The sequence below is a fragment of the Gossypium arboreum genome, chromosome 7 (genome assembly GCF_025698485.1).
Source record: "Gossypium arboreum isolate Shixiya-1 chromosome 7, ASM2569848v2, whole genome shotgun sequence".
NCBI lineage: Eukaryota > Viridiplantae > Streptophyta > Magnoliopsida > Malvales > Malvaceae > Gossypium > Gossypium arboreum.
The window spans coordinates 66,923,350-66,995,438 of record NC_069076.1 but is presented as its reverse complement, the minus strand read 5'-3'; the positions used below and the strand labels follow the sequence as shown (position 1 = coordinate 66,995,438).

Genomic DNA, 72,089 nt, shown 5'->3' with positions numbered 1-72,089 from the left:
AAACTCTACCAATGGTAAGTATTTTTCCCAACTACCTTGAAATTCTAATACACAACATCTAAGCATATCTTCAAGTACCTGAATAACTCTCTCTGACTGACCATCGGTCTGAGGGTGAAAAGCCATACTAAAACTCAACTTCGTACCTAAAGCCTCTTGTAACTTCTTCCGAACCGTGAAGTAAATCTTGGATCTCATCGAAATGATCGATAATGGCACTCCATGTAGTCTAACTATCTACGAAATGTATAACTCGCCAACTTGTCAAGTGAATAATCCACACGGATTGGGATAAAATGAGTCGACTTAGTTAGCTTATCAATCACAACCCATATTGCATCTTTCTTTTTCGATGTTAACGGCAATCTGTCACAAAATCCATAGTAACTCGTCCCATTTCCATTCGGAACTAGCACGAGTTGCAATAATCCCGAGGTACCGATGTTCGGCCTTTACTGTTGACAAATCAAGCATCTAGAAACAAACTCAAATATCTCTTTTCATTCCTACCCACCAATACAATTTCTTCAAATCATTATACATTTTTGTCTTTGCTGGATGAATAGATAAAGAAGCGCTATGTGCTTCTGTAAAATCTTTCGAATAAGCTCATCATTCTTTGGTACACAAATTCGTCTCTAAACATCAAACAACCATCGAACCAATCCAAATCGATTCTATGCGACTCACATTGAACTCTTTTAGCTTGTAACTCATTATCATCTTTCCGAGCTTCACAAATCTCTTCAAGAAATACCGGTTTAGCTCTAAATTCAGCTAAAATAGAACCATCATCGACATGGCTAAATTGGTATTCAAAGCTCGCAATGTAAATAAAAGTTTCTGCTTAAAGCGTCAAGAACTACATTTGCCTTACAGGTGATAATCAATCACTAACTCATAATCTTTAAGCAATTCCAACCATCTTCTTTGCCTCAAATTCAAATCTTTTGAGTCATCAAGTATTTCAAGCTTTTATGATCGGTAAATATCCAGCACCTTTCACCATACAAATAATGTCTCCAAATCTTCAATGCAAATACAATAGCACTAGCTCTAAATCATGTGTCGGATAATTTTTCTCATGTGGCTTCAATCGTCTAGAGGCATAAGCAATTACCTTTCCTTCTGCATGAGTACACAACCGAGCCCATTCAAGGATGCATCCTTGTAAATCACAAATTCTTTACCCGGTTAAATTTGTACTAAGATAGGAGCTTCCATCAACAATGCCTTTAACTTGTCAAAACTTTGTTGGCACTTCTCATCCATTCAAACTTAACATCCTTCCGTAGCGGTCTAAATCAGCAGGGTAGCTATCATGGAAAATCCCTCCACAAATCGTCTATAATATCCGCAAGACCAAGAAAACTTCTAACCCGATACATTTCTAGGAGGCTTCCAATCAACAATGGTTGAAATCTTACTCAGTATCAACCTTAATACCTTCACCGAGACAATATGTCCAAGAAAACCAACTTCTCGTAACGAGAACTCACTTTTCTTTGAACTTGGCATACAACTAATTATCTCTCGAATTTGTAAAGCTGTTCTCAAATGCTCGCATTCTCGGTCTCATCATGAGAATAAATCAAAATATCATCAATGAACACAACTACAAACTTATCTAAGTATGGTCTAAAATTCGGTTCATTAAGTCCATAAAATGGCAGGAGCATTAGTCAAGCCAAATGGCATCACAAGAAACTCATAATGACCATACCTAGTCCGGAAAGCAGTCTTCGGGACATCTGACTCTTTAACTCGCAACTGATAGTATCCGGATCTCAAATCTATCTTGGAAAACACAGTAGCTCCCTTCAATTGATCAAACAAATCATCAATTCTAGGCAATGGATACTTGTTCTTTACTGTTACCTTGTTAAGTTGCCGATAATCTATGCACAATCTCATTGATCCGTCTTTTTTTTTTCACAAATAGCACTGGTGCACCCATGGTGAACTCTGGGTCTTACAAAGCCTTTATCTGTTAATTCACTGAATCGAGCTTTCAATTCTTTCAATTCCAATAGAGCCATTCTATAAGGAGCAATAGAAATGGGCGTGGTACCGGAATCAACTTAATACCAAACTCAACTTCTCTAACGGAGGCAAACACGGTAGTTCTTAGGAAACACATCGGGAAACTCACATACCACAGGCACTAATTCAATTTTCAATTCTGGATCTTTAGTGTTCAACACAAAAGCAAGATAAGCTTCATACCCTTTTCTCAAGTATTTACGGCGGACATAATGAAATTATAGGAAATGAACTATCGACTCTTCCGAATTAACCCAAGAATTTCACCATTTTACACTTCAACTCAATGAATTTCTTTCCACAATTCACTATCACATCATGTGTAGTCAACCAATCCATACCAAGAATCACATCAAACTCATCAAATGGCAATAGCATGAGATCGGTAGGAAAACAATAGCCTCTAATCATTAAAGGACAATTTCTACATACCTTATCTACTAATACATGCTTGCCTAATGGATTCGATACTTTAATCACAAATTCAGAGATTCTATAGGCATACTTATACTAGGCATCAATTTCATACAAACATAAGAATGAGTTGAACCCGGATCAATCGAGCAATGACATTAATATCATGTAGAGAAAATGTACCGTAATCACATCGGGAGGATGCCTCTTGGCGTGCACGAATAGCATAAGTCCTTGCAGGGCTCTAACATCCGGTCTCACAGTAGAATCTCTAGAGGTACCTCATTACTTGCTCCTACTTAGGTTGCCTCGGTGATCGCCTCTAGTAGGAGCATTTCGGATCTAGCACTGTGTTACCTCTCGGCTAGCCACTTACGGACATTCTCGTACAAAATGATCTGGAGCACCACATTTATAGCAAACATTTTACCGCTCGACAAGGACCATAATGAAGTCTACCACACCGTAGACACCCTAATCTACTACATCGACATTACCTACACTCGTAGTTGAGGTGGTCCGAGCCTTGGATCCTTAAATCTGCTACCTCTATTCGACTAGATTGCCTCGCCGAAAAGCTAGATCGGTAGAAAACTCTCTGGGCCTCTTGGATGTAGCCTAAAATGATCTGCTCATCATCTCTTCTTTGTATCTTGTGTCTCTGTCTCAACTTTGCCTTTTCTTTTAATAGCTCCTCGCCTTACTGTGCTCTCTCAACTAAAATAACGAACTCTTTTATTTCTAGGACACCCACGACGGTCGGATATCATCATTTAACCCATCCTCAAACCTTTTACAGGATAGCCTCTGTGGACACACATTCTTGAGCATATTCTTGAGCCGACAAATTCACGCTCATAATCGGTCACAAATCATATTGCCTTGTTTCAATTCCAGAATTCCTTTGTCTTCGGTCAATAAACCTCGACTAATGTACTTTTACGAAATTCTTCTGAAAGAAATCCCAAGTGACCCTCTCTTTCGGTACAAGCGATACAAGTGTCTTCCACCGTAGTAGGTGAGTCTCTAAGAAGTGATACTACACATTTCATACATTCCTCGGGTGTACAAGATAATTCCTCAAAGACTCTGATAGTATTTTCTAACCAAAATTCTGCTCTTTCTGCATCATCATCTTTTGTTGCTCGGAACTCTTCTACGCCTTGTTTCCTGATTCTATCAACTGGTGGTTTTTCTCTTACCACTGTACCTATGATCGGGAAGCTTGAGCTACATGGGTAGCCTTTGAGAATCATGAGGAGTGGAGGTCTAATGCCGGATTCGTCGAACGAACTCGGCAAACAAATCATTCAAAGCTCGGAAGAGCTTTCGAGTCACTCCTCCCGATCAACTATTCTTGGCCTATTCTCGGATGGGCGCCCTTACGTGGAAGCAGGCACATTACCTTCTACATCATCATCACCGCTCTCCCGGATCCATTACTATAAAACAAAATATTTAAAAAAATCGTGAGAGTCGTTACACTATCAAAATACAAGTATGGCATGTATAGCTAGACTTTTCTCACACTAACTGCTCCGAGAACCGACTAAACCTGCTCGATACCAATAAATGTAACACTCCTTACCCGAGATGTTGCGAGAATCGAGCACGAGGCATTACTAAACTTATTCTATCCCTTAAATAGGTTTAAATTGTTTATTTAAGCATTTGAATGTGCTGCCATTCTGCATCGTAGTCGCCTAAAATTCATATCTTGAGTTCGAAACTCGAAATTAAGATCCATAAATTTTTCCTGAAACTAGACTCATATATCTATCTACTAATTTTTTCATAGATTTTTGACTTGGCCAATTAGTACAGTTTATTAGTTAAAATTTCCCCTGTTTCAAAACTCGACTGCACTAACCTCTTGTTACTACGAACCATGTTTCTTCCTGTAAAAATTCATATCACTAAGCCGTTTGTTTCTCTTAAAACTAGACTCAACAAGGATTATAACCATATAAAGTATACCTTCTAATTAGTTTTGTACAATTTATGGTGAATTTCCAAAGTTGAAACAGGGGTTCCAGAAATCGCTCTGACCCTATTTCACTAAAACTCAGATATATCATGAAATATAATATCTTTACCTATTTTTCTTATTCCATAAGAAAATAGACATAATAAGATTTAATTTCATATATTATTCATCTTCAAACTATGTTTATACAATTTTAGTGATTTTTCAAAGTTACATCATTGCTGTTACTTGAATCTATTTTTAGGTTACTTTCACATTTTCATAATTTTCATGTGATAATCACCATTCAATCATACATATTAATAAACATGCATATCATCGGCCATTTTTATTAGCTAATCACTAGCAAGTATTTACACATCATTCATTGTTCATATTATACCAAAAGTGGCTAAGTTTCTATACATGCCATACATAAAACAAAACGTCTAATTATACCGAGTTATTTCTTTGATAGTGTGATCGGCCTCCGACGCGTTTCCTTCGATCCCGAGTGGCTAGATAAGTACTATAAGAAGAAGAAAATAAGGAGATTAAGCACTAGGCTTAGTAAGCTTACAAGCAAATAAATCACAACATTCAACATAATGGATAATTATGCATAATATCATCTAACATCATAAATTTCTTTACTTCTCAATTTCTATCTTCTTCTTTATTCCCTTACCTTCTTTCTTACGACCTTTCCTTTTCATAAGTATAATCTACTTTTCCTTTGCTGTTAATTCACTGTAATTTAACTCGATATCGACCCGTTGAACCACTCGGAATACTAAGGATACTAGGTCGTTCTGTCTATCAATATCTCGCCAATGCCATGTCTTTGACATGGACTTGCATGAATTATTCTGTCTCCAATGCCATATATAATATGGACTTACATGGCTCAATCTGTCTCCAAAGCCATATTTCTAATATGGACTTACATGGCTCATTTCGTTCATCTGTCAACCCTAATATCCTAACATTCCTAGGGTTCAACCGGCTTTCTAACACTTTTCCTCTGTCACTTCACCTTAAATTCGACTTTAAATATTTTCATAACATAAATATATAAATGCTGAAATTGACAATAATAATGTAAAATAAAAGAATATTGCATTTATTTCTTTGTAAACTTACCTCGATACAAAATGTGACTAAACTTTACAATTTAGTCCTTTACTTTTTCTTTTCCCCGATCTACTCTCGAATTTTGCTCTTCTTGATCTATAATAGCAAATTTAGCTTATTTAATATCAACATTTATCAAAACAACCCTTTACTCAAACTTTGGCAAAATTACATTTTTGCCCCTAAACTTTCACATATTTGCACTTTTTCCCCAAGGCTCGTAAATTAAACTTCATCCTATTTTCTTATGTTTTATGATATGCTGATCATTTTTCCCTTCTATGGCAACATCAAATTCACACACTAACATGTACTTATGACTATTAGGTATTTTTACCGATTAAGTCTTTTTACTCGTTTTCACTTAAAACCAAGTAGCACAAGTTGTCTAACATAATTTAAAACCTCATATTCCATCATAAAACATCAAAATACACAAATTTCACCTATGGGTATTTTTCCAAATTTGATTCCTAACTTAAATTATTGCTAGCATAAGCTTTATCGAGCTACGGACTTCAAAACGTAAAGATCATTAAAAACGGGGCTTGGAATCACTTACTATGAAGCTTGAAAGTTGAAGAAACCCCAACTATGGAGAGAGGTAAGGTTCTTCTGGTAACTTGAAGAAGATGATACAATTTTATCATCTTTTTTACCTTTTTATTAATGTTAATAACCAAATGACCAAAATGCACCTCCTTACTAAACTTTCAAAAATTCCTTCCATGTCCTAATTTTGTCCATGAACTTAAAATTGGTCAAATTACCATTTAAGATCTCCTAATTAATATTCCAAAATAATTTCATACTAAAAACTTCTAGAATGCAAGTTTTGCAAATTATTCGATTTAGTCCCTAACCTCAATTTAAGCACTTTATGCATAGAATTTTATCACGAAATTTTCACACAATCATGTAATCATACCATGAACCTCAAAATAATAATAAAATATTTTTTTTACCCTGAATTTGTGGTTTCGCAACCACTGTTCCGTTTAGGCCCTATTTCGGAATGTTACACAAAGGGTTTCACTAAGGGTTTAATTATGTAGGAGGGCTTTTTATGGAGTAAATGGGTTAAATCCTAAGTGCCTTTATCATCTCAGTATATCAAATCATACATGTGATCTCGAAATGTATAATCAGAGCAAGTTCTAGAATAACAGTTCAATGTTGACACACTCAAACCACAAAAGAAGTGAGTAAGAAATAAAGTTATATACTCAAAAGGCTCAAAACTCTCACCAAAAATTTGGGTTTCTGATGTCATTCCTGTATACTTAAGATTTCAAGACAATACCTCAATTTAGGAAAATAGTCTAAAAAATTTTAGTTCTCAAAATATCAACTTATCATATTCAATTCTTTAAGGTCCTATAATCAAATAATTATGCATAATTCCCATGGTCTAATTGATGACATACCAACAATAATTATAGATCAATTAGAATTTATTCGATCAAGATTATGAGAAAATCACTTAAGCACAAGACCAACTTCAGGGATTTGAGAATAATGCAAAAAGTTAGGTTTCATGTTCACCCCCCCCCCCCACACTTAAGATGTACATTGCCCTCAATGTACAAAGATATATTATTCAAAATAAATAAAATCACGACGCTGGTGCTTTTTCTCCTCCCGGTCAAGGAGTGTGCCAATATGGCATGGAGATATCGTAGGGAAGGGGGAAGAGCTGAGGCCTTCGAGCGGCTGGGGTCGTAGGTGGAAGAGAGTGGTGCCAAAGCCATCCAGCACAAGGAGGGGGAGATGTGGATGTTGCGTGGTAGTGCATTCATGTCCTCCTCCTCCACAAACTCATTGGTGTAAAGTCCCAGAACAACTCCAAACTCTGGGACACTCATCTAACGAACTAGACTGCCTAATCGGAAGTGAATGGTGCCTGGGTCGTCATTGTTCGTCATCACCACCTGTAAATGAAAAGTAGAGCATAATTCTAAAGTTAGCTCTAAATAAGTGGGCTCGGTAATAGCGAAGAACCGTTCCCATGGGTCTGTGGATAGGAGGGCGCCGATGGCGTCAGCGAGCTGGACTTGCTCTACGGCAGCCCAGTCGATGCAGAGACCTATGGTGATGGGTCGTGCGCGTAGTATTTGAAATAGCTCCTCCTACAAAGCTTGTGGAAAGTCAAGGAACGGGTGCCAAACTTCGGCTGTAGCATGCACCGAGGAAGAACCCGGTCCCCTACGTCTCTTTAAGGATGGGACCGCGGCCTTCTTTCCTCTTGATAACGACATAATGTACCTGAAAATATATGAGCATTGATAGAATCCAAAATATATCAGTAGTTAAGCAAGAGGCCCAAAATTAGTATATGCTATTTAGTGGCTTAAATAATTCAAATATAGAAAAATTTAAAGTAAATTCCTAACTTGTCTAAAGCAAAATAGTACAATATCTATGTAAAGCATGTAGAATACTAATGTAGCAATACAAATTGGAAAAATAAAGTTGAGAAAGTGAACCAAAGGCTGTTGTATGCAGCGCACAGGTGTGTTGGTGGCGAGCACGGGCGTGTGATGCGAGGGTATAGCCGTGTGGAGGAAAAATTGAGGGTATAGAGAGGGGAAAGTGGGGATTAATGCAAGGGAAATGGATTTCAAGGTGGGTTGAGGGTTGAAGATGTGAGAATCTTGGGAATGGTGGCCGAAATAAGGATTAGGGAGTGGGGAGGAGGAGTTTTCAGCTAGGGTTTTGAAAGGGGGGAAGAAGATGAATAGTGGTTTGTTTATATAGGAGAGGGACACACGGCCTAGGGCCACACTCGTATGCTTTGAGTGTGAGCCCATGTTTTTCAAATTTTTCAATTTAGGTCGTGTCCGGCTACTATCCCACACCCATGTGTCTTGGGCGTGTGTGGCACATGGCCATGTCGCACAGTCGTGCCTAGCTTTGTTCGCTTCTCCCACGCCCGTGTGTTATGGTAGCACTCCCGTGTATTGTTGTACACGGCTGAATGGCACGGGCGTATTGCACACCCGTGTCGAAGAAACAGAATCTAGCCTTGTCTTTGGGATGCTCGTGGGTTTTCATTCCCACGCCCTTGTGTTCCTATCAAGTTCACCCACGGCCATTTCGTACGGCCATGGGGATTTATCGCACCCCGTGTTTTGAGGAAATCATGTCCTGCTTCAACACGTCTGTATCGCACGGCTGTGTCTCTTCCCCTGTTTAGCAACGGCTTTAGGCACGCCCGTGTGCCTGGCCATGTGTGCTGAAAAATTGTGTAATTCAAAGATTAAGTTAATTGATTCGAAGTGTGAGAAAATAAAAATAAAGAAATCAAAATATGTTAGTGCTCGGGTTGCCTCCCGAGAAGCGCTTATTTATAGTCTAAGTCGACTTACCTCTCCGTTGAATGGTCAGGGTGGTTCAAGGAGTTCATACTCCTCATTCCTGTTGCCAATTTTAAAATAAGGTTTTAAACGGGTGTTGTTTACCTTAAAAGTTCCGAACTTAGGATGACTCGCCTCCACTGTATCGAATGGAAAAATACTAAGTACCGTAAGAGGGATTTCCTCATTTGGTGTGGTAGTGACAATGTGAGGATCAACGGCATCTAATAAGACTGTATCACCGACCTAAAGTTGATTAGGAGAGGTATCGGGCTTGTTTTTGCGTAGTTTCGATTTATCATGTGTTCTCGATTTGTGTTCTCGCCATTCGTCTAGCTCCTCTATCCGTAGTCTTTGTTCTTCATGGACGTCTTTGTTCTCTTCATGATAGTAGCGCACTGTCTCTGTTGTCTTGGTTCGAGGAAGTTCCTACAAGGACGATTGAATATTAGTTTTATCATCGACAGTTTTTATAGCATTATCTTAAGTCTTAGAGGTTTTGACTGAGTCACGTGCTTAGAGTGTTACTGCATCGTCACCTGCACGAAGTGTTAGCTCTCCTGTGCCTACATTAATAATGGTTCTGGCAGTTGCTAAAAATGGTCGTCCTAAAATTAAATGTACCACATTATCCTCATCCATATCTAAGACAACGAAGTCTACTGGGTAAATAAATTTATCAATTTTAATGAGAACGCCTTCAATAATACCCTTAGGAAATCTAACTATTTTGTCAGCCAATTGTATGCTCATCCTAGTCTGTTTGGGTTTACTGAGACCTAGTCGTTTAAACATTGTATATGGCATAACATTTATACTTGCCCCTAGATCAGCTAAAGCATTATTCACAGATAGACTTCCAATTAAGCAAGGAATTATAAAACTCCCTGAATCTTTCAATTTCTTACATAGCTCATTCTTTAGAATAGTTGAGCAGACTGCATTGAGTTCCACATGTGATGTAGCGTCTATTTTCCTTTCATTCCTCAGAAGTTCCTTTAAAAATTTTGTTGAGTTGGGCATCTGCGAAAGAACTTCAATAAAGGGTAAGTTAATATGTAATTTCTTTAAGAGTTTGACGAACTTACCAAATTGTTCTTCTGTTCTGTCTTTCGTTATCACTTTAGGATATGGCACATGAGGTTCATGATTTGTACTTACCTGTTTGGGATCATTATTGTTTACCTCTTCTCATCCTTTGTTCTTCGCGTTGTCTTGCTGTATTTATGGCTCGGGTGCAATGAATCCTTCCTTATCTTGAGTGCTAATTGCATTGAGGTGTTCCCTCGGATTAGGTTCAGTATTACTTGGTAGGCTACCTTATGGTCATTCGGAGATTAGTTTGGACAGCTGGCCTATCTGAGTTTCTAGTCCTTAGATCGATGCTTGTTGATTCTTTTTAAGTACTGTCTCGGTATTTTGGAAATGGGTTTCTGACACCAAGATGAATTTAGAAAGCATCTCTTCAAGGTTTGGTTTCTTCTCTTGTTAATAAGGTGGCTGTTGAAAACCTTAAGGATTTTGTGGCTTTTGATTCCCTTGACCACTCTAGGAGAAATTTGGGTGGTTCCTCCAACCTGCATTATAGGTATTACTGTATGGGTTATTTTGAGATCCAAAGTTATTATCACCCATATAGTTGACTTGTTCCTCTTCGGTTGTGGGATTGAAGGATTGATATTCTGTACGCACACCTCCTCCGCTTGAGTCACACCTCATTACTGGATGTACCTGCGTAGAACCAAGAAAACTATCAATCTTTTTATTGAGAAGTTCTACCTGATTTGAGAGCATGGTGACTAAATCGATGTTATAGACGCCGGCTATTTTCGTTGGCTTTGTCCTCATAACTTGCCACTGATAGTTATTCAGTGACATCTCATCTATGAATTCATAGGCATCTTCCGATGTTTTATTGTTGATGGTTCTGCCAGTAGCTGCGTCAATCATTTGTCTTGTCGAGGGATTCACACCATTGTAGAACATTTGAACTTGCAGCCAAAGCGGCAACCCATGGTGAAGGCATCTTCTCAGTAAGTCCTTGTATCTCTCCCATGCATCATAAAGTGTTTCTAAATCCATCTGCACAAAAGAAGAGATATCATTATGCAATTTAGCCATTTTAGCCGGCGGAAAATATTTTAGTAAAAACTTCTCGGTCATTTATTCCCAAGTAGTGATAGACCCTCGTGGTAATGAGTTCAACCACTGTTTAGCTTTGTTTCTTAGTGAAAAGGGAAATAACCGAAGATGAATGGCATCATCAGAACCGCCATTGATTTTGAATGTATCACAAAATTCAAGAAAATTCGCTAAGTACGTGTTGGGATCCTCATCCTGCAAACCATCAAACTGAACAAACTACTGTATCATTTGAATTGTGTTAGGTTTTAGTTCAAAATTATTCACAGCAATAGCAGGTCTAACTATACTAGACTCAGTTCCTGTTAAAGAAGGTTTAGCATAGTCATACATAGTACGTGGAGCAGGATTTTGATTAGCTGCAATTGCAGGAGCCAGCTGATCGCCTGGGTTTTCAGCCATCTTGTCAGTTGGGGTTTGAGTATCGTCTTCTCGCTCATTCTCTGTGTAGCGTAAACTACGCCTTATTTCTCTTTGATTTTTGCAAATTGTACGATCGATTTCTTCGTCAAAGAGTAATGGTCCTGACGGGTTTCTTCTAGTCATAAACTATAAAAACCTACCAAAAGAGAGAAAAAGGTAAATTAATAAATAATAAAATTGCAATAAAAATAAATGGCTAAAGTAATAAAAATTTAGTGTTCCTAATATTTTAGTTCCCCGGCAACGGCGCCAAAAACTTGATCGCGTGATTTGTAACAAGTAATAAATATTTATAATGAAGATCAAACCTAGACTAACTATTATCATGACGAAAAGGCAAGCGCACCTATCAAAAAATAGTATAGTAATGGCAAGACCAGGATATCGTACCCAAGGAAACCAAAAATACTAGTAATAACTATCTTTTTACTATCTAGCCTAAGAATAAAAGGGTTTGTTTTAATTAACTAATTGTTTAAACTAATTAACTGATTTAATTAAAGCAAAAAGAAAATTTGGACAAAGACTTGAAGAAAAGCAATTCATAAAGACGGCATCGAAGGAGGAATCCACCTAGATTTCACTTGTTATCTGAATCTGAACTGGACGATTTATTCACTTGACTTGATCCGTAGAGATCCCTAAGTTAAGTTATTATCCCTATTCAAGACTAATAACGTCTAATCCCTAGATTGAATAATCGAGACTTTTCTCTAATTAACGCTCTAGGGTTGCATTAACTCGATCTATGGATCCCCTTATTAGGTTTCACCCTAATCTGGCAAAATCTCGTAACCCTATTTCTAGGCGTTCGATCAACTCCACTTAATTATGCCAAATCTATGCTTAGGCAGGGTCTGTTCCTCCTCTGCATAAGCACATCAAATCATGAATTATTACCCGAAATATTAACTCAAGCATTAAGAACACATAATTAAGAACAAATCAAGTATTTATCATACAGTTCAGATAATAATAACAAGATCCATTATAGGTTTTATCCCCCTTAGGTATCGAAGGGGTTTAGTTCATAATAAAATAAGAGTACATCTCAAAAGTATGAAAATAACAAAACATAAAGAAAACTCTAAAACCCTTGAAGGAATTCTGAGAGAGACTTCAGTCTTGGAGTAGCTCCGACTTTTGAGATGAATCATCTGGCTTTCTTCAAGTAATTCCCGGCGTGTGGTACTGTATTCCAGAAAAGTTCTGGAAAGAGCGGCCTCCTCCTAGGTCACACTTAGGGTGTTTATATAGGCTTTGGATTGGCTTTCTTCCTCCCTAAGTACCATTTTTCGTGTAAAATACAACTCTTTGAAAAAGGGACACGCCCGTGTGCCACGACCGTGTGACGTGATTACTAGGCTGTGTTCGATCCGTTGAATTGCACACGGCCGTATGGGCTCAATGGTCTGGCCGTGTGAATCGTGAAAACCTTGGTCGACACCTCCGAAGGCCACGAGCGTGTGAGATGTCCGTGTGGCAAGGCTTAGGCCGTATCATCTTCTCGATTTGGTCCATTTTTGTTCCTTTTTAGCTCGTTTTTGGCTCCTTTTGACTCTTGGTGCTCTCCTGAGTACAAAACATGAAATAACTAGATTAAGAGCACCAAAATCCACAAATCTAGTAATAAACATCCATAAATATGCTAAGTATTTGGGGTATAGATTTGTATAATTTGGCGTTTATCATACAACAAACCTCCCACAACCTTCGTATACAATGCTTCATCTGTCAAGTAATTTCCCATATGTGCAGACAGTGTAGGAGCACTCACCATTAGAATAGGTACTGGCTTGGCAGCAACCATTCTTGCTCATTCAAGTAGCTCTTGGGCAAACTTCATCTGAGAAACATGGATGCCATGATCATATTGAGTAACCTTCAATCCAAGAAAGTAAATTAAATGTCCAAGATCTTTGAAAGAAAATTTATGATGAAGACATTTGACAATTTCATCTATCTCAGCCTCTAGTGAACCTGTTATTAGAATATCATCTATATATACCAACAAAACAACACATCCAATAAAAGTCTTCCTAAAACACAAGTAAGGATCAACCTTAGAGTTTTGAAATTTAAGATCATTGACTAGAAAAACATGTAATGTATAAAATTAAGCATGAGGTGCCTGTTTGAGTCCATATAATGATTTTTTTAAGTTTGCACACTAAAGGATGACCTACTAAATCACATACTTCGAATTATGGGGGTTGTTTCATATACACGGTTTCTGCAACCCACCATTCAAAAATGCATTATTGGCATCCACTTGTCGTATCTTCCATTGATAAGAAACTGCAACAACAAGAATAGTGCAAACTGTATTAGCCTTGATAATAGAGCCAAATGTCTCATAGTAGTCTGTACCTGCTACTTGTAAGAAGTCCTGTGTAACCAATCAAGCCTTATTTTGTGCCACACTACCATTAGGATTGGTTTAATTCTTAAACAGCCACTTGTATCTTACAAGATTATGATCAACTGGTGCAGATACAAGATCCCATGTTCCATTTTTAATTAACGCATGTAGTTCATCATCAACTACCTTCTGCCAAGAAGGAATGGTCATGGCTTCTTGTATATCGCTTGGCTCAATCTAACTAAGTTCGGACACACAGGTTGTAACATCCTGATTTTGGGCTTAGTCGGAACAGTGGTTTTGGGACCACAAATTCGATGAGGAAAATTTCATTTTTATTATATTTTTATGGTCTACGATTTCACGGAATGATTTTGTGAAAATTTCGTTCTAAAATTTCGACGTTTGGACACTTAATTTATTAAAAAGGACTAAATTGTAAAAAGTGAAAAAGTTGAGTTTTAAATGTTAGAGGTGTCTAATTGTCATGAAATTCTAAATGGGAGGTCCTTAAATGATAATTAAACCATTGTATAACTTGTTGGATAAAAATAGCCTTGGTTGGGTAAATTTTGAAAGAATAGTAAAAAGGGCATTTTGGTTATTTAGGAGTAAACTGAATTAAAAGATAAATTTTAAACCCCAAATGTGTCCCTTTCTTCTTGCTACAGCAGAATATACCAAAAGTAGCCATGGTTAGGGTTTGGCCAAGCTTCCAAGCTTAATAATCAAGGAAATCAAAATTTGGGCTTAAATCGGGAAAATACAAGGTTATGGACTAGATGGTAAATTGCCATTTCTGGATCCGAGGTAAGTTTGTACATAAATAATTTATCGATTCTTTTTATTTTATTATATTTTGTTATCATATGAAACGTGGCTGCCTATAGAATGATTATTTGTTGTAAATTGCAAATTGAAAAAGGACAATGAATAAATTGTAACATGTTGGAAAGTGAGGAATTTCTCGGTTAAGCCTTCGGAATAGAAATGATACGAATGATCTATTGTGAGGTCACATGTGTAGTACTAAGTGCAGGCTACTACGTGTACCGGATAATTGGTCGCATGTGTAGTACTAATTGCAGGCTACTATGCGTACCCGATAACTTCGATCATGTGTGTAGTACTAAGTGCAGGCTATTATGCGTACCAGATAGCTTTGGATATAAGTGTGAAAATATGTGCAGGCAACTGAGTATAAGTTATTATTCTGAAGAGTTCAACGGGAAAATCGATTAAGTAAAAATACATGTGAACATGATTATATGGTGAATAAGTGCAAGTATATGTTTAAGAAAATTTTGAGCAATATGCTCGATATTTGAGTGAACTTCGATAAGACAAAATGGATTAAGTGAAGTTATGTAAGAGTGAATTTTAGTAGTAAAACAATGTTGGACAGCAGCAATTGTGTGACTTTGAAAATTCACCAAAAATTTTGTAAGTTGAATTAAATTTCAAATGAATTATGGAATTAAATCTTAATGAGTCTATTTTCATATAAAAGAAACAGGGGAAGGAAAAGAGTTGTATATTATGTGATATTACAATTGTTGTGAGATAGTGTCAAAATGAATTCGAGATCCCCTGTTCTGACTTGAAAAATTGTAGAAAAATAATTATGGGCTATAATTTATATTCTTAGAACATTTGATGAGTCTAATTTTAATATAAGCAAACGTGAACATTATCCGAGTCTCGTACTATGAGATAAATAAATTTGAGTGAAGAAAGGTTGAAGCTGTCAAATAGCAAAACAGGGGAGACTTTGAATAATAAACTATACTTATTGGCTGGACCAAAAATTCTGAAAATTTTATGGTAGAAAGATATATGAGTCTAGTTTCTGGGAAAATTTACGTATCTTAATTTGGAGTTCCGTAACTCAAGATATAAATGATTTAGTGACTGTGACTCAAGAAAGCAGTTTAAGCAGAACATGTGTAAATGTACAATTGGGTTAGTTTTACTATGGAAAGCATGTTAGTAAATTGCTTATTATTATTTCATGTGAGCTTCCTAAGCGTAAAGCTTACCCTTTCCTTTCCATTTCTTTTAGTGTTATCAGGTTAGCTCAGGGTTGGAGATCGTCGGAGGTAGCATCACACTATCAAGCCAACACCTTGACAGTATAAACACATATGCTAGAATTATCAAGTGAGTGGCATATGTAGGGACCTAGTTTTATACCATGTGTTATTATAATTTGGCCAAATATATTGGTCTTTAGTGAGCTAATGATTCTGACTTATAAATCTAGCTATTTATATTATGTTTGATATTGATGATGTGCATATGCTTGTTTGCCATGCATGGTTGGTAATATGTTATGTGTTGTTGTGAATGTTTAAGTCCGTTAAAGCCTCGAACCCTGTCCCGACGTTGGACACAAGTGAGGGGTGTTACATTTAGTGGTATCAGAGCTATGGTTTAGTCGGTTCTCGGACTAACCTAGCATGTGTAAAAGTCCAACTATACAAGCCACCGATCCGTGATAGTGTGATGTCTCCCGACGCGTATGAGAGCCACTTTGTTTAGAAAAAGGTACTCTCCAACCGAGCTACACTGACCATGTTGAATGTGATGGTAAAATATTCGAGTAAAGTATAGTCATGACGAACTAAAACTTGGAAAGGTACGAATGAGGATTCATGAAATGTGTACATGGTGAAATGAGCTTATCTATGATTAATAGATAATTCCATGATGTCTATGATCGATTTATTTGAACAAACGTATGTGTTTGAGTAACTTATCAAAAATATTGATAAGATGAATATTCATGTATATTGGTTGGGATGATTATGATTGGTAAGCTCGTATAACTTGAGTAAATATATTAAATTGCTTGGACTGATATATATGATTGTAATGATATGCATATGATGATGTGTAAGATGAAAGTTTAGACTGTGATATACTTATCCATGTTTGTTTGGCCCTTATATGATATTATGTGCTTGACTTGTTTGATGTAATGAATGGATGAGTAATATTATCTAGGAAACATTGAAATACATGTATAAGTACACTTGTTTAAATGAGATAACTAGAAAGTGAGTGTAAAATCAATATGAATGTTAGTTACTCAAAATGAATGACATGATTGAGAAATGATTGCTATGATGAAAACTGTGTTACATATATATGTATATGAGAGTTGAGTCAGAGGCCCTACGACCCTCTTCCCCTTACCAAAGTGGTGTTTTATAATGGAAATTCCTGATATTTATATTGAATGAGTTTCCAGGTAAGAAACCAAAGAGTTCAATGATGGAATGGTTATAAGCATGATTAGAGATTGAGAATGGGTTGATAAGTACAGACATGACCTAGAAAGATATCTGATTGACCGAAAGATCATTTATGATGTCAAGAAATGTATTGATTGAAATTCTCTCATGAATTGGTTTTCTTAGTAAAGGGAATATTATGGAATTTGGGACGACAGAGATAGTTAAAGGAATAATGTTCGAAATATGAAATGTCCAAGCATGGTAATTACAGTGAACAGTTTGTGATTTTCTCCATTGAGATATAGTATGAGAATATCTGACACCAGAAATATTATTGGGGCTATCTAATCCCTGATGAATTCTTATATTATGAAAATGTTCCCTGATCTTAACGTTAGACGAATGTGTTGTCAGTCTGATTGGATTATAATCTGCATGGTTCTGTTTTTCTCTAGTATTTTGTTATGTTCCGCCTGTTGGGAATGGATAAGAAATTGTGTATGGTGCCATGATTCTATTTCTACCAATCATTGCTCTGATTGATTTTATATATATATGAGAAGCATATAGTTCCGGTCGTATTTGTTGTTAGTGGTTTGGAATGATGTTATTCTGGATTTCTTTTCTTTGAAAAAAAAACATTGGGGTCTTTCATATTTTTATGAGTATGGTTCTCGGTCTTTTGATGCAGTGCTGTAAATGGTATTTCCTTATCATGGATTTCTTTATCTTGGATTTCCTTATTCTGGGCTTGTAACTTGTTGATCATGGCCTGAATTTAGAGCATGACCTCCAGCTTGTGATTGATGTATATAAAGAACAAGTATGACTATACCTCTAAATTGGTCCTGATAATGTACTGAAATTTCAAGTCCTAATGTGTATGGTGAATTTCCTTTCTCGAGTAAGTTAATCAGAGTTAATGTATTTAGTTGAGGTATTAGTATTACTTATGCTAATGCATTTGTTATGGTCTTCGATTGGCATGATGAGTGAATTTGGAATGATGCATGTTGAATCGTTCTGTTGACTAGAAGAGAGAATTTCTTGAAATATCAATTACGGATGAATAAGGTCAACTTGATTGTTCAATCTGTATGGAATATATGTCTAGAATTTAATGAGATGTGCATACTTGAGAATAAGATTTTATTTCTTCACGGGTAAAAAGACGAATAGTCTAATTAAGAAGTGTATGTTTCCTAGAAGAATCGTATGCGATAAGAAGATCTGATATTGATAATGTGAACATAATCTGAGTATTTAAAAATGCTGAAACGATCATTGTTTATCTTTGAGAACAAATTCTTGAAATGTTGAAAGTTTAAAGATGTATAGAATTATTTTTTCCATTTGGGAATTAGAATGGAAATAGAAAAGGTTAATATGAATTTTCTTGTCTGGATCATTCCTGTCCTTGAAAGAGGAAAGTGATATGTAGCGTTGTTAAACGTTATGAGATGTGTAAATTATGCTAGTATACCCGAATGTCTGCTCACCAGATTCATAGAATTTTGTGTCTTTATGAATTTTGGATATCATGGAATTTTAATCTCCACTAATCGGATTGAGATCCGAGTTTCATATCATGATTTCTTTGGAAAGCCAAAAGGGGCTTGGAATAAATAGTAGCTGAGGGTTGAATTGACAAATAATTGGACTGTGTGAAATTATAAAAAGTATAAGGTTGAGATGAAGTGATTAGTTTTACTATTCGAATCCGAAAAGACTAGGGTACGAATGTATATGTAACATGATGGTATGGATCGGACTTTTGAGTACATGAGTTTTTTAGTAAAGATTAAGTTTCAGTAGAAGTATTGTAAAGTGAATACCATTTATGATTTTTTTGTATGTAAAATTTAAAGAGATAGGTAGTAAAAGTTTAGCCTGAATGAAAGTTCTTTGACATCGATTATAGGATTGAGGAATCCAAGTGAAAAACCAAAACCACTTTTCTGGTAAGATTTTCGGGGACGAAAATCCCTAAAGGGGGGAGAAATGTAACATCCTGATTTTGGGCTTAATCGGAACAGTGGTTTTGGGACCACAAATTTGATGAGGAAAATTTCATTTTTATTATATTTTTATGCTCTACGATTTCACGAAATGATTTCGTGGAAATATCGTTCAAAAATTTTGACGTTTGGGCACTCAATTTAGTAAAAATGACTAAATTGTAAAAAGTGCAAAAGTTGAGTTTTATATGATAGAGGTGTCTAATTGCCATGAAATTCTAAATGGGAGGTCTTTAAATGATAATTAAACCATTTTATAACTTGTTGGACAAAAATGGCCTTGGTTGGGTAAAATTTGAAAGAATAGTAAAAAGGACATTTTGGTCATTTAGGGGTAAAACGAATTAAAAGACAAATTTTAAACCCCAAATGTGTCCCTTTCTTCTTGCTACAACAAAATGTACCAAGAGTAGCCATGGTTAGGGTTTGGCCAAGCTTCCAAGCTTAATAATCAAGGAAATCGAGATTTGGGCTTAAATCGGGAAAATACAAGGTTATGAACTAGAATGGTAAATTGTCATTTTTGGATCCGAGGTAAGTTTGTACATAAATAATTTATCGATTCTTTTTATTTTATTATATTTTGTTATCATATAAAATGTGGTTGCCTATAGAATGATTATTTGTTGTAAATTGCAAATTGAAAAAGGACAATGAATAAATTGTAACATGTTGGAAAGTGAGGGATTTCCCGGTTGAGCCTTCGGAATAGAAACGATACGAATGATCTATTATGAGGTCACGTGTGTAGTACTAATTGCAGGCTATTACGTGTACCCGATAATTGGTCGCATGTGTAGTATTAAGTGCAGGCTACTATGCGTACCCGATAACTTTGATCACGTGTGTAGTACTAAGTGCAGGCTACTATGCGTACCAGATAGCTTTGGCTACAAGAGTGAAAATATGTGCAGGCAACTAAGTATAAGTTATTATTCCGAAGAGTTCAACGGGAAAATCAATTAAGTAAAAATACATGTAAACATGATTATATGATGAACAAGTGCAGGTATATGTTTAAGAAAATTTGAGCAATATGCTCGATATTTGAGTGAACTTCGATAAGACAAAATGGATTAAGTGAAATTATGTAAGAGTGAATTTTAATAGTAAAATAATGTTAGATAGCAGCAGTTGTGTGACTTTGAAAATTCACCAAAAATTTCATAAGTTGAATTAGATTTCAAATAAATTATGGAATTAAATATTAATGAGTCTATTTTCATATAAAAAAATAGGGGGAGAAAAAGAGTTGTATATTATATGATATTATAATTTTTGTGAGACAGTGTCAGAATGAATTCGGGATCCTCTATTCTGATTTGGAAAAACTGTTAAAAATTGTATAAAAATAATTATGGGTTATAATTTATATGCTTAGAATATTTGATGAGTCTAATTTTAATAGAAACAAACATGAAAATTATCTGAGTCTCGTACTATGAGATAAATAAATTTGTGTGAAGAAAGGTCGAAGCTGTCAAACAGCAAAATAGGGGAGATTTATAATAATAATATGTACTTATTTTCTAGACCAAAAATTCTGAAAATTTTATGGTGGAAAGATACATGAGTCTAGTTTCTAGGAAAATTTATGTATCTTAATTTGGAGTTCCGTAACTCAATATATAAATGATTTAGTGACTGTGACTCAAGAAAGCAGTTTAACCAGAACATGTGTAAATGTACAATTGGGTTAGTTTTACTATGGAAAGCATGTTAGTAAATTGCTTATTATTATTTCATGTGAGCTTTCTAAGCGTAAAGCTTACTCTCTCCTTTCCATTTCTTTTAGTGTTGTCAGGTTAGCTCAGGGTTGGAGATCGTCGGAGGCAGCATCACACTATCAAGCCAACACATTGACAGTATAAACACATACGCTAGAATTATCAAGTGAGTGGCATGTGTAGGGACCTAGTTTTATAACATGTGTTATTATAATTTGATCAAATATATTGGTCTTTAGTGAGCTAATGATACTGACTTATAAATCTAGCTATTTATATTATGTTTGATATTGATGATGTGCATATGCTTGTTTATCATGCATGGTTGGTAATATGTTATATGCTGTTGTGAATGTTTAAGTCCGTTAACGCCTCGAACCCTGTCCCGATGTTGGATACGGGTGAGGGGTGTTACATAGGGTTTGGGCTTGAAAATGCCATTATTTCTTCTATTTACCATGGGGTCCTGATTACCATATGAATTACCATCTACCATATCAGAATTACCAGTTACACAACTGGAGGAGAACTATGTGCCATAACCGGAGAAGGAACCATTGCCAGACTAGAGACATCTGTCATGGAAGAAGAAGGTGTTGTGTCAGGAACAAATGGAATTGTAATTGCAACACATGGGGTTTGTACAAATACTAGCAAAGTAGGTGATGACTAAGGATTAATAATGGCTTCATTAGGTGGTCTTGGTGTCTGCTGTGCAAAAGGAAACTCATGTTCATTAAATCTAACATGTCGGGAGATATAAATTCTACCATTTGAATATGCACATATATACCCTCTATACTTATTAGCATATCCTAGAAACACATAGGAAGCGGAACGATATTGCAGCTTATGGCAATTATAAGGCCTAATCAATGGATAACAACGACAACCAAATACCTTTAAGTATTCATAGTTTGGTGATTAACCAAAAAGTTTCATGACAGGATAAATCCCACTTAATGCTTTAGTAGGTAAACAATTCATTAGATATACTGTAACGCCCCGCACCTGAGACCGTTGCCGGAGTCGAACACGAGGTGTTAACGAACTTAATTCATTTATTTACACAGTTCATTTTAAAATTTCTAGACAAGCTGGCTAACTGCGTCACTTTCACCTTAAAAATCATATCTCGAGTTCCAAAACTCGAAAACTGATTCCGTAAATTTTCCCTGAAACTAGACTCATATATAAATCTACATATTTTTTTCTAGAATTTTTTTTCAGGTCAATTAGTACAGTTTATTAGTTAAAGTCTCCCCTATTTCAGGGTTCGACTACTCTGACCTTCATGCATTACGACTTAGATATCTCCCTGTACAGGGCTTCAATACATATTCCGTTTATTTATAATGAAACTAGACTCAAAAAGGAATCTGTACATATAAAGAATGACTTCTAATTATTTCTGGTTAATTTATGGTAAATTTCTAAAGTCAGAATAGGGGATCCAGTAACCGTTCTGGCCCTGTTTCACGAAAACTTAAACATCTCATAAAATACGGCTCATATGGTCGTTTCGCTTCTTTCATATGAAAATAGACTCATCAAGGTTCGATTACATAATTTATTCATTATTTAATTACATTCCTAATATTTTTAGTGAATTTTCAAACTCACATCACTGCTGCTGTCAGCATCTATTTTAAGGTAAATTTCACCTATTTCATAGTTTCCATGATTCAACTAGCCATTTGACATACATAGCACCAAATATGATCGTGATTAACCATTCCAATGGCTAATCATTGCCAAGCATTTCCACACCTCTCAATAACCATATTTATACAAAATGATTTTAATACTATGCTCAAAATATTTAAGCCATTTTCGCATGGCTATCCGAATATATACACATTACCAAAGGTACTTGATTAACAACAAAGGTTAGTCCTATACATGCCATTATCAACGTTTAACTAAAAGAGTACCAAAAGGGCTTAGATAGTGTGGACGACTTCGACTTCGACAATCTCTAGTCCGATAGCTGACGAACAAAATCTATAAAACAGAGAATCAAAGTAACAGAGTAAGCATTTTAGTGCTTAGTAAGTTCAAGTAATGAAATTATTTACGACTAAAGTATAGCGTTCATATGACTAAATGAATAATTTCATATATGCACATTCTCAAACTCATAATTTCTTCTCGCTTCAACCAATATATTCATACACAGGGTATCAAACCTAACTAGAGGCCGGAAGCTCGTTAATCAATTGAGCGAGTACTATTTGAAAGGAATCAACCTTTCCGATGCATATACGAAACATACCTTATCGTTTGTATTTTATGAGCGTATTAATTGAAATTATTACAGCAAGATCGCTCACTTCCAAACCCAAGTATCTTGGATTTAGCGGATATAGCAACTCGCACAAATGCCTTGGTCTTAGCCGGATATAGTCACTAGCATGAATGCCTTCGGGACTTAGCCCGGATATAGTCATTAGCACAAATGCCTTCGGGACTTAGCCCGGATATAGTAACTTGCACAAATGCCTTCGGGACTTAGCCCGGATATGGTCACTAGCATGAATGCCTTCGGGACTTAGCCCGGATATAGTCACTAGCACAAATGCCTTCGGGACTTAGCCCGGATATCATCCGAATAATCAAGCACATATGCCAATAAATCATGACACATCCATATTTCATTATCATAACTAGAATTCAAACACAAGACGCTTATCAACCATTACCATTTTCGGCTCACTAGCCACATTCAAAGAGCATGATTTTGATTTGCTTTATAACATGATCTCTATACACATTCGGCTACCCGTCATAGGTATAAACTAATCACCTCAATATACAATTCAAGTAGAATCATTATATCACCGTTTATTTGTTATGCTTATATGTCATGACTTAATCAAATCATAAACTAAGTTTCATTACTCGAAAACTTACCTCGGATGTTGTCGAACGATTTCAACGGCTATTCAATCACTTTTTCCTTTCCCTTATCCAACTTTGATCCTCTAAGCTCTTGAGCTAAATCAAACAATTTACTTCCCAATCAAACACAACCATACGGCATTCATATACATTTTAGAACCAATTCATTTGAATCAATTTACTACTTATACATCAAAATTTCCAATACAAAGTATTTAGCACCTATGCACTTAAACCGGATTTGCAAACACTCATAGACCATGTCCGAATGCCATTTAAACACAAGTCAACAAAACCTCATGATTTCAAATCAAACTCTTAACAAGAATGCACAATGCCGAACCCTTAGATGATTAACATCTAATTTAGACAATTTAGAACACCTAAACGGCACTTGTTCAAACATTAAACAACTACATGTTCGGCCATTACCATAGGTGCATTAGAAATCTATACTATCAATAAGCTCAACTCCTTAGGTCCTAATCGGTACACTAAGACCATCTTAACTCATTTCTCATCTTGTTAACAAAGACATTGTAAAGCAAATCTTTATACACAATTATTATTAATTCATCCATCCACTAGGGACTTAGCTTAATGTTCAATAACAAACTCCTCCTTTATCAATTACATATTCGGCAAGAACATGGTAACTTATACTACATCAATTTTAAGTACATAAATTACTCAAACATAATCAAATTCACATTCGGTCTTGGTACATAATAAGGTAGCCGATTCTTTTCCCTTAGCACCCAATGCTCACATATGCTCATTTGTATAGTTCAAACACTCATCTACCATTGTTCATCTAAATTTATCATGAAACAACAACCATCACCCTTGTTAATTACCATAGCCGAAAGCCCTACTCATTCCCACAATCAAAAATTCAACATGGGTTACTAAAATAACTTGATACCTCATTCAAGATTAACCAAAATTTCAAGAATTAACATAACTTCTTACCTTAATGCTAACTTAAGATGACCGAATGCCTTTCTCCCATCTTCCTCTTTACATTCGGCCAAGAAGAAAGAAACTCAAGCTTTGTTTTCATCACCCTTCATTTCCTTATTTCAATTACTTTTTCCTTTTTTATTTATTTATGTTATAAAATATAAAGCTACTAACTAATAATTAATACATATTTCATGTATATAACCCATCATGGCCGGCCACTACTTGTCATAAGTGGAAATTTGACATGCAAACCCATTATTTTCATAACATGCACTAATAGATCCTTATAGATTAACCTATCACATTTCAAAAGTGTCACACATAAGTCCTATTAACTAAATTCACATGCAATTGACTAAATCAAAGTTTAAAACTTTCACACACTCATATTCACATATTTTAGACAATAAATATTATACTCAAATACTTCGGTGACTCAGTTTAGCGGTCCCGAAACCACTTTCCGACTAGGGTCAATTTAGGGCTGTCACATATACAACAGCTTCAAAAGCATAGCTCCAATAGAATAATTGATGTGAAGCCTAAGCTAGAAGTACCAAACCTATCTCCACTATCTGCTTATGCCAACATTCCACAAGACCATTTTGCTCAGAGGTATGAGGACAAGTCAATCGATGCTTAATACCAAAATTCTGCAAATGAGAAATAAAGCTTTGAAACTCACCCCCTCTATTAGTTTGTAACTATTTAATCTAACATCCTAGCTACAACTCAACAAATCTCTTAAACAAGAGAAATGTAGCCAAAGCATATGATTTACGTTTGAGAAAAAATATCCATGTATGTCTACTGAACACATCAAGAAAGAAAATGTAATATTTCATTCCATTAGATAAATAAGGTGTAGGCCTCCAAAGATCAGCAACTATCAATTCTAGGGGTGTAATGTACACTGATGTAGAAACAGAAAAATGAAGTTTATGAGATTTTCCTAGTGCACAAACATTACACATCGAGAGACCTTTAGTTTTGGAAACTGACAGATTACATAACTTCAAATAGCTAGTTAAGACATCAGCTGAAAGATGACCAAGTTGTTTATGCCAAAGATCAATAATTGTGAAATCTGAAGTGGAGCATGAACTATCCTGATGCATGCTAACAATAGTGAGACTTTGAGATTTGTCTGTGGCTGAAGTCGATACAAATAGTAAATTCTTATGTATTTGAGAAACATGAAGTAAATATTTTGTTAGAATTAAGTGACTCGAATCCTTATTTAAATACAATACAGTGGTAAAATAAAATAAAAGAAGAATCCATATAGAATTACACTTCTTTTATTTTACTTTAGAATAAGGTTTTTTAAACCTTATTAAACTCCATCTATTTTATATTGATTAGAATAAGGTATTTCAGTCTTACTAGAATATGGCTTTACAAGCCTATAAATAGACATAGTCTATTCCTCTTGTAACTATTCGAATTCGACATAGTGAATTTTCTTCTCCTCTGTCCGTAGTTTTTTCCCGAAAGGGTTTCCATTTAAAAATTTGTGTGTTCTTTATTTTATTTTTATTTTTTTATTTTTTATTTTATTTTATTTTCTCAAATTGGTATTAGAGCTTCCAGATTGTTTATCTCGATCACGGTAATAGTGTCTTTGAAGTATGAAATTTCGTTGTTGGATCTCAACACTAGATTTGCATTGTGGCAGTTTAAGATGCAAGTAGTTCTTGTGCAGATAGATTTGGAGGATGCCCTGCTAGGGATAGATAAGATGCCTTCGAAATTAACAGATGAAGAGAAGAAGCATAAGGATCGAAAGGCGTTAACACAATTACGTCTACATTTGTCCAACGAAATTTTGCAGGATGTGATGAAAGAGAAGACCGCCGCTGCATTATAGAAGAGGCTAGAACAAATATGTATGTCGAAAACTCTAACAAGAAAGTTGTATATGAAACAGCGTTTTTATGCTCATCTTTTGGAGAAAGGTGCGTCTGTACATGAACACTTAACAGTGTTTAAAGAAATTCTCTCAAACTTGGAGGCCATGGATGGAGGTTCAATATGATAAGGAAGATCTAGGGTTGATTCTACTTTGTTCGTTGCCCCCGTCTTATTCAACCTTTAGAGACACGATTTTATATAGCCGCTGGTCTCTCACAGTTGATGAAGTTTATGATTCTTTGACCTCGTATGATAAAATGAAGCACCTTATGGTTAAACCTGACTCTCAGGGAGAGGGTCTCATTGTTCGTGGGAGACAAGATCGGAATGCTGATGATGATCGTGGAAGGACATAGGAACGGAATCCTCGCAGTAAATCTAAGGGTAGATTAAAGTCTTCAAATAGAGGTAAAACTTGTAACTTCTGCAGGAAGAAATGGCACATTAAATCTGAGTGCTATAAGCTACAAACAAGATTAAAAAGGAGGCTGCGAATCAAAAGGGAAAACAACCAGAAAATTTAGGTGAAGCTGATGTTGTAGAAGACTACAGGGATGGTGAACTTCTAGTCGCTTTTGACAATAATTCTAAAGTAAGTGAGGAGTGGATACTTGATTTAGGCTGCACCTTCCACATAAGTCCCAATCGGGATTGGTTTACAACTTACGAAACAGTGTCTGAAGGTGTTGTTTTGATGAGAAATAATGATTCATGTAATATCGCAGGTGTTGGAACAATTAAAGTTAAGATGTTTGATGGAGTTGTCAGAACACTTAGTGACGTACGACATGTTCCAGAATTGAAAAGAAATTTAATTTCGTTGAGTACTCTTGATTCAAAAGGGTATAGATACAAAGCTGAAAGTGGGGTTTTAAAGATTTCCAAAGGTTCCCTTGTTGTGATGAAAGGACAGAGAAAGACTGCCAAGTTATTTGTTTTGTAGGGTTCTACTATTACTGGTGATGCAGTTTTTGCTTCCTCTTTCTTGTTAGATGATGATATTACTAAAATTTTGCACATGGGCCTAGGGCATATGAGTGAGAATGGCATGGCAGAATTATGCAAAAGAGGACTTCTTGATGGGCAAGGAATTTGCAAACTGAATTTCTGTGAGCACTGTGTTCTTGGGAAGAAAAAGAGAGTTCGATTCACCAAAGGAATCCATAACACAAAGGGAATGTTGGAGTATATTCATTCTGATCTATGGGGGCCATCCAGAGTGCCTTCGAGAGGTGGAGCTAATTATATGCTAACCTTTATTGATGAATTTTCCAAAAAGGTTTAGGCGTTCTTCTTGAAGCAAAAAAGCGATGTGTTTCCTGCATTTAAGTCTTGAAAAATTATGATTGAGAAACAGACAAGAAAACAAATAAAATACCTCCGCACAGACAATGGCTTAGAATTCTGTTCTAATAAATTTAATAGATTGTGCAAGTCAGAAGGGATCGTGAGACACTTGATAGTTCGTCATACTCCACAGCAAAATGGCATTGCAGAATGAATGAATGAATAGAACGATCATGGAGAAGGTTCGATGAATGTTGTCAAATGCCAACTTACCAAAGTCGTTTTGGGCCAAAGCAGCCTCTACTGCATGTTTTTTGATCAACCGATCCCCATCCGTTGCCATTGAGAAAAAGACTCCACAACAAGTATGGTCTGGTAATCCTGCTAATTATTCTGATTTAAAAATTTTTGGGTGTCCTGCGCATGCTCATGTTGATAATGGAAAATTGGAACCGATATCCATTAAATGTGTTTTTCTTGGTTATAAACCTGGTGTAAAAGGGTATAAGTTATGATGTCCTGAAAATAGAAAAGTTGTGATTAGTAGAGATGTTGTTTATGATGAAACTGTTATGCTACCTAACTTATCTCTTAAAGACTCTTCCAATAAAAAAAATCAAAAGCAGGTGGAGCATCAGATTAATACAGAGTCGACTCATCAAGCTAGTATAAAAATTAAAAATAGAGTTGCTTCTTCACCGCAATACTTTATCACCAAAAACAGAACTAGAAGAGAAATTACACCTCCAAAGAAGTATGCTGAGGCTGATTTAGTTGCTTATGCTTTAAATTTGGCTGAAGATATAGATGCGGATCAAGAGCCATCAAATTATTCTAAGGCAGTTAGTTGTGAAGACTCAGAAAAATATATGTTTGCTATGCAAGAGGAGATGGAATCACTCCACAAAAACAAAACATGGGATCTTGTGAAACTTCCTAAAGATAAGAAGACTATTCGTTGTAAATGGGTGTTCAAAAAGAAAGAAAGGACTCTAGGAGTTGAAGAACCCAAATATAAGGCAAGGCTTGTTGTAAAGGGTTACAGTCAAATTCTAGGAGTGGACTTCACAAATGTGTTCTCCCTAGTTGTTAAACATAGTTAGATTCAAGCTTTGCTTGGCATTGTGGCCATGCATGATTTGGAGCTTGAGCAGTTAGATGTAAAAACTACATTTTTGTATGGAGAACTTTAGGAGGATATTTACATGCAACAACCAAAGGGTTTTACAGTCTCAGAAAAAGAGGACTATGTTTGCTTGCTGAAAAAGTCCCTTTTATGGTTTGAAACAACCACCAAGACAGTGGTACAAGAGGTTTGATTCCTTTATGACTTCTCATGATTTCAAAAGAAGTAGTTTTGACAATTGTGTTTACTTTAAGAAAAACAATGATGGTTCTTTTATGTATCTACATCTTTATGTTGATGACATGTTGATAGTAGCAAAAGATAAATGAGAGATAGGAAAGGTCAAAGCCCAACTAAGTGAAGAATTTGAGATGAAAGATTTGGGACCAACAAATAAGATACTTGGTATAGAGATTCTCAGAGATAGAAAAGCAAGTAAATTGTACCTAAGTCAGAAGGGGTACATTAAGAAAGTTCTTTGCAAGTCCAATATGCAGAGTGCTAAACCTGTTAGTACTCCTTTAGCAGCCCATTTTAGACTTTTATCGACTTTGTCTCCACAATCAGATGATGAGATTGAGTACATGTCACATGTTCCATACTCTAGTGCAGTGGGATCTCTCATGTATGCTATGGTTTGTTCACGTCCAGATTTATCATATGCAGTTAGTGCAGTTAGTAGATATATCGCGAATCCTGGTAAAGAACATTGGAAAATAGTTCAGTGGATTTTAAGATACTTACGAGGTACTACTGATGTTGGCTTACAGTTTTGAAGAACTAGAGATGGAGTCATTAGGTATATTGATGCTGATTTTGCTGGAGACCTTGATAGAAGAAGATCTCTCACAGGTTATATCTTTACAATCGAAGGTTGTGCAATCAGTTGGAAAGCCACTTTGCAAACTACAGTCGCTTTGTCTACCACTGAAGCTAAGTACATGGCGATTACTTAGGCTTGAAAAGAAGCTATTTGGTTGAAGGGACTCTTTAGTGAACTCAATGAAGACCTTCAAATCAGCACAGTATTTTGTGACAGTCAGAGTGCCATCTTTCTTACAAAAGATCAAATGTTTCATGAGAGAACAAAACACATTGATGTTCGGTATCATTTTGTTCATGATATTATTGTTTGTGGTGATATAGTTGTTAGCAAAATTAGTACTCATGAAAATCCTGCAGATATGATGACTAAGTCACTTCCTATAACCAAGTTTGAGCATTGCTTAGACTTGGTTGGTGTTCATTGTTGAAGTTAAACCCTTAAGGGGTTTTGTGGAAGAAGTGGAGAACTTGTTTGTTGAGAGTTCGCGATGAAGAACTTGTTCATTGAGAATTCGTGTCAAGGTGGAGATTGTTAGAATTAAGTGACCTGAATCCTTATTTAAACAAAATACAGTGTTAAAATAAAATAACAAAAGAATCCATATAGAATTACACTTCTTTTATTTTATTTTAGAATAAGGTTTTTTAAACCTTATTAAACTCCATCTATTTTATATTGATTAGAATAAGGTGTTTCAGTCTTACTAGAATATGGCTTTATAAGCCTATAAATAGACATAGTCTATTTCTCTTGTAATTATTCAAATTCGACATAGTGAATTTTCTTCTCCTCTACCCGTGGTTTTTTCCCAAAAGAGTTTCTGTGTAAAAATTTGTGTGTTCTTTATTTTATTTATTTTATTTTATTTTATTTTCACATCTTTTATCATCAAATTGTCATTATCAGACAATAAGAAATAAGTGCCAATATGCAAAATAGGTATGGACCTACCATCACCAATAACAACTTTACCTGTGTTGTTATAAGGCTAACTATGAATAAGGCGAGCAGCATCATTTGTCATATGAGCAGTGGCACCACTATCTGGATAGCAAACAGGATCACCAATAGTGTAAGGAATAGCTACTATAGATGAAATATGTGACAGAGCCGAATGACTGGTAGGAATAGTGGATGGAAGAGAAGGCATAATTGGAGTAGAGTAAGAAAGAGCACTATGAACCGGATTAGTAGCACAACTAAATGATTGATGAGACTGTGACCAACAAAAGAATGATGAGCTGTTATATCTTGAGAAGAGTGGGCTGAATAAGACCCAGGGGACGAGGCTATACTATCATCATACTCATATCGATAGAAACATTGACGGGCAACTTGTCCAAGTTTACCGCAGATCTGGCATTTTGGTTGCGAACCTCCAAATCGACCACAACCACGACCTTTGTTATACCTCATTGCAAGTTGTGCAGTATTAAATGAAGACGAGACAGACCCAAGATATGACAATATAGAAGAACCAGAAGAAAGATTATGAGTAGCAAGATTTGCAGTAACCATTAGCTATGCTAGGTGAGCATTTTGACGAGCTTCAGCATCTAGCAAGGTAGTTGTGATCCCTTGTAAGTCAAATGGCATCGGACCCGTGATAATAATAAAAGCAATATGATCATACTCTAACGGTAACCCATTCAGAATAACTGACTTCTACTCTTCCAAAAGCACTTGTTGTCCACAACCAGCCAAACAGTCATAGGGATGTTTGATTCCAGCAAGGTAATCAGACATATTCATATCATTCTTGCGAAAATTATGAAGAAGCGAACAATACCTCATCACCTTTGTAGTAGACTGATGACCAAATATCCGATTCAAGGTTGACCAGAGTTGAGCAACAGAAGAAGAATCCCCAATCAACTAGTTATGCAAAGCTGGACCAACGATAGACAACAACCACACAGAAATGGCAGCATCCTGTTGCTCATATTGGATGAATTCTGGATTCTCCATCGGAGAACCATTCTCATCAGAAACCATAGATGCAGGAACAAGAACAGTACCATCAAGAAAGTAGTGAAGACGGTGAGTCTTAATGACAAGCAATACATGTTGCTTCCAAGCAAGAAAATTACAATCATCAACGAGTGTAACAACCTTTTGAGAAGCAAAGGCAAGGGGGTTGAACGACTTACTAACGGTGAAAGTGACAGACTCCATCGCAAGCGAGAACCAACAGTAAAAGTAGTTACAAGAGCTCTAATACCATAACAAAAAAGCAAAGAATTCATAAATAGAAAGAAATCAACTAATTCAACTAAATTAGTTACTCAATCTGCTAATAAGTCTATGTGGACAAAAAAATCTATCATTTAATGCCACATGAAACTCATTAATTCCTTCATATTTCATCTTGTCATGTTAGTTATTTTCAAATTGAAATACTATAAAGATTCAATATTTATAAATTAAAATATATAGATTAAAATTGTAAAATAGGATAAAGTACAAGTACCATGTCCAAAATTATACCTACCCTTCTAGTAAGTAGGTGGAGGTTGATCGGTCGAAATCATAAAAACCTTGTTGAGTGTTCAATTCTGTTACTCTTTGATTCCGTTATACTTCAATTATTTTCCTTCATCATTATCAGGTGACATAAGGGATCGATAGCATAAACATGGTGATCAAACACGTTGATGCAATCAAATTACTTCAGCCCCCTCTACGAAAGTCTGAGATAAGCCATCTGATCGCACTATGAAAATGGACCTTGAAGGAGAAATTTAATTAAGATATTAACCAGATTCAGCATATCTTTTTATTTATATTTTATCTTATTAATTATTAGTTCTTCCCCATTTAATTAATCTAACCATAACTAAGAATACTGTAACCAAGATGACGAGTAATTCAGCTACGTAATGGGATAACATCACTGCTAGCATCACTTATGCTACGCAAAGGCAGAACGAAAGAAAAAATATATTTGTTTAATCTCCTAAGGAATAATTAATTGTAGCGTGTCCATTGTGACATCACCGTCTGCTTCAATATGTTAGCATCACCCAGGGCGAAAAAAATAATGAATTGAAAAAGAAAAATAAAGATTAAACATTTGCAGACAATTTGCTATAATATACGTTAAAATCTGTATCTGACCCGAAGGATTTTGGCATCTTTAATAGGATGATTGTTGACTTATTCTGGATGTTCCTATTAGTTTATATGGGTGGCCAATTGTGTGCGTTTGCAACTGAGTATAAATGTGGAACTGAATTTGATGCTCTGTTTCAAGTTCAAACGATGCCAATGGAACAAAATAAGATGAAGAAAGCAGGAGTGGCGGAGTCCAGCGTTCGATATAGAGGTGTGAGGAGGCGGCCTTGGGGGAAATACGCAGCTGAGATTCGGGACTCGACGAGGCAAGGAGGACCTCGGCTGTGGCTGGGAACTTTTGATACAGCAGAGGAGGCTGCTCGAGCTTATGACAGAGCTGCTTTCTCTATGAGGGGTCACTCCGCTATTCTCAACTTCCGAGATGAACATATCATTTCATCCACCACAGTAAACTCTCCCCCCAGCGCTACCCCTTCATCATCATCATCATCTTCTTCATCATCTGCTTCTGCTGCTTCTTCTTCTTCGTATTTCTTTGAACATGTGAAAAGCAAGAAAGATGATGAAAGAATAGTGCTGGAATTGGAGTGCCTGGACGATAAATTGTTAGAGGAGCTTCTTGATTTTGAGAATAAATGAAACCAAGAACGATTGAAGCATTTTTAGTATCTTCTTCAACAGCAAAACAACATTTTTTTTTTTTGTAGATATGTGACTTGCTTTTAGTTACATATTAAGTCAAGGGTCCATATGGAAACTCCGAGTTGATTTTAGGCTGATTTGGGTGAGTTTTAGTTATCTACTTTATTATTCGTTTTTGTTTTGGTCAAACAGAAATATCCTTCAATTGAATTATATTGACTGTCTAATGTTGATGCACTCACTGTCATCAATATGTATCAACTCTGGCCTTTTTATGCTCCAATCATTTGATTATTATTACTTTATCCACAGCACGTGATTTTGACCTTTGAGAGCCGCCACAACTTACTCTATGAGCTTCAAATAGTCTCTGTTTCATTAAAAGATGTAAAATATAAGGTTCCTCTCGATGAAGTTTTCAATACAATTGCAATTTCGATACAAAGATTTTAAAAAGAATGAAAAATCAGAAACGATTAATTGAAATTTCCCTAGTTTATAATATAAAAGAAACATAGAAATTATTTCCATGGTTAACTAATTCAATCCAACAACATTAGAAACTCGATTTTATAATTTATAGGCGATGCCTGTCATCTTGGGTTTCAAGAAGATCCTCCAACAACTTGTCATCCAGGTACTCAAACTCAATGACTTCATTTGCTCCGCCTCTTTGGGGATTCCCTCTGCCAGCTGAGTAAGTAGATGAAGAAACTGAAGATGGTAGAAAACTTGGGTTCTGATATTGGTACTCATTCGGGAAGTTGAGTATAGCTGTGTGACCCCGAAAAGCAAAAGCAGCCCTATCATATGCCCTTGCCGCCTCTTCAGCAGTCTCAAAAGTTCCCAGCCACAGCCGTGCTCCATTCCTCGTTGGATCACGTATCTCCGCCGCGAACTTCCCCCATGGCCTCCTGCGAGTTCCCCTGTATCGAACCTCCCCATTATTGTTCCCTCTCTTCTTCCCTTCTTGGGATGCTTCCATTATTTTGAATCGACTTCCGGCAAAAAGGAATGTTTGGAATAATGGAATTGGATAATAGTTATATATGGCAGGAATTATGGTGATTCAAAAGAATTAGTGTTAATGGGCCGCATGACCACAAGCTTCGGTCATTCCTGACGGTTGGAATATGTTGATTTTCTTCATTTGCTACGAAACTTCCTTGGATGTACAGAAGAACAAAAGTTCGATTTGTGCCATGTTATTTTTACGATCTAATGAAAACTACATCTGGATCTGATAATAAAGTAACATTTCCTTTCTCTTTGTTTTCTTTGCACGTTAGCAATTACCAAATGTTTGACAAAGTTTAGTGGGTGGGATCAAAATATTGGCAGGGTGCATGCATGAGGATTTGGCGGCTCTATGGTGGTGAGCCTTCTAATTTCAGTTCCACCCTTTTCCAAATAGCTGCCCTTCTTTAGTTTTTTTTTTTTAATATATTCCACAAGTTATTTTTTTAGAATATGCAATTAGGTGTATCTTATTATGTATTTTCAGACATAAATCTCATATCACAAATTGCATTAAGTATGGATTCAAACAATCACAAATTAAATATAGAACAAAAAATGATTTATTACATTTAGAAGCAAAGTAATTCTCTCTCAATAAAAATCAGTAGAATTGTGATTCCTAATATGATCCTATTTTATCTCATAGTAACCATTACATATTCTTTCGTGAAAAGTAAATTACTACCAAATAGTAATAAAGTCATTTATCTCAAAGATAAGCAATTCGTGACCACGTTTACTTTTCATCTATCATGTTATGCCGATTAGAAGATATCATTTATCCATTAGTAAAACTATGAATTTCACTATTGTAAATGATGTTTCAAACTGCAGAAGTCATATACCCAATGCACCAGCTTCCAATTCATTATCTATCAAAATATACAAATTATGCATACATAATTCCTCATCCACTCAAGATTAAGGTATGCCACACTATAATTGATTTTTTTAAGTTATGCTAATTTTATTTATGTAAAATAGAGTTATTAATTGAATAGAACTCTAAGTATCTTAATTACCACTTAATTAGTATTAGAGCTATATATAAAAAAATTGAACTTTAGCTTTATAAATAGCATCTAGTAGTTCGGCATATTCAATCAAGTAGAGTTTAAAAAAAATAATGGTAAAAGAATGAAGATTCTTAGAAATAATAAGCTAGAATTAAATAAAAATGGATCGTTGAAGCAATGGTTTTTCGAGAGGCAAATATTGAATCATATTGAACAACAATAACATCAAGAGAGATAAAATATTATTTTAATTGTTGATGAGGTAATATAATATTATGATATTATCTTTAAAATTTTTTGATAAGTGGTTTATACTATGTGAGGCAAAAGATCTTAAATTTGTTTTTTACGTTTTATGGATTTATTTTGAAAAGCAATTTAAATTTAACAATTATTTTTAATCCCTATTATTAAATGTGATCATTAATTTAGTGTAAATATCTTTTGTAATTATTATTTTATATAATTCCAAATCTGTGAATGATTTTAATAGTTTCATGTACTAAATTTATTTGTATTTTAATTATTTTAAAACAATATCTTATTCTCTCAATTATTTTTTTCAAAATTAATTGATGATTAATATAAAATAAATTAATCTTCATTTAACTTAAAATTATAATAATTAAAAATATGTAAAATTACGTAGGACGCTAATTATTAATAAAAATATGAAACAATCAAAATTGAACACTTGGTAATAAAAATTTTATAATTTCTTTATATAGATATACCCCTTGTCACGTGTAGCGAAATATAAAGCGCAAAAACAACAAAATCGATAGTGAACTCAGCTTAACATATAACCTAATCCTGGCCTATTACTTGTAGCAAACGAATCTTTGGAGTCTGAAAAGACTAATTTAATCAGATTAACATCATTTCCCTTTTTAACTTATTTTATGCCTTTCTTTTTTCTTTTTTTATGAGTATTTTACAACTTTCAGCATCCAACTTAACACCCATTTTCTTGAATAGTTTTCGACTAAAAAAAGGATAAACACAATTATTTCAATTATAATTATTTATTTATTTATTTAAGTTATAAGTATATGACGGTACAAAATAATTTATTACAAACATTGAATTAAATAAACATCTCAACAAATTAACTAAAGAAGATATTAATTTAACTCAATAAATTAATTTAACTCAAACCTAATTCACTAATACATGTCCCATAGAGGTGAATCTCTCACAATGGACGAATCTCTTACTGAACAAAGTTAGCAAACATCATATCATGGTATAGTGATGAACTTCACACTGGATATATATGAAATGCATATAGGGATTCAGACTCGTTAATTACCTAGTTATTCTAAAGAGTCATATTTTAAGATATTACATCACCATCACTATAAGGAAACTAAGTAAGACCTCATTGTCAGCAGGCTCTAGACATGCGGATACCTTGGCCTATTAGTATATAAGCTCATGACAGCAGCTAAAGAAGAGAGATCTTATTCTTCATTCTTTCTTTTCCAAAACCCAATCATCAAAATACCCTACCAAACTTCAGTAGCTCTTCACCTTAACCTAAGGTGAACCACCACCCAAACAACTTTTTTCTTCCCCATGTTAATCTTACTAGTTAATAGGTTTTTACTTGGTGAGACTTAAATTTGAGATCTCAAAATTCCTAATATCTCAACCAACCTTACCATTAAGCCAAATTGTCATTTGCATTTTTTTAAAATTTCATTAAGATCTTAAAAATCCCAAGACCTCAATCTTACCATTTAATCAAATCATCATTTGCATTTTTTAAAAAAAAATCATTGATTACTATATACTTCCATTTGGGGCGAAGAAAATAAGATTATAACAAGGGTGGATTCAAGGGATAGATAAAGACATTATTCTCACTAGTTCAAATGGTTAAATACTAATTTTAGTCCTTCTTGAAGAACTTTAACCACTTGATCATTTGGGTTGGTGGCCCATTCTAAACACTTTTAATATAAAATTTATGTCTTGTCCCTTAAGAACCTTTAATTTTATTTGGCTTTCTAGTATAAAATTCTTGACTTCACCTTTCATAAAAATATATAAAATTAATACAGTCAAGGATTGTCTCTCACTCAAACTAACTTAAATCTCTTTGACTTAACTCCTTATCTATTTTGCAACATTAAGATTGCCATTTAAGCTATTTATTTTGAAAACAAATTATGAAATTATTTATGGGCATAAAAAGCCTTATAATAAAACTTCTTGTATTTTAAAATAAAATTTCAATCCTTTTGCAATTGAGTTGATGTTTAATTAACTTGTGACACTAACTCAAACAAGAACTATATAAGTATTATTATAAATACAACATTTAAATTGAATATCAATTCTAAGGCATTAAATATACATATTTTTCAACAAATTTTATCATAAATACAACATTTAAATTGAATTTTTATCATAAATATGATCTTTTGTTGAAATTCAAAATCATTACAAGGCCTAAACAAAACACCAAAAATAAAGGAGAGCATAATTGAAAATCAAAATACCAAAAATCCATAAATACCATGTTGTGGATGGAAAAGTTCATGGACTGCAATGGGGAGAGTGTCATTTACTCAATAACATGTAACATTGGGATCTTGGTTAGATTATATGACAAGTGAAGTTAGTAATGAAGAAGAAAAAAGGGTTGATGTTACCTATGTGTGGGATGTGACCTAAGGGCTTAGAGCTAGGAATTGCTTTGTGGACTTCTCAAACTCTTCTAACTCCTCAGGGGAAAGAAACTCCTAAGTGAGTTGAAGAAGAAAAAGAAGAGGTAGAGACTTAAGGATCAATGTTTAGGTTCCAAGGGGGCAGAGAGAGGACTCTACAAACTCTTCAAACCCCTTCAACTCCTTACTGGGAGGATCAACGAATCTTGCAGTATTTAAAGGAGCTAGGTGCTGAAACTACATAGGAGATGAGTAAGGCATGCTTCGTTGGCTCCTCTAAATTCTTAATGGAAGAATTGACTAATCTTGTAGTATTTGAGGGAGAGAAACCTTGAAGGTGTAAAAGAGATGAGTAGGGCATCCTACACAAACTCCTAGTGGATGATGGGTCTAGGGTTAGGTGTTGAAAGGCCTTGGGGCATGGAAAGGCCTTATCTTTGGGTTATTGAACAACTTACTATGGTCAATGACTCATTAAATTTGTAATGCCCCCGTACCCAAGACCATCGCCGAAGTCGAGCACGAAGTGTTACTAAACTTAATTCATCAATTAAACAACTTAAACAAATTATTACCAACCATGTATGACAACCAAGCATATCACATCACCAATATCAAACATAACATAAATAACTAGATTTATAAGTCAGAATCATTAGCTCACTAAAGACCAATATATTTGGCCAAATTATAATAACACATGTTATAAAATTAGGTCCCTATACATGCCACTCACTTGATAATTCTAGCATATGTGTTTATACTGTCAAGGTGTTGGCTTGATAGTGTGATGCTGCCTCGACGGTCTCCAACCCTAAGCTAACCTGACAACACTAAAAGAAATGGAAAGGAGGGGGTAAGCTTTATGCTTAGTAAGCTCACATGAAATAATAATAAGCAATTTACTAACATGCTTCCCACAATAAAACTAACTCATTTGTACATTTACACATGTTCTGGTTAAGTTGTTTTCTTGAGTAACAGTCACTAAATCATTTATATTTAGAGATACGGAACTCCAAATTAAGATTCGTAAATTTTTCCAAAAACTAGACTCATATATCTTTCCATCATCAAATTTTCATAATTTTTGGCCTAGCCAATAAGTACAGTTTATTATTCAAAATCTCCCCTATTTTGCTGTTTAACAGCTTCGACCTTTCTTCACTAAAATTTATTTATCTCATAGTACAAAACTTGGATGATGTTCTCGTTTATTTTTATTAAAATTAGACTCATCCAAGATTCTAGGTATATAAATTATACCCCAAAATTATTTTTATATAATTTTTAACAATTTTCCAAGTCAGAACAGGGGATCTCGAATTCATTCAGACACTGTCTCACAAGAATTCAAATATCACATAATATGGAATTATTTTGCTTCCCATGTTTCTTTTATGTGAAAATAGACTCAATAAACTTTAATTACATATTTTATTTGAAATTTAATTCAACTTCCACAATTTTTGGTAAATTTTCAAATTCATGCACTGCTGCTGCCCAACACTGTTTTACTACTAAAGTTCACTTTTGCACAATTTCACTTAATCCATTCTATTTTACCGAGGTTTGCTCAAATATCGAGCATATTGCTCATAAATTTAAATAAACATATACTTGCACTTGTTCATCACACAATCACTTTCACATTTATTTTCACTTAATCGATTTCCCGTTGAACTCATCGGAATAATAACAAATACACAATTGTTTGCACATTTTCTCATTTCCACACTTGTAGCCGAAGCTATCTGGTACGCATAGTAGCCTGCACTTAGTACTACACATGCGACCAATTATCCGGTACACGTAGTAGCCTGCACTTAGTACTACACACGTGACCTAACCATCTGATACACATAGTAGCCTGCACTTAGTACTACACACGTGATCGAAGTTATCAGGTACGCATAGTAGCCTGCACTTAGTACTACACATGCAACCAACAATCTAGTACACGTAGTAGCCTTCACTTAGTACTACACACGTGACCTCACAATAGCTCATTTGTATCGTTTCTATTCGGAAGGTTCAATCGGAAAATTCCTCACTTTTCAACATTTTATTAAATTGTCCGTAATCAATTTAAATTCATAATTTACATCAAATAACCATTTGATAGGCAGCCACATTTCATATGATATCAAAATATATTAACATAAAAAGAATCGATAGATTATTTATATACGAACTTACTTGAAGTGTCGATCTCACTATCCATAGTACCAATTGTCCATTCATAGTATAATAAGATACAACTCAAATAGCAAATCAGCTTTTAAGAATTTACATAACATGTATCACATATTTCATATATCACTTGTCATGTATCATCATTTTCTTGCATTCAATGTAACATTCTTTCATGTCATATTTCCACATCATAAACACCATTCCATCAGCTTTTCCAATATATTAAATCATACAATATATGCAATAATAGTTAGAAATATAATTCAAACATAACATTGCATTATTATTATCATACGAACTTACCTCGATACAAAGTATTAGCAATCGAGCCTATTCCTTGTAAACTTTGTTTTTCCCTCGATCACGACTTAAATCTCGTTTCTCTTGATCTATAATGCCAAATTAATTTATTTAATACATACATTCATCAAAACAGCCTTTAATACGAACTTTGGAAAAATTACCATTTTGCCCCTAAACTTTTGCATAATTACACTTTTGCCCCTAGGCTCAGGAATTAAACTTCATCCCTTATTCTTATGTTTTATGACATGCTGATCATTTTTCCCTTCTATGACAACATCAAATTCTCACTCTAACATGCACTTATGACTATTAGGTATTTTTACCGATTAAGCCCTTTTACTCGTTTTCACTTAAAACCGAGTAGCACAAGTTGTCTAACATAATTTAAAACCTCGTATTCTATCATAAAACACCAAAATACACAAATTTCACCTATGGGTATTTTTCCAAATACGAACCCTAGGTTGAATTATTGCTAGCATAAGCTTAATCAAGTTACCGGGATTCCAAAAATGTAAAGAACTTGAAAAACGGGGCTAGAATGGACTTACTATTGAGCTTGGAAAGCTTGAAAACCCTAGCCATGGCTTCCCCCATGCTAATTTCGACCTCCATATGGAGAAGATGACCATTTTGTGTTATTTTTCCCATTTTATTTCATTTAATATACAAATGACCAAAATGCCCTTACTACTAAACTTTCAAAAAAATTCCATCCATATCCAATTTTTGTCCACAACTTTAAAATGGTCTAATTACCATTTAAGGACCTTTGATTTAAAAAACTCATGACAATTAAACACTTCTAACATGTAAAACTCAACTTTTGCACTTTTTACAATTTAGTCCTTTTGACAAAATTGAGTGCCCAAACGTCGAAATTTTTGAATGAAATTTTCACGAAATCATTCCGTGAAATCGTATACCATAAAAAAATAATAAAAATGAAATTTTCCTCATCAAATTTGTGGTCCCAAAACCACTGTTCCGACTAAGCCTAAAATCAGGATGTTACAAAATTCCTCTTAGGGTGCGAGGAACTTGTGGCTATGGTTTTGAGGTTACCTAGGCATGCAATTTTGAAGAAATAAAAGTCTTGATTTATGGTTTCTGTGTGGTTATAAGGGCTTACGGGCTCTTCAGCCCCTTTCTTTGATGTTTGATAAGGAAACTATGGTTAGTGTGTGTTGAAAGTTTTACCTTGAAGACACACTCCAACACTCAAGGCATATACTTGAACAAATTCAAAAATATTATAGAAAGATAATATAAAGAGAAACCTTGTGATTAGGTGACTTATAGGATGATTACAAAAGGAAACTTGAGTGTTAGGTACCATGTAACAACCCGTTTTTAGTCAAATCGAAACAGTAGTTGCGGGACCACAAATTTAAGGTAAAAATATTTATTTTATTATTAATTTAAGGTCTATATCATGAATATATGATTGTTTGAAAGTTTCGTTTAGAAATTTTATCGTTTGAATGCTTAATTCAGTAAAAAGGACTAAATCGTGTAAAGTGTAAAAGTGGAGTTCTATTAGCTAAAAGTGTTTAATAGCTATATAACCTTAAATTTAAGGTCCTTATGTTGCAATTATACCATTAATAGAATGAGTGGACATATATGGACATATATTAAGGTATTTTAAATGATTTTATATAAGGTTAATATAGTAATTCATTAAATAAAGGTCAAATAATTAAAACAAAAGACAAAATTTTTCATTCATCTTTCTTTCAACCGAAATTAAGAAAGAAAAGAAGTCATGGATGAGCTTTGAAGGTTCGGCTAATGCATGCTTCAATTGTAAGTGATTTTTGACTCAGTTTTTAGTGATTTTTATGTTTTTGAGTTCGTTGTAGCTCAATCTATCTAGCCCGTACCTTCGATTTCAAAATTGTTAACATTTTTAAGAGTTTTCATTGATGTATATATGTTTTGTATGATGATTTATGATGAATTTTAAATGTTTGATGATAGATATACAAGTTTAGTTAAGTGATTTTTAGTGAAAATGAAAAAGAGGGATTAAATTGAGAAATGTGTAAAGTTAGCGGTTAAAATGTGAAATAAATGAAAAATATGGGCTTCTAGGGGAATAATAGTAATTCAGCTAACATGGGTATATTTGGAATTTCATTAATTTGTGATTTTATGAAATAAAGACTAAATTGTTAAAATGTGAAATATTAGGGGCAAAAGTGTAAATGTGTTTTAAAGTGTGTTTTGGACTAAATTGAATGAATAGATGATTAAATGAGTTAATTTTGAATATATTTAGATCAAGAAAGGAGAAATATAGACTTGGATCGGAGAAAAGATAAAGTACTTGATTAATCGATAATTTCATTGTTTATACATTCGAGGTAAGTTCGTATGTTATAATTTCATTTCTAATGTATTCTTTATGCTTTGATACAACATAAATTGTGATTATGTGACTACGAATAAGTTTGGAAATGATTCGATTATAATTCGACAGTTGGAATCCCAATTGAACCTTAGGAATAGTTTAGGATACTAGTGACATGTCATTAGGGGATACAATAAGTTTAAGTTGACTTCGGGCCATGATATAGCATTTTGGTTGTGAGATAAACCGATTTGGCTTCGGGCCATACATATCAACTGATTTGGCTTCGGGCCATGATATTAGTATTTCGAAGATAAGTTACCTTGATTTGGCTATGGGCCATGATATAGGTACTAATCATGTGAGACCCTTGAGTATCCGACTTCTATTCTGAATGGTTCAATAGGTAAATGAAAAACGGGAATGTGCATGAGATTAGTACGAGATTGTACAAGTATGTGCATAAACCATATTAGCTTTGAATCAAAGAAATGGTGAAGAAAGTATATAGTTTAGTGAATGAGTTATTGAAAGGTTTGTTAGTTGATGTGAATTCCTATATTTATGATCAATGGTTGAATTATGTGTTAGGATTATATCGAATTTATGTCATACGAGCTTACTAAGCTTTATAGCTTACTTCGTTTATTTTTCTATGTTTTATAGTGAATTCAAAGCTAACTCAGATTCAAGGATCGTTGGAGACATCATCACATTATCCACCTATCTCTCGGTACCTATGAACTTGGTATTTTAAGTATATGGCATATATAGGGACTTTGGTCATTTTGGTTATGTTTTGGTAATGACTTTGGCCAAATGAATTGGCTTGTAAATGTACATGTTTTGGCCTGTATATATAATCATATGAATTGGCTTAGGATGGTGAATTTGATTATGTGTGTGCAAATGACTTTTTTTTTTGAGTTAGTAAATGACCTATATTGTGTGATTGAAGTTGGATTTATGATGCTTGTTGTGAATAGGTAAATTGAATGTCAATAGATGATGATTTGTGAATTGGTATGCTTTTGAAATTAGACTAAATAATGCATATTTGAGTTTAGTTACATTGATGTTAAAGTAATTGGTATTTGGTATGTTTTGAATGAGTAAAACATGAGTTTATAAGCATGTTGGTTGTTAGTATTGGAAATGGTATATTTTAGTCTTAGTTGTGGTTGATTTAGATGCCCATATATGCTATGAATTTGTACCATTTGGCTTATGTGGGTACATTCAAGATTGGGGTGACAAAATGGCTTGGTAAATAGCCTATTTTTGTCCACATGGACAGAGACACAGGCGTGTGTCTCAGCCGTGTGTGACACAAGGTTAAGTACACGGTCGTGCGTCCCCTGGTGTTGAATTTGAAAACAAGTCAGTATGCTCCACATGGCCTCACACACTGACGCGTGATTTGGCCGTGTGGCATAAGTCAGTATACCCTACAAGTTTGGCACGGCCTAGCACACGGCCTGACACACGGGTGTGTGTGGCATTTTTTAGAGCACATGGACTAGCCACACGGGTGTGTGTGGCACTTTTTAGGGCACACAGACTAGCCACACGGGCGTGTGTGTTGGCCGTGTGACCCAAGTCAGAGAGTTACACGGGTTGGGACACAGCCATGTGCTCCATTTCAAATGTCTACACAGCCTGTGACACGAGCGTGTCTAGTGGTTGTGTGAGACACACAGACTGGGTACACGGGAGTGTGTCCCTTGTTTTGAAAAAAAAATTCAAAATTTCGTGAAAGTTTCTTAAGTTATCGGTTTAGTCCTGAACCATTCCCAAGGCATGTTTAGGGCCTCGTAGGCTCGTATTAGGGACAAATTGATTGAGATTGAATGATGAATGTTTGAATTGAGAAAATGTTTAATAAATGGCTGTTTAATTGTTTTATAAGTTAGGCAATGCTCCGTAGCCCTATTCTGGCGTTGAATACGGGTGAGGGGTGTTACATGCCATGCTCTCATTGGAGACTTAGAAGGCATGGCATCGGTGCAAAAGATGCTCTTTAAGTCTTAAATTAAAGGATCTTTACCCTTAACATGGGTCTTCTTCACCACAATAGACTTCTCCTATTGATCTTTCGACCATCTTTTGGGCTATTAATATTTTATTCCTCAATATTGACTCCCTTTTTAGTTTAGAAATGTGTAAATATTCCTGAATATTGTGGTATTTCTCTTTATTTCCTAAGGTAAGGTAGCGTGTTTTTCCTTTGAAGGTAATGTAGGAGACTAGCTTGTTTCTTTCACTAAGGGAAACAACTATTCTTATTGGATTTTTACTTGTCACGAGGTCCCTTGTTATGTTAATTTGTCTATCTTTGGACTCCATTGAATCAATGTACGTTGCTTTCTAAAAAAGGTGATCATTGTCATGTAAGGGACTCATTGTCCTTAATGTCCTTTTTTGTGTGATCATTTTGTCAGTTGTCTTAATGTTTCTTTTGGCACAAAACTACAAAATGGATACTTTTGACATAGGTTCTCCTTAAAGGAAAACATAGTGTGATGATTTTTCGTATCATTCATGAATTACTTCTTATATGTCTTCCTAAGTTTCCTAGTATGAGGTCATGATGCCTTCATAGCTTCCTCGAAATGCCAATAAAGGTTCCTTTGTAACGACTCGATAGACAAGGATGTCGGAAAGTATATTCTCGGGACTCCATTTCTCGTAAATATTTTAAATAGATATTTAGAAAGTTAGTTGTGTAGTTAATTAGGTTTCGGTTAAGCGAATTTATTTGAATTAAAAGTAATTAGGTATAAGGACTAAATCACATTTGAATTAAAAGTTGAATTATAGATTAAAAATTAATTAAAGGGCCAATGTAGTAATTATCCCTATATATAGGTATAGTGGACAATATATGTTATAAAAATATGTTATAATATTAAGAAATTTTAATTATTAAGTTAAATGTATATATATTATATAATAATTAGTATAATAAAACAAAATAGGTATTAAAATAAAGAATAAAGAAAAGAAATAGAAAGACATGCAAAATTAAGAAAGAAAAAGAGGAAGAAAGAAGAAAGGAGTGACACACGACCTAAGGGCTTCAAACTTTCAAATTTCAATTGGTAGTCAATTTAATCCCCTTTCTTGTAATTTTTATATATTTGAAATCCTGGTGTTAAGTACTACCAGACCCATGTCAAAAATTTAGTAGTTATTAAGATTTTAAATGTTGTTAATGTTGAATAGTTTTAGTATTAAAGATTAAATTATAGATTTTAAGCTAGAATTGAAAAAGGATTAAATTGTAGAATAAATTATAAATTTTGAGTAATAAGGACTAAATTGTGAAAATTTTGAAATTTAGGGTTTAAGTAAAAATAGGAGTTCATTTATTTAAAGTGAAATTTGTATGAAAATATAGAATTAAATGTAAAGAATAAAAATTAGTCTCGATTTAAGGACTAAATTGGAATTTAGGAAAATATTGAGTAAAATTGAAGTATTCAATATGAAATTGAATTGTGTTGTATTGATAAATTTTAATTGTTTTAATTTCGTAGCTAATGTCGTACCGGAATCCTCGACTAAAAAGGGGAAGGATAAATCGATGTCGAATAGTTCAGAATTCATGTTTTTTATTTCTATAATCCGAACCTAGTTGTTAATTATTGTAATTCGATTTAATGCATATGGTAAGTGTTTGAGGTGAGTATTTGACATTTTGATAGTTGATTGAAATGGATTGAATTGGTAAATAAATTATGAATGTATTGATTATTGAATTGAAAAGAATATATGTGCTAATGTGAAAGTTGGATATTTATTATTATAGATTGAATTGAATTCATATGTATATGTGATTAAATGAAAATTTTATATTGGATATTGGTTGTTTTTGAAATGTGAAATTAAACCCTATTAACTGTATTGGGCTGAGTCAGATATAGATGGCATGCTATAGGATAGAAAGAGTAGTTCATGGATTTCTTCGACTTCGAGTCGATGAGGCACTGGGTGCCAATTTGCTTCGGTTTAACCGATGAAACACTAGATGTCAATGTATATAGCGCTGGGCGCAGTTATTACTCCGGATTTATCCAATAAGGCACTGGGTGCCAAATTGATATGTTGGTTGGATCCTTGTATCCGTCCGAGTCTGAGTTATGTTAATAGGGGTAATTAAATAAAACAATTATATAATTGATATTGGATGATATTGTATGTGAATTGAAAATGGGATAGAGATTTGAAACATTAAAATGAGATATGTTGTGACTAAATGAGATACATGAGTTATGTACTCATGAATTGAGTATTGAATGGCTAATGCCAATGTATAAACAATTATGGTTTGATATGTGAATAGCTATTTATTTAGCAATTGTGGGAATTGGGACATTGTTAATCAAATAAAAGATGTTAGCATGTGCAATTTGAGTGTAGTACGAAATGATGTTGAAATGATGTACTAATATGTATGGATTCAAAATGTTGACATATGATAGTTGTGATCTTAGTCATTAATATGTGTTTATATTTCAATTGTGCATTTTGTATTCTCTTATCTTTAAATGTTCGGATTATAGAAATATCACTAAGTTTTACTCAATGTACAGTATTATTTTTCGTGCGCAGGTCAGGTACTTCTCTTTTGATCGCCGATTTAGCATCCAACAACAATCCCGAACTCAAATGTGGTGATGTTTATCTTTTATGTCGGCATGTACCTAGGATGTCTAGATGATAGTTATTTTGTGGATGGATTGTAAATGAGGTTATAAGTGTAATGTTGGTTTGATATATATATATATATATATATATATATATATAAACATGTGCTTGTGTTTGAATCCATAGTATGGTACGGCCGTGTGAACCCTACAGTTAAAATTTTTTCTAACTTCTCCTAAAATTTTCAAATGCTCTCGATTTTGTCCCAAATCATTTCTAAATGATTTTAAGCCCTCAAAAGATTTAATAAGGGATTCTATGCATGTTAATGATAAATGATATTATGATTTTTTTGGAAATGTTTGAAAATGAATGATTTAAATTATGATTACTCAATAATACTCTGAAACCCTATTCCGATAACGAATACGGGTTAAAGGTGTTATATCCTTAGTTACAACATTTCTTTCCATTGTTTTCCATCATCTCCTCTACCTTCATTTTATCTTTGTAGATCTTGGTACGTGACTATGTGAGAGTGTGAACTCCTCATTGCTAAGTTCACATGTATTTCTTTTGAAGGGATTCTGTAAACTCCATGAATTCTTAAGATTCCTTTGGGTCTTTTGTGTCATTAAGGAGAATGAAACATTTTTTCATTTTGGTGTATTAATTGGAGGCCAGTATGGCAAATGAACCTCCAAGAATCACAATATAAGAGATGTCATCATGCAGAATGGGGTTTATAACAACCCGATTTTCAATTATGCCGAAAAAGGCAGTTTCAGAACTCCATTTTTGTAAATCAGGTTCGTAAATATTCATATTTAATATTTAGAAAGTTAGTATAAAAGTATAGTAAAGTTTGGTCCAGTAATTTTGTTGAATTAATTTTTAATTTAGGTGTAAGGACTAAATTCTAAAAGTCTAATCGCGATAGATTTTTAATTAGCTAAAGGTTCAAAATGGTAAATAAACCATTTTGTTACATCAAATAGTAGATGATGATGTTAAATTCCACTAATTTTGATTAATTGTGATTAAGTTTTAATTAATTAAAGTTTAATTAAGTAATTAAAGATTTAATTAACGTATATAAGATAAATTTTAATGGGCTTTTCCCATCTTCTTCATTTTACCTAACCGACCATGCTTTGAAAACCTAAGAAAAATCAATTTTGAAGCTCAAGCTATTTAGTCCCTAATTGGTAAGTATTTTTAGCCATTTTCTTGTAATTTTTATGTTTTTGAGGTCATGAGAGCTTGATTTAGCTAGCCCATATACCAATTTACAAAACTGCTAAAGTTTTTGAAAGTTTTCATTGTTGTTTAAGTTTTCATTGTTGTTTTCTTGAAGATTTTGGTGTTAAATTGATAGATTTTAAGCTTTGATTATGAAAAATGACATTGTAAAGTTTAATTGTTAGTTTTGTATATTGGGACTAAAATGAATAAAATGTAAAATTATTGTAAAATTTAGATATAAATAGAAATTATAGGGTTCCTAAGGGATGTAACTGAATTCAGTTTTCAAATCAAGGGTCAAAATTGAAAGATATAGTTATTTCAATTTTAGGGACTAGATTGAATAAAATATAAAAATTTAGGGTTATTAAAAAATAAGATTGTATAGCTTCATTTAATGTCAGGGAATATCGAATAAATGTTTGGTATTGATGAATTGAATGGAATAATTGTATAAATCAAGAATTGGATCAAATCAGAGATAATCGAAGAAAAGCTAAAATTACCGATAAGTCCTTGAATACTCAACTTGTTTTCTATTTTGATTAGGAAGTTCATGTGGTATTTATTTATATAGGTTGTTGTGTATTTGGTTTACAATTATATATGTTTTTGGATGTGAATTGGTTTAAAAAGGCTAGAATTGGACTGAATTGTAAAGAAATGTTTATACATACAGAAGATGCCCATATGAATTTAGTAAAGGTTAGGATATGATTGACATGCCAATAGGGTTCTATGTGCACTTGTACGGGATTGATTATAGATATTACCGAGTTCCAACATTTGTTGCAGACTCACATGTACATGTGACACAAGTTTAGCTCAGACGAGTAACCTGATGTCGTTTTAAAGGTTTAGCCCGGACAGGTATCTTGACATGTTTATATTCAACTTGGACAAGCAACTAGTGTGGTGTAAATACCTATATTTCTGAGGCCATTTACTAGAGTTGATCGGGTGAAAAAACTATATAAAATGAGAAATTGATATGGAATGAAGCAAACTTGATGTACAAATGGATAAAAGTTGAATTAAGTATGAATAATGCATCAAAGTAATGAATTTGATATGTATGTGACTGAATCATTCCTTGATTGATTGTTGGATTCCATCAGCCTTTTCTTCATTGCAAAAAAAAAAAAATCATCCTCAAGAAAAATGTCGGTGGAGACCAAATGTGAAATGTAACAAATGTGGTGGACAAGCACATGGAAAGGATTTGTAGAATCAGTAGAAGGATGAGAAAACTAGCATAGTGGCTAACCAATACCAAGAGGAGAATTTGTTTGTTGCAACATGTTTTACAAGTAGAAGCACTTTTAGGAGTTTGGCTGGTGGATGGTGGTTGTACAAACCACGTGACAAATGATCAAGATCTTTTCAAGAAACTTGATAAAACAACTATGTCCAAAGTTAGAATTGGAAATGGTCAGTATATGCCAATAGAAGGAAAATGAACAATAGCCATAGAAAGCCAAACATGTTTAAAGCTCATTTCTAATGTTTTATTTATGCCTAAAATTGATAAAATTTGTTAAGTGTTGGACAACTAATTGAGAAGGGGTTCAAAGTCTTTTTTTGAAACCAAATATTGCTTAATTAGAGATGCTGAAGGCAAAGAGGTGTTCAACATAAAACTGAAAGGCAAAATTTTTGCCTTGAATATAGTAGAAGATGAGCAAGTTGTCTTTTCACAACAAGAGAGCAATACAATGCTTTGACACAAACAACTTAAGCATTTCCATCATAATTTTTTGCTCTATGTGCAAAAAAAAAAACCCAGATTGTTTTTGGGCTTCTTGACTTAGAAGAAGAGTTTCTTCTATGTATGGTATGCTAATATAAGAAGCAAACAAGACTCCCTTTCCCAAAAGAATCAACTTGTAAAGCAACCAAAAGATTACAGTTGGTCCATATAGATGTTAGTGGACCTAAAAGACATCGTCCTTGAAAGGGAGTAAGTACTACATTGCCTTTATTGATGATTTTACAAGATTTTGTTGGATTTATATCATTGCTTACAAATATAAAGTTGCTGATGTATTCTGAATATATAAGGCTTTAGTTGAAAACCAAAGTGAATGCAAGATACAACAGAATAGAGTACACATTTGAAGAATTTAACAAATTCTGTGAAGATGTAGGCATTGGCCATCACCTCACTGCACCGTACACTCCACAAATAATAGGGTCATAGAGAAAAAAAAAGAACGATATTGGAAATGACAAGATGCATTTTACATAAGAAGGGGTTGCTAAAGAATTTCTAGGCTAAAGCGGCAAATACAACAATATATCTGCTAAATAGATTGCCAACAAAAGCATTAAAGAAGCAAACACCATTTGAAGTTTGATTTGATTATAAATTGTTGCTAATGAGTTTAAAGACTTTTGGTTGTTTGTTTTTTTCTTATGTACCTCAGATGAAAAGATACATGTTGGATAAAAAGTCAGAACCAGAGGTCTTTATTAGATATAGCAAACTTTGAAAACTTATAGGATCTACTTGCCACATACTAATAAAATTGTTGTAATCATACATGTAAAGTTTTTAGAAAAAAAGAAGTGGGTTAGGATGAGTTGTGTCAAAAGTATTTTGATGAAGACATTGATGATTTCCCAGTTAGCGGCATAAGGACACTTCACTACATGAAAATAGGGCTTTAGTGGGGTTTTTTTTTTTGCTTTTAGCGGCGTTTTTAAGCGCCGCTAATACTTTTAGAAAGCGCCGAAAAAAACGTCGCTATATGTAACGTCGCTAAAATTAGCGGTGTTTGTTTGAAAAAAACGCCGCTAAAAATCATGACTTTTAGGGCACTTTTTTAAAAAACGCCGCTAAAGACCGGGACCTTTAGCGGCGCTTTTATAAAAAACGCCGCTAATTTGCCCAGTTTTTCAATATGTATTTTTGCACCTATATCCAACCCTCCTGCAAGAAATTCAACCAAAAACAGCAAATATACCATGAAATCCAACCAAAACCATAAATTTAAATAATACAAAATTATACTGAAAAATATATTATATAAATTGTAAATGAATATTCAAAATATTCTTACAATAATGTTAAAAGTTACAAGAAAACAAATGTCTAAGATGGCGGATTTTGAAATTGTTGGAACATAGTCATCATAGATCAAGTCAGAGCTGGAGTTCATTGTATTTTCTCGCTCGCCTCCTCCTCGCCGCCTCCGCCTCCCGTCTTCTTGCCTCCGCCTAAGTTGAGAAATTTGCTCATTTGTGCTAGCTTGTATCTGAACTATCTGATCTTTTAGCCTCTGAACTTCAGCTTGACTTTGACTCCCGGAAGGCATGTATTGGTGCAAGGTGGATCCAAAATATTGGGTCGGGTTAACACCAGATCCTTGAAATCTAACCCGACCATACCTTTCAGGACCCAAAACTTCATTAATAATTCTGTTATCAATATCCTCAAAATTAACAGAACTATCAGTCGAAGCAGTCGCTTCATACTCTGCCTTCTTATCTTTTAGTTTCTCCTAATAAATCAGCCAAAGAGTTAGAAACGAAATATACAATAAAAAGGAATACAACATAACATTATTTAAATCAAACTAATAAAACGCATTTAATTAAAACATTATAATTAAATATTATAAATATTTATAATGAATCAAATTTTATTAAGTAAATATACCATAATTTTCGCAACCTCGGATGTCATCTGAGTTCCATCTTTTTTCTCATGCGTAATGTCAAAAAGATGAAGGTGTCCAACTTTTTGACCAGACGAGGCTTCCTACAATATAGTAGTAAAAATATTATTTAATAGTAAAAAGTCATTAATACTTGATAGAATTAATAAATCCATAGTACGCGGCCTGAGCTACACAAGTAAAACTTCTCGACCCTGCCGTCTGCGTAAATTTCTGTTTTTGCCTGCTGCTTGTTCCAACTCACTCACGGTCCTACATAATGAAATTATTATTACGTATATAGTAAATACTATAAACCGAAAAATTTATAAGAGTTTGCAAGTACATAATACCTCTCCTTTCTTCGAATTCCAAAATCGAACCGCATCTTCCCATTGGTACCTCGGCATTCCCGGTGGGACATTTTGCAATTTTTCTTCGAGGCTTATGGGTTTTTTAAAATATTCTTTTTTCAAAATGCTTTTATGGTCTCTCCATTTTTTACCCAATGCCTTCTTGATATAGGCATCAAAGACCTTTAAAGCAAACCTCTCCTAAAAAACACAAGTTTAAGAAGTAAATATAAATGAAACTTAAACCAAAGTATTATAAATTACATTAACGTTTTGTTACCTTAATATTAGAGAGAGCTTGATTTTTATTGCTATCAGGCATGTTATGCCATGATTCGTAGTTGATGGGCAACATATTGGCATTTCGTGCTATAATGCCCAAATAGCCTGTTAAAAGTCGAGCTTCTTGTCTAACAGGCTGACCATGGCTGTTTCTAGTTACTTTCACACGCTCGACAGAATTTAAGTTATATAAATCTGTTAGGAGCGTACGTCCTCAACCTCTGCGCGTCCCACCATTTTCAGCTGAAAAATAATATATTTTTACTATATTGAAATTTAAAAATAAATTAGTAATAAAATTTAATACAATTTGTAAAATAAACTTAACATTACTTTGAAATTCCACAGACTCGTCAAGTGTCTCTGGCACGCTTGAAGATCCAACAACTATCTGCTGTTTAGTACTTACTTCTTCCAAATTTGTAGTATTATGTACAATACTAAGATCTCTTAATCTTCTTCTAGGCATTTTTCCTGCAACACATAAAATAGTTAAAATTTTAGTAAGAAATAACAACAATAGTAAATATAAAATAGTTAAATTATATAACATGACCAATGTTAAAATTATAACATTACATATAAATAAAAAATCATAAAATCTTACTACATCATAAATCGTAAATATCTTCGTCCACATCCTGACGAACCCATTGAAATTGTGTACTAGTACTAGGGATATTTTCATTTAAGTTTTGTTCTGGAAAAGGCAAAGTTTCTGATCTTTCAACGATGTCATCTCTACTTCCATTCCCCATGTCAAACAAGTCTCTAGGGGTGTTTCGGAGTACAACGTACCAACCCTCATCAATTGGATCTTTCGAGTAAAAAACTTGTTTAACTTGAGAAGAAAATACATACGGCTCGTCTATCAAATGTTCTCCAATGTGAATTAATCGAGAGAAATTCACCATTGTAAAACCAAACTGATCATTTTTAATTTCGCGAGTAGTATTAGCATCAGCCCAATCACATCGAAATAAGACAACTTTCCATTTTCCATAGTAATCCAACTCAATAATGTCGGTTAGAAGTCCGTAATACTCCACATTTCCCTCGACAGGATTACTGTCCCTAGCACTAGAGTAACTTGTAATTAAAGAATTAACAACTACTCCACAATATTGAGTCTCCTCAATCTCTCGCGATATTTGGTATGAAATCTGAATCCATTCATGATGAAGCCACTATATCTTTTTACTACTCGATTCGGACCTTGGGAAAGCCATTTAACTTCGTCATTAACGACATTCCCACTCCAAACCTATTGAATCAAAAGTAATTTGAGTAATTGTAAATGTTATGAGAAAACATTATTATTTGTCAATAAAATGTTGAGTTGCATACCGTTTGGCTTAACCATTCATGAAAAGATTCTACGAATAACCTATTAATCTCGCGATGTTGTAATCTTCGTGAGCGTGAACGAGATCTTAAGATTTGTTTGTACACACTATGTTAAAAACATGTTTAATTCGTTAAATAATAAACAAATCAAAAAAAGATGAATACTTATCATATTCTAGAACTTACTTGCGTAATTGTTCAAGTGCATCGTGGTGGAAAAGAACATATCTATGTGCTTGTATCCAAGATCGGTAATCTAATTCTGCAATTTCAACTTTGCCGATTGGTTCTCCATAACTTTAAAATAAATAAGTTTCGGCCAAGTTAGGATCATTGAGTCTGGCATTTCTACTTGGTCTATTCAATCTTGTTTCAACATCTTCTAAATATCTAGAACAGAATGTCATACACTCCTCTGCCAAGTAGTCTTCAGCAATTGATCCTTCTGGATAACGCTTGTGACTTCAATTTGCTTAGGAACCTAAACACCATATACAACATTATCAAAACTGGTAACTATAGGTATAAAGGTGAATACCTTTGAAATAAATTAGCACCTTTCAATTGGATACATCCAACGATAGAAAACTGGCCCACCAATTATTGCTTCACGAGGGAGATGAATGACAAAGTGCACCATAATAGTGAAGAAGGAAGGTGGAAAGATCTTCTCCAAATTGCATAATGTCAAAGCAGCTCGATCTTGTACTTTTTCAAGTTCTTCAACATGCAGAACTTTGCCACAAATTGCTTTCATTATATTGGATAGTTCAATTATACAGGATGTTACCTTCTTTGACATACAGCACCGTAAAGCAACTGGAAGTAGATCTTGCATCAAGATGTGATAGTCATGTGATTTTAATGAATATAGTCTTCGATCTTTAAGACTTACACATCGAAATATATTTGATGCATATGCATCCGGAACCTTTATATCCTTCAACACCGTGCAGAATATTTCTTTCTCTTCCTTTGACATTGCAAAAATTGTAGGCGGCAACCAATATTTTCCATTAGGAAGTACTTGCGGATGAAGATCACGCCTAATTCCCATGTGAACTAAATCAAGTCGACTCTGAAGATTATCTTTTGATTTACCATCGACGTTCAAAATTGTCTGGATGATGTTCTCCCAGACATTCTTCTCAATATGCATCATATTAAGATTGTGGCGTAATATATGATGCTCCCAATAAGGCAACTCAAAAAAAATACTTCTTTTCTTCCACAAGTTCGCCTCATTAAAGTCATCCTCCTCATCAGATTCATCCCTCGATCGTCTATTTGTTTGCCTATTAGATGGTTGATTCAGCTTCCCATAACTGAAATATAACACCCTATACCCGAGACCGTCATCGGAGTCGGACACGAGGGGTTAACGGGCTTAATCCACTTACTTGAACAGTTCATTTTAAAAATTTCCAGACAGCTGGCTAACTGTGTCACTGTCACCTTAAAAATCATATCTTGAGTTCCACAACTCAAAAATCAGTTTCGTAATTTTTCCCTGAAACTAGACTCGTATATGCATCTACAAATTTTTTTCTAGAATTTTTGGTCAGGCCAATTAGTACAGTTTATTAGTTAAAGTCTCCCATGTTACAGGGATAGACTACACTGACCTTTGCGCATTACGACTTGGATATCTCCCTGTACAGGGCTTCAATACTGATGCCGTTTGTTTCTACAGAAACTAGACTTGAAAAGGAATCTGTACATATATAGAATGACTTCTAAATATCTCTGGTAAATTTATAATTAATTTCTAAAGTCGGAGAAGGGACTCCAGAAACCGTTTTGTCCCTGTCTCACGAAAACTTAAATATCTCTTAACATACTGTTCATATGATCGTTTCATTACTTTCCTATGAAAATAGATTCATCAAGGTTTGTTTACATAATTTATTAACTATTTAATTCCATTCCTACTATTTTTAGTGATTTTTCAAATCTACATCACTGCTGCTGTCAGCATCTGCCTTTAAGATAGACTTTACCTACTTCATAGTTTCCATGATTCAACTAGCCCTTTTAGCATAAATAGCACAATTTATGATAGTGATTAACCATTCCAATGGCCATTCCTTGCCAAGCATATCCACACCTCTCAATAACCACATCCATACCATATGATTATAACATTATGCTCAAAACATATATAAGCCATTTTCGCATGGCTATCCAAAATTATACAAATCCAAGGGGGTCCATGACCCACAACAAAAAGGGTAATCCTATACATGCCATTTCAAAGTTCAGCCAAAAGTATACCAAAAGGAGCTTTGATAGTGTGGGCGACTTCGACTTCAAAATCCCGAGTCAGATAGCTGACGAACCAAAATCTATAAAACAGAGAATCAAGAAACGGAGTAAGCATTTAATGCTTAGTAAGTTTGAGTCATGAATTTAGACACAACCAAAGTATAGCATTCATGTAGCTAAATAGATAATTTCATATGCACAAATTCTCAATATCATACTTACTTCATATTACCAACCCTTATATTCATACACAAAGATCAACTTAGCCAAAGGCCGGTAGCTCATTTATCAACTAAGCGAATATTATTCGAAGGGAATCAACTATTCCAGAGCACATACAAAACATACCTCATTGTTGAGATTTTACAAGCGTAATAACTGAAATTTTTACAGCAAGATCATTCATTCCCGAATCACGTACCTTCGGAATTTAACCGGATATAGCTACTCGTTCAAATGCCTTGGGACATAGCCGGTTATAGTAACTCGCACAAATGCTTTCGGACTTAACCAGATTTAGTAACTCGCACTAATGCCTTCGGCTTAGCCCTAATTAGTAACTCGCACAAATGCCTTTGGATCTTAGTCCGGATATAGTCATTTAGCACAAGGCCTTCGGGACTTAGCCCGGACATCATTCGAATAACCATGCACATTTATCAACAAATCATGACACATTCGTATTTCATTTTCATTAGCCAAACTCAAAAACAAGACACTTATCACACTTGCAATTTCGGCTCAATAGCCACACACAAAGAGCATGATTTTGATTTGCTTAAAACATGATCTAATCAAATCATAATCTAAGTTCTATTACTCAAAAACTTACCTCGGATGTGGTCGAACGTTTTCGGCGGCTATTCGATAACTTTTTCCTTTCCCTTATCCAACTGTGGTCCTCTAAGCTCTTGAGCTAATTCAAACAAATTTAACTTATTAAAGTCTCGTTATGCTAGCTTATGGCCGAATATGACAAGGAGTTTGATAGGTCATATGCATTTTTAATCACATCAAGCAATTTAATACAATTCATTCGAACATCAAAAAGGAAACCTCAAGGTACTTAGCCCATATATACTTTAGGCATTAGAGTCACATATATATATGGAATCCCGAATCAAACTCAACATTTTAGCTAATTTTCCCCCTTGGCCGAATTTTTCTAAGCCAAGATAAAAGCATTAATATGCTTGCCTCTAACCGAATACATGCAACCCCAATCTTCTTCCTATGGCCGAATATGCATGTCTATGTTGAGGCCGATTATATACTTAATACCACACATAAATGGCATATATTTTACTAACTAATGCATTATATATTATAACTCAATACGCATCCATCATTTACTCCATAACCGAAACACCATCATATGTAAATATATACCTTGAGATAATATATAGGTCATACCAATACATCGTGTGCAATCATATATATATATATGTGCAAGAGCCGAATCACAAAGTTGATTATAACCAAATATAAACATATATCCAAAACATAAATCTTACCTACCATGCAATAATCATAAGTCATACTTATGGATATACCATGGCCGATACTTCCAACAACACCAAATAAAAAAATATACTTCATGGATCTAAGGTAGAACCAAGAAAGGAACTCATAATCATCAAGATGTAAGCAAACTACCATTGTTCATCTAGATTTAGCATGAAACACGACCATCACCCTTATTAATCTCCATAGTCGAAAACCTTACTTATTCCAAAATCACAATTTCAACATGGGTTTACAAAAATCACTTGATATCAACTAAAATTTCAAGAGCTAGTACAATCTTCCTTACCTTAATAGTGACCTAAGATGACCGATTGCTTCACTCCCTTCTTCTTCCTTTCAATTCGGCCAAGAAAAACCAAAGAACACAACTTGTTTTTCTCTCTTCCTTAGAACATTCGGCCAAGAGCTATGAAGAAAGATGGACACTTTTTTTTGTTTTCTTTCTTACCTTCACGGAAATGGGGAGGGGGAGAAACAATCTCTCCATTCTTTTCCTTTTTCCATTTCTTTATTACCCATACTCATTATTTTATTGTTCCTAACATACATCACTACATAACATGTTTGTGACATGTTTCCACTCATAGCATGGCCGGTCATTAGCTCAAATATTGGGCAATTTGACATGCAAACCCACCATTTTTATAACATGCATTATTAGGCCACTTTACATTTGCCTAGCACATTTCTAAATTTTCTCACATAAGTCCTATGTACTCCATTCACATGCAATTAACTAAATTGAAACTTAAAAATTTTCGCACATTCACATTCACATATTTTAGACAATAAATATCACATTCAAATAATTTGGTGACTCAGTTTAGCAGTCCCGAAACCGCTTTCCGACTAGGGTCACTTTAGGGTTGTCACATGAAATCCATATCTTTTAACATGAATAAGATTTCAGATCCAATGGTCTACTCAGGAGCTTTTTTCAACTCTTTAGTACCATCAAATAAACCCTCTGAAATCTATAGCTATGATTTTCATCTAACCACCGACGATGCCCCATATAGCAGAACTTCTTCCCATTATATAACCACTGTGAACACGTTTGAGTAGCACAACAAGGACAAGCATAACGTCCTCTGGTACTCCAACCAGATAAATTCGCATATGCTGGGAAATCATTAATTGTCCACAGCAAAGCAGCACGTAGGTAAAAGTTCTCCTTTCTCAATACATCATGCATCTCAACACCCGCCCATAATTATTTTAACTCTTCAATAAGTGGCTGCAGATATATGTCAATATCATTTCCGGGGCATTTCTCTCCGAGGATAATCATAGATAATATCAAAGAAGATTGCTTCATGCAGATCCATGGAGGCAAATTATAAGGAACAAGGACCACAGGCCAAGTACTGTACGAGGTGCTCATGATTTTAAAAGGATTAAATCCGTCAGATGCTAACCCTAGCCTTACACTCCGAGGATCATTTGCAAAGCTTGGAAATTTATTGTCAAATGATTTCCATGCTAAAGAATCTGCAGGATACCTTAATACTCCATTATCCGTTCGTTGATCATGATGTCACGTCATAAACTCGGCTGTCTTTAACGACATGAATAGCATTTGAAGCCTTGGGATTAGCGGGAAATATCGCAAAATCTTGTTCGGCTTCCTTGTTGACTGTGGCCCATATTCATCCTCATTAACATCTTCTGCATCTCTATTCATCCAACGAGATTTACCGCAAACATGACAAGACTGTTGATTTCTCCGATCACCCCAATACAACATGCAATCATTTGGGCAACTATGAATTTTGTTGTACCAAAGGCCCAAATCTTTTATCACTTTCTTCATGTCTTTACATGATTGAGGGATTTTTGCAAACGGGAACATTTCTCTCAAAAGCTCTAACAGCATTGTCAAAGAGTTTCTAGTCCACCCTCCCAAACATTTTAAGTGGAAAAGGCGAATACAGAATGACATTTTCGAAAATTTTGATCCCTCATAAAGTTCTTCATTCATTTCTCCAAGTAACATGTAGAACTTCTCCGCTTCTTCATTCGGTTGTTCATCCGGTACACTTCTTATCATTTCCATAAAAGTATTCCCACCGATATTATAATCATCGGATGCAACATAGTTTGGTGGAAATGATTGAAAACCTTCACTCCGCATATTAAATGCATCCCACATCATACCTTCCATGTCATCTTCTTTAACATACTGACGGTATCATACCTTCCATGTCATCTTCTCTAACATACTGACGGTAACCACTATAAGGATAACCCAGATTAATCGTCGAAGAGGTTCCACTAGGTGTACACTCTCCATGGAAAATCCATTTTTTATACCCCCGAATGAAGCCATCAACAATTAGATGTTCGTAGACAACTTCACGATAATGCCAATAGATATTGCCACACTTCTTACACGGGAAAAGAATCATATTCTCTTGGCTTGAATTGTGAAATGCAAAATCTAAAAAAGATTGCACTCCATTTTGATACTCGTTGCTTGCCCTTGAGAAATTCATCCAAGTCCTATCCATTTCGTAGTTGTTGAAGCCTAAAGTTGGCAATAAGTTACACGGGTAAGTTGTTTATTATGTAAGTCTTGATATGATATATATTTATGTTTTATGTAAGTTATGTAGATTATGTAAGTTATGAAATTTGAAATTTAAACTGTATGCTTTTAAGGAAATTATTAGATTAAACTACATGTATTAGTTAAGTTATGTAAGTTGTTATGTACGTTATGTGAGTTATGTAAATTATGTAAGTTATGTGAGTTATGTAAGTTGTTATGTAAATTATGTAAGTTATATGAGTTATGTAAGTTATGTAATTTATTTAAGTAATGATCAATATTAATACTATTTTGATAAAAATTAGTTATAACTTTTAAAGACATTTAAAATTATTAAATATTAAAATCAAACATTATTTATATAAAACAATTGTAATTTGAATATAATAATATAAAAAGAATCGTAGTTTAATTTTTATATTATAATATATTTAAACAATGATCAATATTATTACATTGATAAAATTATTTATAAGTGGCCCTTCAATGTTGAAATTTTTAAATCTTTTTAAGGTCGATAGAATTATTTATAAGCTCCATAGAACTTTTTTGAAATCTTTTTTTTGTACAAATACATTTAAAATTATTAAATATTAAAATCAAACATTATTAATATAAAAAATAGTAATTTGAATATAATAATATCAAAAAAGAATCGTAGTTTAATTTTTATAAGTAAATTGGAAATAAATTAAGGTTATATAAATATTCAATAGTAAATGAGCTCGATAGAACTTTTTCAAGTCTTTTGAATTTTTAAGATTCATCATACGTGGCGTTGTTACACCTAGGAGGATCCATTATATCTTATACTCGATATAAGGCAACCCGTCAAAGTTTCCAACCTATAAACTTTGAATCTTTAAAATATTTAAAATAAGGTTGGAGAGAAGGTCAGCTATTGTTGTAATTTTAATGGACAAGCAAGCTACATAGTAATAAAATTAATTCATACTTATTCATACTCCACTCTCACCAAAGAAAGAGGTGGAGTCAAAAAGTAATATTTGTTAAGTAATTTAAAGTGAAAATGCATAGAAATAAAGGAAAAAATTTAGCAACTAAAACTGTACCTAGAACAGATGTCAATGGTCGTGGTGTATTTAGTTGCACCAAATATTAATTCAGGTGCTCGATAGTACCTAGAACAGATGTAAGATTATAAGAGTAGCACCAAATATATTTCAGTTTAAGCAAATATAAAAACTTTATCTATATCAGTACCAAATATTAATTCGAAGATTAAATGGCAGCTTTAGTTGAACCAATAGTTGCAGGAGGAGCAGGAAGCAGTAACTGAAATACATACAACATTAATTCACTAATACAGACACATGTAAGATTATAAGAGTAGCACCAAATATATTTCAGTTTAAGCAAATATAAAAACTTTATCTATATCAGTACCAAATATTAATTCGAAGATTAAATGGCAGCTTCAGTTGAACCAATAGTTGCAGGAGGAGCAGGAAGCAGTAACTGAAATACATACAACATTAATTCACTAATACAGACACATGTAAGATTATAAGAGTAGCACCAAATATATTTCAGTTTAAGCAAATATAAAAACTTTATCTATATCAGTACCAAATATTAATTCGAAGATTAAATGGCAGCTTTAGTTGAACCAATAGTTGTAGGAGGAGCAGGAAGCAGTAACTGAAATACATACAACATTAATTCACTAATACAAACACATGTAAGATTACAAGAGTAGCACCAAATATATTTCAGCTTAAGCAAATATAAAAAATTTATCTATATCAGTACCAAATATTAATTCGAAGATTAAATGGCAGCTTCAGTTGAACCAATAGTTGCAGGAGGAGCAGAAGCGATGAATCAAATACATACAACATTAATTCACTAATACGACACATGTAAGATTACAAGAGTAGCACCAAATATATTTCAGCTTAAGCAAATATAAAAATTTATCTATATCGATTACCAAATATTAATTGAAGATTAAATGGCAGCTTCAGTTGAACCAATAGTTGCAGGAGGAGCAGGAAGCAGTAACTGAAATACATACAACATTAATTCACTAATACAGACACATGTAGGATTATAAGTGTAACACCCCGTACCCGAGTCCGTTACCGGAGTCGAACACAAAGTGCACACAGACTTAACTTAATTGTTTCACTGTCCATAAAAAAAAATTTCCAGACTAGCTGGTTACTGCATCACTGTCGCCTTAAAAATCATATCTTGAGTTTTGAAGCTTGAAAATCAGTTTCGTAAATTTTCCCTGAAACTAGACTCATAAGTTCATCAACATATTTTTTTCTAGAATTTTTGGTTGGGCCAATTAGTACAGTTTATTAGTTAAAGTCTCCCCTAATCCAGGGTTCGACTACACTGACCTTCATGCATTACGAATTGGATATCTCCCTGTACAGGGCTTCAATACTAATTCTGTTTGTTTCCATAGAAACTAGACTCAGAGAGGAATCTATACATATATGGCATGACTCCTAATTATCTCTGGTTAATTTAAAATGAATTTCCAAAGTCGGAACAGAGGATCCAGAAACTGTTCTGGCCCTGTTTCACGAGAACTTTAATATCTCTTATCATATAACTCATATGACTGTTTCGTTTCTTCCATATGAAAGTAGATTCATCAAGGTTGATTTACATAATTTATTCACTATTTAATACCATTCCTACTATTTTTAGTGATTTTTCACATCCACATCACTGCTGCTGTCAGCATCTGCCTTTAAGGTAGGCTTTACCTATTTCATGGTTTCCATGATTCAATTGGCCCTTTTTGCATACATAGCACAAAGTGTGATCATGATTAACCATTCCAATGGCTAATCGTTTCAAAACCATTCCATACCTCATAATGATCAACATACAAACGATTATAGTACTATGCTAAAAACGTATATAAGCCATTTTCGCATGGCTATCCAAGTTTACACAAAACCGAAAGGTACATGACCTACAACCAAAGGGTAGTCCTATACATGCCATTTCAAAGTTCAACCAAAATTGTACCAAAATGGGGCTTTGATAGTGTGGATGACTTTGACTTGATGATCCCAAATCCGATAGCTAACGAGCAAAATCTATAAACAGAGAGCCAAAGCAACGGGTAAGCATTTTAATGCTTAGTAAGTCTCAAGTAATGAAATCAGCTTTGACTAAAGTATTACGTTTACATAACTAAATGAATCACTTTATTAATACACATTCTCATAATCATACTTACTTCACATTACCGACCCTTATGTTTATACACAAAAGAACAACTTAGCCAAAGGCCGATAGCTCGTTTATCAATCGGCGAATACTTACTTGTAAGGACTCAACTAATTCAAGCACATACGAACATACCTCATTGCTGGAATTTTCACAAGTGTATAAACTGAAATTTTACAGCAAGATTGCTCATTTCGAATCACGTACCTTCGGATCTAACCAGATATAACCACAAGCACAAGCGCCTTGGTCTTAACCCGAATTTGGTAACTGCACAATTGCCTTCGGTCTTAGCCGGATATAACAACTTCGCACGAATGCCTTGGTCTTAGCCGGATATAATCACTAGCATAAATGCCTTGGGACTTAGCCCGGTATCATTCAAATGCTCATGTACACATATATCAATAATCACGACACATCCATTTTTCATTTTCGTTACTAAGGCTCAAACACAAAATATTTATCAAACCTTTACAATTTTGGCTCAATAGCCACACACAAGGAGCATGATTTCAATATAATTCAAGTAGGGTCATTACTCGAAGACTTACCTCGGATGTTGTCGAACGATTTCGACGGCTATTCGATCACTTTTTCCTTTCCCTTATCCAACGGTGGTCCTCTAAGCTCTTGAGCTTAATCTTGATGCAAGTATAGCCAAATCTCTTCCTAATCCCCTTCCAAACCAAACATGAAGCAAAAATTCCTTCCTTCCTCTTTAGTATTTTCGGTCAAGAGAGAATGAAATGGATGAGCAAATTTTTTTTCTTTTCTTTTCTTCAATACACGGCAATGGGGAGGGGAGAAGCCTTCACAGACATTTTTTTTCATTTTTTATTACCCATACCCTTAGTTTAATGTTTCTCCCTAATGCACCAACAAAACATGTCTATGACATGTTTTGCCCATCCTCCTTGTCATGGCCGCCGCCTCCTATAAAAAGAGGGATATTTGACATGCAAGGCCATTGTTTTGCATGCATGCTTTAATTAGTCATCACACATTTCCCCATCATATTTTCAAAGTTTTCTACCAGGTCCTTTCTAGTGAAATTCACATTTATAACTCTAAATCAAACATAAAAAATGTCACACATGAGTTAGCACATATTATAGGCAATAAAATAAATATTAAATTATTTTTATGCCTCGGTTTTGTGGTCTCGAAACCACATTCCGACTAGGGTCAATTTTGGGCTGTCACAATAAGAGTAGCACCAAATATATTTTCAGTTTAAGCAAATATAAAAACTTTATCTATATCAGTACCAAATATTAATTCGAACATTAAATGGCAGCTTCAGTTGAACCAATAGTTGCAGGAGGAGCATGAAGTAGTAACTGATGCTGAATCTGGTCCAAACAGAAAGTGTTTTTTTTTAGTGAAGCAGCAATCAAAAGAAAAATATGATATGCCTTTGTATATATGCCATAGATATTTTGGGTTAACCTCATCTGAATTCCTAAAAGCATTAAAACCAGATAATGGATTCTAATTTTCCCAAATAAGCTAATTTGATTATAGAGAGAAATGAATCAAGCTGAAAAATGAATGTTATCTGCCATAATATGGCTACTTGCTATATTATGCCATGATACAAGCAAATAACATAATTATAACATGAAAACAGAAATATTGCATATTGTATATAATACAAATTATTTATGTATCAAATTTTATAAGAATATAAAATAATTTAAACATGACCGCATCATGAGAAAAACGAATGAACACAGATGGGTACAAAAGTTGCCAGGTCTACTTCCATCAAAATCAGATAGTAAAATTCATAAGTAGTTAAAAACTATAAGAATCAATAATAACTAACTTTAGCTTGTGAAGCAACAAAATGACATAAGCTGACACAGATGGGAAAACATTAGCAAGCTTGCAAGCAGTCAACAAAGCATCTTGAACTCTAGCAATCTGGTAAGTGTTTGAAGTTAAATACATTAGCTTAAGCCATCAATATTTTTGAGGTATTGAGAAGGAAATAAAAGGAAAGCTTTCGATGGTGCAAACACTAACAATGAAAATGAAGGAGACCACATAACAATGATTTTAGGAAGACTTAAAAAAAAACTTTCTTTTATAACTTTTCAAAGTAAATTTTTTTCTTAATTTCAATCTTGTGGGAAAGCAAAAACTATATATGTAGTAATCCATAATTTATGCATATACTTGAGAGAGTGCTTTTAGTTGGAGTGGGAAACCAATAATAACAAGTAATGAGATTTCTATCAATCAAATCATCCCCTTTGAAGGCATTGTAATAATAGAATCTGCAGTATATCATCACTAGGAATGATAAAAAAATGAAAAATCAAAACTCAAAAGACATACCCTTAATCATAAGCTTGTGGAAGTTTAAAGTAGCTTATTCCAAACATAGCAGCAACCAGCTATTATTGACTTAAAAGGATATGCCAAAAAGCTGCAATTAGATACTAATATTTTACCCTTGAGTGCATATAAATCTCCTTTTTTACAATTTATTGCATAAAGCTTGTGGAAGTTTAAAGTAGCTTATTCCAAACATAGCAGCAACTAGTTGTTATCAACTTAAAAGGATATGCCAAAAAGCTGCAATTAGATACTAATATTTTACCCTTGAGTGCATATAAATCTCTTTTTTACAATTTATTGCATAACATTTCCGAGTCCTAGACTCGTTAATCCACAATTGGCCCCTAAGGCTTGTTTTCAATTCCTTTAACATAACATTTCAAACATATCGATATCAAAACATTCTATTATCAATCAAATTTCCAAGTTACCATTTATAATGTCAATTAATTCATTCATTCTAGGGTCCTTCGACTTGTTTGAATCCACTTCAGCCCCTAAGGCTCAGTTTCATTTGATTTACATACTTTGTCATATGGTTACTATATTTAGTTTACATTTAATCACCGAACATATTAATAAAATCCGAATAACCTAACTTGGATTTTCAAAACAGATACTCAAATTAGTTAATCTGCATCTCAAACTGACACTGTAATGTATCATCCGCAAAATATCTTAATAAAACCAGACATCAAAAGAAGCAAGTGTTCCTTCCCGTCCCTTGCTTTACCCCCATTTTTACTCTGAGAATATCTTAATAGTTTTGGTTCTCATTTATGTCAAACATCTCAATAAAAAATAGTTAGATAGTTATAAACCAACAAATGATAGCATATGAAAAACCCATACGTACCAGTATGAAGATAAATCTCTCGATTCATCTACTTCATGCTTTCAACAGCCAGACATGAAAGTGAACAATTGACCGCTTTCAACACGCAAGCGCCATTAACAGAAATACAGTTTAAATTGTATAGCCATTGCAACCTTGCTAGCTTTGAACAAACTAATTCAGTGGTGTACGCACCTTTGAAAAGAATTGGAAACTTCAATTTAACTGGAATATATAAATATTTACCCCAGAAAAGAGGATAAGAAACTTTAATGGAGTTTGCAGAAAAGGAGATTTATATGCATACCCTTGCTTGCTAACATTGAAAGTATATGAAAATGATTGAAATTCCTCCAAAACCCATAGGTTAAACAAAGAAGAAATAAATTGTTCTCAAATAAAAGAACAACTTACCTGATATTTTACACTCCGATGAAGCAAACGAGTAACCTCCAAAGCAGAAAAGCGATTCAAGTCAAATGTATGTTAGCTCGACAATGAATCTTAACCGTGTCTGCTGATTCTTTTGAGGGAAATTTAGGGATTAGAAGAAATTAGAGAATTGGGGAAATCTGTTTTGGGTTGGGGGGAATAGGTGTCGGGCATGAGAAAGAAGCAAACATTTCAAGGAAATTGACACCGTTCAAGGTAAACAATTATGTTTTTTTACGGCATTTTTTTTAAAAACGCCGCTAATCCACTAAATATCCATTTAAAACGATATTGTTTTAATTTTACTTAAATCCCTTAAATCTTTATAAATACTTAAAGTAAATTTATTTAAACCTAATGATATTGTTTTAATTTTTTTATAAATATATACATGTTATTTTCATTTGATATTTATTAATTTTTAAATATAAACAAGTTAAATATTTTTAATTATACTTTTTCTATTAGTTGTTGAATTATATGTAAGTTGTGAATTTAGTCCTTTTACTTTCATTTTGTTATTTTTAGTCATTTTAATTTTCAAATTTTAAAATTGTAGTATTAATTAAATGGTAGCTATTAAATTCATTAAGTTTTGCTATTTCTAAAATCTAATGTAACAAACATATTACTCACAAAAAGCCAGTTACGGATTTAACGATTGTCATTTGTGTCAAAATTAATATTTTAAAATTCGAAAAGTATATATAGGGACCAATAATAATCTAATTGGATAACATGAACTCAACCTACAACTTTACGCACAATACCAAGACTAATAGCATAATTTAACCAAACATATATAATTGCTATCATTTGAGTCACCATGACTAAAATTTTAAATTTTGAAAAGTACAAACGAAAAAAATGATCGATTTGAAAAATACAGGGACTAAAACTAATCAAATTAAAATATAAGGACTAAATACACATTTTACATATAGTACATGGGATAATAGCATAATTTGCCTTTTTTTAAAAAAAATTAATACAACTATGATTCAAACCCATATTACTCTAGAGTACATATGAAAACGACGACGTTTACTTTAAAGTACTATGTTTTTTGCGCTAATCCCCTAAATCTTCATATAAAAGCACGCGTTTACGTTATACTTTTTTTTTTTTTGTATGCGTTTTAAAAAACGCGGTACTCTCTAAAATCCAATTAAAACGACGCGTTTAAGTTAAATGCTATGTTTTTGTATGCGTTTTTAAATAAACACCACTAATCTCTTAGTTTTTATATTTCATTTTTATTTGTTATATTCTATGACAATTTTAAGTTTAAATTCCACTTAAATAAATTAATTTGAATTGAATTATTTTTAATATATCAAAATATTTATAGATTAAATCTTAAACCATTTCATTTATATAAAGTTTATCTATTATCTCTTAAATAATTTAAACTGTAATTATAATTTTAATATAATATTCAAATTAATATTATCTCTTTTACAATTATATAAGAAATCGTTTAATATATAAATTAAAAACACTACTTAATCATAACCCTAAACCTTTAACCCTATCCCATAAACACTAAACTCTAAGGCGCTCTAAATTTTAAAGCCTAAATCCTTAACCCTAAATATAAAATGATGTTATATCAATAATTGTGTTAATAATTTACAATAACTGGATCAAATTAAAATTCATGTATACAATTGCACACTAAACCGTTGTTCATGTATGCTTTTGGGATTTAACCTATCTTGATATATTTATTTTTTAAAATAATAATTTATATTTATCTTATTTAGATTTATATTATAAAAAAATCCAAGATACACAAGATATGTAGTTCACCATATTTATCCCCAAACCTTAAAAATTAAATCATAAACCCCACACCCCAAACCCTAAACCCTAAACCCCAAATCATAAACCCTAGAGCTTAGACCAACATCACCTTAAACCCTAAATATATATATATATATATATATATATATATATATATTACAAGGGACAAAGATAATTAAAAAGGAATTTTATTGCTTATCTAAACTCTAAACCTCTTAACCCCTATCCCATAAAAACTAAACCTTAACCCCAAACCCGTACACCTTAAACTCCACCCCTAACCCCTAAACCTTAAATCATAATCCCTAAACCCATAATTCGTCATAAACCTTCTAATACTAGTTAACTCTTAAACCTTAAACCCTAAACCATATATCTTAAACCATAGTTAACTCATAAATCTTAAACCATAAACCTTAAACTATAATGATAATTAATTTAATATTTTAAATTCAATATTATCTCTTTTACGATTATATAAAAAAAATATTTAATATATTGTATAACCATAAATTTTAATAATTATTGTTTTAGGGGTTATAGATTAGTGTTTATGATTTTTTTGGGGTTTAGGGGTTATATGACTTTTAGCATCGTTTTACCAAAAGCACCGCTAATGCTCTGGTCTTTAGCGGCGTTTTACCAAAAGCGCCGCTAATGCTCTGTTTTTAGCGGCGTTTTACCAAAAATGCCAGTATTGTTTTATTTTTAGCGGCGTTTTTGGTAAAACGCCGTGTTTTACAATTTTAGCGGCGTTTTTTGATAAAACGCCGCTAAAGCCCTATTTTCATGTAGTGCTTTCTGATATTTATTAGAGGTGATATGTAGTTGTTTTTGAACCAGTCAGTTTTGTTGAAGCTGTTAACATGAAAAATGGAGGGTTACGATGCAGGAGGAGCTAAATATGATCGAGAAAAATGGCACTAAGGAGCTAGTGGATAGATCTTCCCACAATAAACCTATTGGGGTTAAATGGGTTTACAAAACCAAATTCAGCTTTGACAGTTTTGTAAACAAGTGTAAGACGAAGATGGTCATGAGAGGATATACATAAATATTTGGCATAGATTTTTCATATACATTCACATTGGTAGATTTTTTGGATATTAGACAAATGTTGCTAGCTCTTTTGGCTCAAAAAGGATGGAGGATTTATTAACTAGTCATTAAGTCAACTTTTTTGAATGGCAACCTGAAGGAAGAGATTTTTGTTGAGCAATATGACGGTTTTGTTGCCAAGGGGAAAGAAGATAAATTATATCTCCTTAAAAAGGCCTTGTATGGTTTAAAACAGGTTCCCAAAGCCTAGTATAACAGGATTGACATTTGCTAACCTTAGGCTTTTAGAAGATTTTGAGTGAATTTACACTCTATGTTAAAAAGGATGAAAGAGATTTATTAGTTCGGTCTTTATATGTTGATGATTTGCTTGTGTTAGGGAGCAATGTAGAGTTGGTGAATAAGTTCAAAGATGAAGTAAAGCAAGCTTTCAAGATGATCAATCTTGGTGAGATGACTTACTTCCTTAGGATGGAAGTCACCCAAAGTAACATGATATTTTCTTATACCAATAAAACTATGCCAAAGAAATATTGAAAAAATTCAGAATGGAAGAATGCAAGCCTACATCCACTCTTATGAACTAGAAAGAGAAAATCTGTAAAGATGATGGTGTTTAAAAGGTAGATAAAAGACTTTATAGAAGTATGATTGGATGCTTGATGTATTTAATTGCAACAAAGCCAGATAAAACATATGTCGTAAGTCTACTTTCAAGATACATGCATTATGTTAGTGAAATTCATTTTCAGGCAACAAAATGCGTGATAAAATATGTTAAAAGGCACTATTGACTTTGGCATTAAGTTTAGTCAAGTTCAGGATTTCTTTTTTCATGGTTTCTCTGATAATGATTGGGCTGGATGTGTTGATGATATGCGAAGTACTTTAGGTTACTATTTTAGTTTCAATTACGGTGTTTTCTCATGGTGTGAAATGAAGCAAGACATAGTAGCTCAATCCACTGCTAGGCAGAGTATGTTGCTACTGCCACAACCGTAAATCAAGCTTTATGGCTTAAGAAGTTGCTAACAAATTTATATATGAAGAACTGAGTACTAAGGTGGTCATAAACAATCAAGTTGCTATATCCATTGCAAATGATCTGTTTTTTCATGGAAAAACAAAGCACTTCAAAATAAAATTATACTTTCTGAGGGAGGCTTAGAAGGAAGGAGAACTATAACTTGTCTACTGCAATACCAAAAGTCAAATTGTAGATATTTTAACTAAAGCTCTTTCTAGACCAAGATTTGAGTTTCTATGAAAAAGACTAGGTGTTGCATCTTCTGAGTTAAGGAGAAATGTTGAAAGTTATATCTAAGAATCTACTAGGAATCAGTAAAGATATGCACAGTTGTAACAAGATTTATTTTCAAA

The 72,089-nt window shown here is 33.9% G+C and overlaps 2 protein-coding genes, 1 long non-coding RNA gene and 1 other non-coding gene across 4 annotated transcripts; 2 read left to right on the top strand and 2 right to left on the bottom strand.

Moving 5' to 3' along the window:
* Positions 1-10,921: 10,921 nt before the first annotated feature.
* Positions 10,922-11,027, top strand: LOC128295858 (small nucleolar RNA R71). Its single transcript, XR_008286407.1, has one exon. It is a non-coding gene; the product is annotated as a small nucleolar RNA R71 (small nucleolar RNA).
* A 21,862-nt stretch (positions 11,028-32,889) lies between these two features.
* Positions 32,890-33,844, top strand: LOC108488105 (ethylene-responsive transcription factor ERF096-like). The gene has a single exon (XM_017792412.2). It carries the CDS (start codon positions 32,989-32,991, stop codon positions 33,556-33,558), a length of 570 nt encoding a protein of 189 aa, XP_017647901.2. The 5' UTR covers positions 32,890-32,988; the 3' UTR covers positions 33,559-33,844.
* Positions 33,845-33,934: 90 nt separating this feature from the next.
* Positions 33,935-34,820, bottom strand: LOC108474257 (ethylene-responsive transcription factor ERF098-like). Its single transcript, XM_017776209.2, has one exon. It carries the CDS (start codon positions 34,544-34,546, stop codon positions 34,139-34,141), a length of 408 nt encoding a protein of 135 aa, XP_017631698.1. The 5' UTR covers positions 34,547-34,820; the 3' UTR covers positions 33,935-34,138.
* A 17,430-nt stretch (positions 34,821-52,250) lies between these two features.
* Positions 52,251-62,843, bottom strand: LOC108488942 (uncharacterized). Its single transcript, XR_008285528.1, has 4 exons — positions 62,783-62,843; positions 62,600-62,671; positions 62,083-62,151; positions 52,251-52,528 (listed from the first exon to the last, which is right to left on the bottom strand). It is a non-coding gene; the product is annotated as an uncharacterized LOC108488942 (long non-coding RNA).
* Positions 62,844-72,089: the final 9,246 nt, after the last annotated feature.

Bases quoted from the DNA above. Each gene is read 5' to 3' on its own strand.
- LOC108488105 (XM_017792412.2), top strand. From the start codon at position 32,989: ATGATTGTTGACTTATTCTGGATGTTCCTATTAGTTTATATGGGTGGC.
- LOC108474257 (XM_017776209.2), bottom strand. From the start codon at position 34,546: ATGGAAGCATCCCAAGAAGGGAAGAAGAGAGGGAACAATAATGGGGAG.